Genomic DNA, 53702 nt, shown 5'->3' on the forward strand with positions numbered 1-53702 from the left:
AGACCCTGGGTCTGTGTTGCAGCAGGCTGGCGTGTCTGGCTCAACAAGGCAGGGTTCTGGAGTCCCAAGCTGGCAGGGAAAATTGGCTCAGAGGTAAATTCAGCACGTCAGGTGACAGTCCCAAGGGGGTCTCTGTGGCCGAACGTGTCACAGTAAGTGTCAGGACCTGCTGCAGAGCCAGTCTCCAGACAATCTAACGAGCACAGCTGGCCTGTTGGAGGCTGCCTAATGGGCTACCTTGCCTGATTGATTGGAAGAGTCAGTGGCCAGCCACACTAGCTCCTGCACCTGCTTGTCCCCAGCCTTGCTCCCGCTCTGCCTCAGTCCAGATGACCCCTAACTCCAGTTCTGACCCTGATTCCAGGCTACTGACGCCAGCCCTAACTAGGAGGCCTGACTGCTGATCCCATCAAAAGGCACAGCCCCCGCCCCCCCCCCCCGGTCTTGTGACAGCATGGCAGCACGCTTGAGAATCCTGCTGGGGTTTAGGCACGAGCGACTGGCGCCTCGGTAGAGGTGGGGCGGGGCTGGGAGTTAGGCAGGACCAGCCGAAATGTAGGTGCCGGGGGAGGTTAGGCACCTATGGGATGAGCAGGGGTCTCGTGCACGTCAGTGTTGCGTGGGCACCTGAGTCCCTAGGTGGATCGAGCTGCAGGCGTGACCATGCGGGAAGGAGACACCAGAGAAGCAGGGCCACAATTGTCGCTGTTTTATTCTGCGATCTCCCCGCCAGCGCTCCCGTCCTGGCAGGCACGGTCAGCCAGTTCTCATGGTCTCCCGCAGCCAGTTGATGTAGTTGCACACCTTGACGAACACGCCAGTCCGGTTGGGTTGGGAGCATTCTTCGAAGCCCCAGGAGGCGACACCCTGAAGTTCCCTCTGGCAGACGAGTGGTGAGCCGGTATCTCCCTGCAGGGCAAGCACCGCAAAGTGTGTTCATAGGACAAGCATCACATGTAGAGAGCCCAACCCGGGTCCCTCATGGGACAGAGCTAGGCTTCACTCCCCAGCACTGCCTTTCAGAGTGAATGGGCCATGCCTATCATAGGATCATAGAAGATCAGGGTTGGAAGAGACTTCAGAAGGTCATCTAGTCCAATCCCCTGCTCAAAGCAGGACCAACCCTAACTAAATCATCCCAGCCAGGGCTTTGTCAAGCCAGGCCTTAAAAACCTCTAAGGATGAAGATTCCTGCACCTCCCTAGGTAACCCATTCCAGTGCTTCACCACCCTTCTGTTGAAATAGTGTTTCCTAATATCCAATGTAGACCTCCCACACTGCAACTTGAGACCATTGCTTCTTGTTCTGATTTACCTGGGGATTGGTCCTGCTTTGAGCAGAGGGTTGGACTAAATGATCTCTTGAGGTCCCTTCCAACCCTGATATTCTATGATTCTATGATCTGCCACCACTGAGAACAGCCGAGCTCCATTCAGGTAGTTGAAGGCTGCTATCCACTCCCCCCTCACTCTTCTCCTCTGCAGACTAAATAAACCCAGTTCCCTCAGCCTCTCCTCATAAGTCATGTGCTCCAGCTCCCTGATCATTTTCGTTGCCCTCCGCTGGACTTTCTCCAATTTGTCCACATCCTTTCTATAGTGGGGGGCCCAATACTCCAGATGTAGCCTCACCAGTGCTGAATAGCGGGGAATAATCACGTCCCTCGATCTGCTGGCAACGCTCCTACTAATGCAGCCCAATATGCCATTAGCCTTCTTGGAAACAAGGGCACACTGCTGACTCATATCCAGCTTCTCATCCAGGTCCTTTTCTGCAGAGCTGCTGCTTAGCCAGTCAGTCCCCAGCCTATAGCAGTGCATGGGATTCTTCCTTCCTAAGTGCAGAACTCTGCACTTGTCCTTGTTGAACCTCATCAGATTTCTTTTGGCCCAATCCTCCAATTTGTCTAGGTCAATCTGGACCCTATCCCTACCCTCCAGCATATCTATCTCTCCCCACAGCTTACTGTCATCTGTGAACTTGCTGAGGGTGCAATCCATCCCATCATCCAGATCATTAATAAAGATGTTGAACAAAACCGGCCCCAGGACCAACCCCTGGGGTACTCCGCTTGATACCGGCTGCGAACTAGACATCGAGCCATTGATCACTACCTGTTGAGCCTGACAATCTAGCCAGCTTTCTTTCCACCTTACATCAGAGGAGTAGCTGTATTAGTCTGTATCCACAAAAACAACGAGGAGTCCGGACTCCTCGTTGTTTTTATCCACCCTATAGTCCATTCATCCAATCCATACATTTTTAACTTGCTGGAAAGAACACTGTGGGAGACGGTATCCAAAGCTTTGCTAAAGTTAAGATATGGGCTTGTGTAACCTACCGCATCCATCACCCTGCGCCAGTCACAGAATCTATTACACCTGAGCTGGGCTCTTCAGTTCAGGAGGGCCCAGCGTTGGCCCCAGGCCCACTATATAGCCAGTCCCTGCCCTCAAGAAGTTACAATCTAAATGGACTAAGGGTAGGAAGGGAAACAAAGGCAGGAAGGGACTTGCCCAAAGTCATACAGGAAATCAGCAGCAGAACCAGGAAAAGAACCCAGGAGTTCCGACTCCGAGCCCCCCTGCTCTCATCCACTAGACCCCACTCCCAGAGTTGGGGCTAGAACCCAGTAGCCCTGACTCCCATTCGAGGGTGCTAGCCCCTGGGCTCTTCTCCAGAAGGGCTGGGGAAGGAAGACTTTTTGGAAGCAAATGAAGACAGCCAGGCATTGGAACAATCCCAGCGCCATTAACGAGCTCCACCGCCAACAACCCAACATGGCCGCACAAGAGCTGCCCAGCAAATGGCCATGTCCAACTTGGAGGGGCCACAATCTCAGGCTACTTCCTCCATGTCCCTGTTTGCCCCGGAGAGCGGAAACCCGCCATTTCGCAGGGAGGAGGGTTCAGCTGGAAAAGTCGTGTCCGTCCCGCAGGGCTGGATCTGTATTGATCGGATGCCAAGAGAGTAACCCCAGCCTTTGGGCTAAAACTAGGGTGACCAGATGCCCCAATCTGAGGGGCTTTGTTTATACACGCAATGGTGACCCCTCCCACCCCTGAAAAAGTGTCCCAGTTTTTCACACTTGCTATCTGGTCAGCCCAGCTAAAACACTTCAGGCCGAACGCCCCTTGCCGTCGCTGCTGGGAACCGCAGGATCACCGAGCGTGTCCACCGAGCCAGGGTGAGGTGATGGGACAGTCGATGGTTTGAAGCATTTTGAAGAGAGAGAGTTAATTTGGCATTTCTCACCCCTGATCTGTTCCCACCAGCCCCTTCTAGTTGTTTTTGGGTGAAGCGGAAGCAGAAGGGATGGGGAGGGATAGCTCAGTGGTTTGAGCATTGGCCTGCTAAACCCAGGGTTGTGAGTTCAATCCTTGAGGGGGCCATTTAGGGATCTGGGGCAAAAATTGGGGATTGGTCCTGCTTTGAGCAGGGGGTTGGACTAGATGACTTCCTGAGGTCCCTTCCAACCCTGATATTCTATGATTCTATGAGAGAGGATGGCTGAGATCATTGGCTCTGAGCTCTGGGACAGCCCAGGCTGTGGCAATCTCAACCACTTCTGCAGGCTTGTCCCACGCCCTCTGTCCTACCCCAGCTGGGGGCTCCACGCCCCATACACCCCCCAGCCCGCCCTGTCCCACCCCTCCATCTAGCCCCGGTGTGGGGGCATGCTCCATTCACCTACCCACATGTCCCTCACCTGGCAGGAGTCGGTGCCCCCGTGGATCACGCCGGCACAGATCATGTTGGGGGTGATGCGGTTGGGGTGGGTGACCTGGCATTCGGTGTCAGGCAGAACTGTGATATTCCCACAGAGCAGGACGTCGGAGTGCAGCAGCTGATGGGTGCAGTGAGACTGGTCTGGAGACTTGTGACCTGCGGGAGAGAGAGTTGGTGAGAGTCTCCTAATTTCCAGTAAATGCTCAGCCCAGGCTGGGATCCGGGAGAGCTACGTGTGGCTCTTCTCTATCATCTATCTATCAATCGAGCCCCATACACCCCCTCTATCTATCTATCTATCTATCTTGGGTCCCTTTCTCATGTAGCATCTATCTCTGGGTGTCAGCCTGGTGCCTCTCACTGCCTTCGTGTCAGCTCCTAAGGGAAGAACACAGCTTCAGCTGATGGATTCCCCTTCATCCCCATCCTAGATTCCTGACTCATGCTCTGGCTCCTCTGCTGAGCTCATAGATTCATAGAGTTTAGGCCAGAGGGGATCGTTCGATCGTCTAGTCTGATTTCCTGTATGGCAGAGGCCAGAGACTCTCACTCAATTACCCTGCACTGCGCCCAAAGACTTTAATTAGACCGACGCATTTCAGTCCTCAGGAGATCAAACTGCTGTGTGCCACAGGCCGAGAACAGGCGAGATCGAGGGGCTACCAAAGCAGAAGACCACGGTAACTCAGGGAATTCATCACTCAGATTATCGCAGAAGGCGACCTACGCACCACATTGCAGAGGATGGCAAAAAGTCCGCCCATGGTCTCTGCAAAATCAAACCAGGGGAACATCCCTCCCCAACTCCGAATCTGGAGATCAGCTGCACCCTGAGCAGATTGCTCTTTGGGGGATTCTCATTCAAAAAATGGCAATTTGTTGAAACAGAATCTTTCCCGGCAACAAGGTTGCGGCTGTGATGAATTTCCTAGTTTGCTAATTCTGGAGATAAAAACCCATTTAAAACTTTTGACCTTTTCCCAGAAGGACTCGCCAGGTTTTTTTCACTTCAAAAACCATTTTTCAAAATTGAAATGAAAAAAAAACCAAAAACAAGTAAGCTCAAATTTGATTTCTTCCCCCCCGGATTTTCCATTTCGGAAAGTTCGAAATTGAACCCGAATCAGATTTTCCTTCCTGAGGCTGGAACCTCAGGGGAGCAGAGCGGAGCGGGCTGGGGCCGGGTCGCTCCACTTCCCGTCGCCCCATGAGTGCGGAGTCGGGCCTGCCCTGCACTGACCAGGCAGCAGGAAGTGGAGCAACCAGCCCCAACCCCATCCCCTGTCCCCCAAGCCTGCTCCTGCCCCCCTGCAGAGGCCTGGGGCCAGCCCCCTCCCCCCATGGGGGGGAGCTGTGTAGGGCACCAAAATGGCTAGGGACGGCCCTGTCCTGAGATTTAATCTAGATCTTCTCCGGTGTAGTTTGACCCCGTGGCCTCTTGTCCTGCCCTCTGTGGCGAGAGAGAACAACTTTTCTCCCTCTCTTTTTTGGAAGCTTTTCAAGTATTTGAAGACCCTGATTGTGTCCCCCCTCCAAATCTCCTCTTTTCCAAACTAAACATACCCAGTTCCTTCAGCCTTTGCTCGTTGGGCTTCGGTTCCATCCCTTTGATCATCTTTGTCGCTCGCCTCTGGATCCGTTCCAGTTCCTCTACATCCTTTCTATACACAGTCCTGGGTTTACAATGGCGCCGTGGCACTGGGCCCACGCTCAGAAGGGGCCGCAGCGCCCAGACCATGGGTCTGCCCCCTACTCTGTCCTGAGGCCCCACACACCCCTTGCTCCTCTCCGCCCCCCCCTCGTGCGAGCAGTGCGTGGGGCTTTGGGGGGAAAGGGCCGAGTGAGAGAGGGAGCTCTGTGCAGAGCATGGGAGGGGCCCCGGTCCAAGCGCCGGGGCCCGCAAAAGGTGAATCTGGCCCTCACTATGCCGCAGTGACCAAAACCGGACACAGTCCTCCAGCTGAGGCCTGACCAGCGCCGAGCAGAGTGGCGTTAACGCAACCTAACACTGCATTCGCTTGTTTCGCCCCAGCGTGGCACGGCTGACTCGTGTCGAGGTGGCGATCCACCCCCAGCTCCCAGATCCCCGTCCCGGGGAAATTTGGTTCATCACCCTCCCTGGTAGAAACCTGGGCCTTGGCTTTGGTGTTTTGGTTTTGGCTTTGCTCCTCTACCTTTCTGGAAGGCGCTGGAGCCCCACCCGGAAAGCACACAGGTCGAATCGGGGCGGGGGCAGTTCCTGGGCAGCGGGAGTGGCTTAACTTCGCCGTTCGTGTTGGCCGGCACCAGGAGTTTCACCAGCATGATGTTGTTCTGGCTGGTGCTGCTGTTGTACAGGGGGTGCGGGATGAGCCGGGAGCTCATGGTCAGCTGCTCTGACCAGTCTAGATGCCACAGATTGTGCTCCCCCAGGCGGACGTTCAGGGTGCTGCAGAAGAAAGGGGACGTGGTCACGGGGGACGTGGCTGCGTGAAATGCCGGCCACACTGAAGCCCAGGGCAAAACTCCACTTGACTGCGAGGGGGCCAGGATGGCCTCCTGCGCAGCCCAGTCCGGAGACCCTCCCACAGGGATTTCTGCCTCCTGCCCAGATCTGGGAGTCGAGCTAGAGCACCCTCAATGCATCCCCAAGGGAGGTTCTCCAGCCTGAGCTATGCAGGAGGGGCAGGATGGATGGGCAGAATGGTCCCTTCTGGCCTTGGAATCTATGAGACAATGAAAGGGGTGGAGTTAAGGGCATTCACACAAGGGGTGGAGTTAAGGATGTACATACACCGCCACCCGCACATACAAGGGCAGAGTTAAGGGCACTCACACAAAAGGGGTAGAATTAAGGGCACTCACCTAAGGTGCCGGAGTTAAGGACACACACAAGGAGGCAGACTTAAGGACACACACTTATCCAAGGTGGGGTGGAGTTAAGGGTGAATCCTTAAGTGATCCTTAAGTGTGGGACTTAAGGATACACACATCCAAAGGGGCAGAATTAAGGACACATCCACCCAAGGGGCGGCGTTAAAGTCATTCACACCCAAGGGGTGGTGTTAAGGACACACACACCCAAAGGGGCAGAGTTAAGGGCAGACTGGAGAACCCCCTTCCTTTGGAAGAACAGTCCCTGCAGCGCAGAGGGCTCCCCCCTGCTGACCAGCCCCTTGACCCCCCAGCCTGGGAACAGACTTACCGGCCGGTGTTGCACCGAGCAGCCGTCACCACCCACTGGTTGTGTATCAGGGTGCCGGTGCACCGGAAGCGGACCCCATCAAAAAGCGCTGCAACCCACGGCTGGGAGTGCTCCCGGCACTGGAAACCCCGCAGGATCCGGGGGATGTCCTGAGCCATGGCTATGGGGGAGACAGGCAGGAGTTACAGCTGGATGACCAATGGGCGTCTCACGTGCCCACACACGCGGAAGCCCACCTCCCCAGCACCCGCAGACCCCCCGCAGAGAGACCCATGTACAGACACACACACTCACCCCCAGTCACCAACAGCAGCACAAGGCCCAGCAGCTCCATGACGCTCAGTTGTGGTGAGGGGCAGGGCAGAAGGCTGCTGGCTCTGGGGAGGAGACAGAAAGGGGCTTGTGAACGGAGAATTGACCCCCCCCAAACCCCACCCCCATCACACAGCCTCCACCACTGAGACCTGCTGATGGTTCTGATATTGGCATACAAAAAGGATAGCATCTGTGGGCCAGATCCTCACATAACTCCAATGGAGCGACGGCCGATTGATCCCAGCTGGGATCTGGCCCCATTCACTCCAATGGAGCGACGGCCGATTGATCCCAGCTGGGATCTGGCCCCATTCACTCCAATGGAGCGACGGCCGATTGATCCCAGCTGGGATCTGGCCCCATTCACTCCAATGGAGCGACGGCCGATTGATCCCAGCTGGGATCTGGCCCCATTCACTCCAATGGAGCGACGGCCGATTGATCCCAGCTGGGATCTGGCCCCATTCACGCCAATGGAGCGACGGCCGATTGATCCCAGCTGGGATCTGGCCCCATTCACTCCAATGGAGCGATGGCCGATTGATCCCAGCTGGGATCTGGCCCCATTCACTCCAATGGAGCGATGGCCGATTGATCCCAGCTGGGATCTGGCCCCATCGACTCCAATGGAAATTAATTACACCTGTAACCTGCCCATCAACAGATCATTTCTGGTTCCCCTTGGTGGCCGGACACAGCCGAGACTTATGAGTCTGCAGCTGGCTCCTCAGCTCAACGGGCAGACGCTCGGGGCTTTAGCCGCAGCATTGCTGGGTGCAATCAATGAACGAGCCACCCACCCGCAGACAGGTCCCCACGCACTCTAGTCCATGTCCCACCCTCCACGTTTAGGTCATGGTACCTAGCAGAAAGAGCACTGGAGTGGGACTCAGGCAATCAGGGTTTTAGTCCCAGTCCTGCTTCCCGCCCCTGTGCCTCAATTTCCTCATCTGTGCAATAGGGAAAATGACCCCGCCCTCCTAAATGTCCTGATGGAAAGCTCTGATAAGAGCTAGGTGTTATTCTCTAACTCCAGTACAAACAGAAATGCCCCTACATATTTACATACTCTCACATGCCCATACGTGAACACACACAAGTAATCCATGTAAACACACTCTTCAATACGCATTCGCCCACGCCCACTCCCCCCACAATCACACACATATTTCCACACACATTTAAACGCACAGTCAGACTGGCCCCATGTGAATACCCGCATGCACACACCCAGACACACGCGTGCCCAACACACGCATAGGCACACTCCCACATGCAAGTGCACACACTCACACACACACATTCTAACACACATTTAAACACAGTCCCGCGTGCACGCATACGCCCCCACCCACTCACACAAACACACACACACCTTGCAACACACACACAGGCCTCAGACATACAAGAGCACACATATCGAGACATTTAAACACACCCAGAGGCCCACACGTGCATCACACACAAATGCCTTCCCCAGGCACGCACATTCACGCCTATTCAAACGCATGCAGAGACACACACCCGGGCACACACATTTGTCCCCACCCAAAGGCCGCACACGCACACGCTCCTACACGGAGAGACACGCACACGCAGGCCTACACACACAAGCCCATTACCGTGTGTGCCGGCACACACATGCAAACATACACCACGCATACGTGCCCCCCCCCCCGTTTCAACACACACAGTGGCACGTGTCTCATACACATATGTACACACACACGCGAACATATCAGCCCATGCTGCAGCACCCCCAGGGCAACACACGCATACAGGCGGGCACGCATTTAAGTGCACAGAGGCACAGACATGACGCCTGCGTGTGTTCACGCACACAATCCACGTAGATGTGTGCACACCCACAAATGAGTCCACACGCGCAGAGGCGCATGGAAGCACACACATGAGTAGCACGTACGGGCTCACAGACATGTTCAAATACCCAGGGGCACACCCACATGGCACGTACATGTGTGCACACATGACCACAGCAAAACGTGCGTACTCACACTCACACACACACAGAGAGTTAAACAGGTGCACATACACATCACATCAAACACACGCACGCACGCACATTCCCTTTACCCCCAACAGACCCCAGCCCCCTTTCCCAAATGTACAAGCTAGGTCTGGTGCAAAGCAGCCAGGCTTTCCAGAGTAGCACCTGGCCGTGACGCAACCAGTCACGGCCTCCTGGATGAGTCTGGATTCAACCCGGCAGCTCCGCGCAGTCCCGGAGGACCGAGCTTGTACTGCCCTCCTCCTGCAGAACTGGCCTGGCTATCTCCCTGTCTCGCCCGTGCCGACGTGGGCTCGACGAATCGGATCCTGTCCCATCACCTCCACAAGCAGCACTTGCCCCACGCCCTGCTTGGCACCCGGGCAGCTTGGATCCGGCCCGGCTCAGCTCCCCAGTCTCGTCCGCTGCACTTCCCTGGGCTGCCTGCTTTTAACCTCCTGCCAGCCGGTGGCCCCGGGCAATGGCGAGCGTTCGCTCCCTCGGAGACGCCTCCTTAATTCAGCCCTCTCCTTGCAATAAAGCAAAAGCGTACTATGTGAGTCACTTTTACTGGGGCGGAGGCCCGGAGAAACTCACATGCAAGCAGGCCATTGGGGATATAGGTCACTAATAGAGCACAGCTCACCGGGGTCCGTAGGCTGGGCTGTTTAAGCTTCTCTGTGTGCTGAGGAATTCCTAGATTCCCAGGGCAGAAGGGCCCACTGTGATCATCCAGCCTGACCTGTATCGCACAGGCCGGAGAACCGCCCCAGAATAATTCCTAGAGCCGAGGTGTTAGAAAAACATCCTCTCTTGATTTTAGAATTGTCCCTGATGAAGAATCCATTTCAAGATTTTTTAGACAAAGGAAACGCAGTGGATCTAATTTACCTAGATTTTAGTAAGGCATTTGATACTGTGCCACATGGGGAATTATTAGTTAAATTGGATAAGATGGAGATCAATAGGAAAATTGAAAGGTGGATAAGGAATTGGTTAAAGGGGAGGCTACAACGGGTCCTATTGAAAGGTGAACTGTCAGGCGGGAGGGAGGTTACCAGTGGAGTTCCTCAAGGATCAGTTTTGGGACCAATCTTATTTAATCTTTTTATAACTGACCTTGGCACAAAAAGTGGGAGTGTGCTAATAAAGTTTGCAGATGATACAAAGCTGGGAGGTATTGCCAATTTAGAGAAGGACAGGGATATCCTACAGGAGGATCTGGATGACTTTGTAAACTGGAGTAATAGTAATAGGATGAAATTTAGTAGTGAGAAGAGTAAGGTTATGCATTTAGGGATTAATAACAAGAATTTTAGTTATAAGCTGGGGACGCATCAATTAGAAGTAATGGAGGAGGAAAAGGACCTTGGAGTATTGGTTGATCATAGGATGACTATGAGCTGCCAATGTGATATGGCTGTGAAAAAAGCTAATGCGGTCTTGGGATGCATCAGGCGAGGTATTTCCGGTAGGGATAAGGAGGTGTTAGTACCGTTATACAAGGCACTGGTGAGACCTCATCTGGAATACTGGGTGCAGTTCTGATCTCCCATGTTTAAGAAGGATAAATTCAAACTGGAACAGGTACAGAGAAGGACTACTAGGATGATCCGAGGAATGGAAAACCTGTCTTATGAAAGGAGACTCAAGGACCTTGGCTTGTTTAGCCTAACTAAACGAAGGTTGAGGGGAGATATGATTGCTCTCTCTAAATATATCAGAGGGATAAATACCAGAGAGGGAGAGGAATTATTTAAGCTCAGTACCAATGTGGACACAAGAACAAATGGATATAAACTGGCCACCAGGAAATTTAGACTAGAAATTAGACAAAGGTTTCTAACCATCAGAGGAGTGAAGTTTTGGAATAGCCTTCCAAGGGAAGCAGTGGGGGCAAAAGATCTATCTGGCTTTAAGATTAAACTCGATAAGTTCACGGAGAAGGAGGGATAACATGGTTTTGGTAATTAAATATTCATGGTAAATAGGCCCAGTGGCCTGTGATGGGATATTAGATGGGGTGGGATCCGAGTTACCCAGGAAAGAATTTTCTGTAGTATCTGGCTGATGAATCTTGCCCATATGCTCAGGGTTTAGCTGATCACCATATTTGGGGTCGGGAAGGAATTTTCCTCCAGGGCAGATTGGAAGAGGCCCTGGAGGTTTTTCGCCTTCCTCTGTAGCATGGGGCACGGGTCACTTGCTGGAGGATTCTCTGCACCTTGAAGTCTTTAAACTACGATTTGAGGATTTCAATAGCACAGATATAGGTGTGAGGTTTTTTGCAGGAGTGGTGGGTGAAATTCTGTGGCCTGCGTTGTGCAGGAGGTCAGACTAGATGATCATAATTGTCCCTTCTGACCTAAATATCTATGAACAACCCTCCCCCACAAATCTTTTTCAGAGTCACTGTTTCCCAGCAGAGTCCCCCATCCTGGATGTATGGCTGACGTTCTTTGTTCTCAGGTGGATACATTGACATTAAAACACACTGTTGTTGGCACCCAGATCCAGATTGCTCTGAGTCAGTGCCCTGTCCTCTTCCATATTTACCACATCACTATTTACCACTCCCAATAAGATGCCCTAGCGGAAGGGCCCATCTACACTCCAGTTGCATCCAAAGAGATGCAGCTTCATTTGAAGAAATTAAAAGGATAGAGGGTACAGTGGAGGAGTTTTTAGTTTGTGATGGTGAGCGTTTTGTTAGGCCCTACAATAACACAGGAGTACTTGGAATGTTTGACAGACCGAGGGCAAAATGGGATGAGATTAGGTTATTGAGTAACCACAGGCAAAAGCAAACAGAAATTAAATTCACTCCCAATATACTCTAAGGACAAAGGGTGATGTATAATTTAAAAGTTATTAGGGGTATTATGGTAGCATCTAAGGGTTCCAGCCAAAACAGGAGCTCCATTGTGCCAGGCGCTGCACAGACCCTAACCAAGATCAGGGCCCCATTGTGCCAGGCGCTGCATAGACCCCGACCAGGTACCAGCCTCGACAGGTCTGCAGTGCAGAACGATTCTATTGTTATGGTCACCAGGTGGAGCTATTACGTATGCTCTTACAAGCTCTTTCCCTTAATGCATGGGCAGTGGCCAGCCTTTGAAGAAGTGCCCGTTGTTGTTAATTTTGTGCTGTAGTTTTCTTTGTAGCAGATCTGTTGCAAGCAGCAGGGAAATTGGCACCTTCCTTAATTACTCTAACGAGGGCCACTTGCTCCCTGGTTGTTGGTGCTTGAGCTGAGTGTGCCCACAGTGGCCGTTTATGACCGCCTCTGTTCTAGGACCAGCGTCTACAGCAGGGGTCGGCAACCTTTCAGAAGTTTTTAGGAGGTCTCTTTCTATATGTCTGTAATATATAACTAAACTATTGTTGTATGTAAAGTAAATAAGGTTTTTAAAATGTTCTAGAAGCTTCATTTAAAATTAAATTAAAATGCAGAGCCCCCCGGACCGGTGGCCAGGACCCGGACAGTGTGAGTGTCACTGAAAATCAGCACGCGTGCTATCTTTGGCATGCGGGCCATAGGTTGCCTACCCCTGGTCTACAGTATAAATCAACACATTGTGCAGAGAAAACCGCTAGGCTCCGTAGCGCTGGTGTCTCCTCCGACGGCAAGCAGAGCATCAAGGCCCCGGTTTCTGCTGTGCTAGAGCAGAGTGGCAACAGGGCCTTGCTTTGGAGACCATGTCATGCTGACACGCCCTGTAGGGCTGATATTTCCCAGCCTCCTCTTCTGCTCAAAAGGGGAATTTTTGTGTGAAACCACTGGAGATATTTCCAGCAACAGGACAGGGAGAATCAGCACAGGGAGCAAATATTTAATAATGGGCTCTGCAATCTAGCAAAGGAAGGTCTAACACAATCCAATGGCTGCAAGACAAATTCAGACTGGAAATGAGGTGTCCTTTTTAACGGAGAAGATCATTAACAATTTGGGAACAATTTACCAAGGGTTGTGGGGGGTGGGTTCCCATCTCTGACGATGTTTAAATCAAGAGTGGATGGTTTTCTATAAGACCTTCTCTAAGAATTCTTTTTGGGGAAGTTTTGGGCTATAAAGGAGGTCGGACTAGTTCAGCGGTTCTCAAACTGTGGGTCGGGACCCTTAAGTGGGTCACAATGTTGTTTTAATGGGGTCGCCAGGGCTGGTGTTAGACTTTCTAAGATCCGGGCCCAAAGCCAAAGCCCGAGTCCCACCACCCAGGGCCAGAGCCCAAGGCCTTCAGCCCTGGGCAGTGGGGCTCAGGCTACAGGCCCCCCGCCAGGGGCTGAAGCCCCTTAGGCTTCGGCTTTGCCTCTCTCCCCACTCCCCACCCCCCCGGTGCTTAAGCTTCAGCTTTGGCCCCACTGCCGGGTGCGGCAGGGCTCAGGTTTCAGCTTTGTTCTCCCTGCCCAGGGGGAGAGGGGGCTCGGGTGGGCTCAGGCTTTGGTCCCTCATGGGGTCGTGTAGTAATTTTTGTTGTCAGAAGTGGGTCACGGTGCAAAGACGTTTGAGAACCCCTAGACTAGATGATCACAGTGATCCCCTCTGGCCTTGGAGTCTATGAATCTATGACTCAAGGCATAGAATCATAGAACTGGAAGGGACCTTGAGAGGTCATCTAGTCCAGTCCCCTGCACTCAAGGCAGGACTAAGTATTATCTAGACCAGTGGTTCTCAAACTTTTGTACTGGTGAGCCCTTTCACACAGCAAGTCTCTGAGTGCGACCCCCCCCCTTATAAATTAAAAACACTTTTTAATATATTTAACACCATTATAAATGCTGGAGGCAAAGCGGGGTTTGGAGTGGAGGCTGACAGCTCGCAACCACCCATGTAATAACCTCGCAACCCCCTGAGAGGTCCCGACCCCCAGTTTGAGAACCCCTGAATTGTAGACCACCCCTGACAGGTGTTTGTCCAACTGCTCTTAAAAATCCCCAATGATGGAGATTCCACAACCTCCCTAGGTAATTTATTCCAGTGCTTAACCACCCTGACAGTCAGGAAGTTTTTCCTAATATCCAACCTAAACCGCCCTTGCTGCAGTTTAAACCCATTGCTTCTTGTTCTATCCTCAGAGGTTAAGAAAAATAATTTTTCTCCCTCCTCCTTGTAACAACCTTTTATGTAGTTGAAACCTGTTATCATGTCCCCTCTCAGTCTTCTCCTCTCCAGACTAAACAAACTCAATTTTTTCAATCTTCCCTCATAGGCCATGTTTTCTAGACCTTTAATCATTTGTGGTGCTCTTCTCTGGTGGACTTTCTCCAGTTTGTCCACATCTTTCCTGAAATGTGGCACCCAAAACTGGACACAATACTCCAGTTGAGGCCTAATCAAGGCAGAGTAGACTGGAACAATTACTTCTCGTGTCTTGCTGACAACACTCCTGCTAATACATCCCAGAATGATGTTCGCTTTTTTTGCAATGGTGTTACACTGTTGATTCATATTTAGCTTGTGATCCACTATGATCCCAGATCCCTTTCCTCAGTACTCCCTTCTAGGCAGTCATTTCCCATTTTGAATGTGCGCCATGGATTGTTCCTTCCTAAGTGGAGAACTTTGCATTTGTCCTTATTGAATTTCATCCTGTTTACTTCAAACCATGTCTCCAGTTTGTCCAGAACATTTTGAATTTTAATCCTATCCTCCAAAGCACTTGCAACCCCTCCCAGCTTGGTATCGTCCGCAACCTGATATAATTGATAACTAAAGGATCACACACTTTGTAGTTTGTGTAGGCCTGAGCACACCAGTGGCTTCTTGCATCCTTCCATCCCCCCTATAAGTTCCCTGTGTGCCACTCTCCCATCCCCCTTTATTTCAGGACCTCCTTACAAGTCCCCCAAACCTCCCCCCTGGCAGGAGTTCTCTGTGCTCCCCCCCTCCCATGCCAGGGTCCTCCATTCTTTCCCCATATCAGCAGCTGTGTGCAAACCCATTCTCACTTCCCCCTATGTCCCCTATTCCACATTCCCCCCATGCCAGGTGCTCTGTGTGACCCCCTTCCTGCCATACTAGGTTACCCAACTTTCCCCACCAGGGGTTCTGTGTACCTCATCATTCCCTCACCCTCCATAATCTGGGGCTCCTTCATTCTCCTCCCCCATGGCAGCAGCTGTCTGTGTGCTCCCATTTCCCTCTTCCCTTCCATGCCTACCATTCCCCCTCCTTCCACACCAGGAACCCCCGATCTCCCGCCTTGCCAGGGGATTGGTGTAGCCCTCCATCCCCAATTCCAAAGTACTCCCCCTTTCCTCCCCACCATGACAGATTCTCTGTGTGCTCTCCATGCAAGGGGCTCCACGTGCCACCCCCAATGGGGTAGTCTGCCCCTTAAAGGAAGTGGTGCCTAGTGGTCAGCCCACCCCACTGCCAAGCGTGTCCCTTTAGGGGTTTGAAAGGGCCAGTATATGGACTTAAGGGGGATAGAGAGAGGAAGCAGTCCCAGGTGCTTGGGAGGAAATCCTATCTCTGAGGTTCTAGGGCCAGGAGCCTTGCAGAGAGGATCCGTGCTGATTCCCGACTGGTGAGATGAAAGGGAACTTTCATTTCATTCCTTCTTTCCCCCTCCATGCCAGGACTCAGTCTGCCCTCCATTCCTCCCTTTCCCCCATTCCCACCTTCCCTCCCCAATGCTAGGATTCTCTATGCCACCCATCTTCTCCAATCCCTCCATAGCAGGCGTCCCCAATCTCCCTCCCACGCCAGGGGCTGTGTACACATCCCCACTTCTCCTCCTCACCTTCCGCCGTTATTCTTCTTTCTGTCTGGGAGATAAATAATTTAGCGTGTCAACATGTTAAATTGGTTCCATCAATCATTTGATCTTTAGACAACTGCAGATGTGCTCAGAGCTCCGGCTGTGCTAATCAAATGGCAGGGCTCCATCTGTCTCCCATTTCCCCCCTTTCAGTATGCAGCCCGATGGCTCTGCAATTACCTGCGTTCCTTTAGCGTCGGTTAAACCACACATCATGAGTCCCACTCAAAACCCTGGGGAAAGTTTTGGGATTCCAAACTATTTTTTTCCTGTCTCGAGATGAAACAAAAATCAAGTCAGGTCCTACGAACCATTTCGTTGGGGGTAATTCCAAACCGTTGCCTGGCGGTTTCAAGCCTTGTTTACACCCTTTTTGGACACAAGCTGAAATTTCGAACCGACTTGATCGTTCTGTGAAAAAATGGGGACGTTTTGGGACACCCCCCGCCCCGAAAAGGTTGAACTATCAGAGGGAAACTTTGGCAAACCAGAGGGGCGTGGGATGGGAAAGGGGAATGTTCCAGGAGAGATATTTCTCAGAACCGCCCCTTTCCCATGAAAAGTTTCGGTTTCAACCACTTGGCATTTTGCTGCTGAAAAAAACATGTAGTGGAAAAAAATCCCAACCGGCTGGACTCATGAGTCTGATCACTGGGGTTTTCCCCAATGATTTTAATGGGCTTTTGGGCCAGCCCTGTGTGACGTGAGACGTTCAGCACTACCTAAAGGGTTTAGGCACCCAGGCCAGAGTCATGAAGGGCTTCAGGCACCGTTGTGAGTCACAAAACTGCTCAAACCCGCTCTGTGCCCGAGCTCTTGCCCCTCGGCCCCTAACTGGCTACGGCTGTCCGTGCTAAGTGCTGGTTCCCTCTAGCCATCCCCACTGCGCTCTCCTGCCAAAGCCCCAGAACCAGCCACAGCCTGGGGCAGGGCAGGCGTTCGGCCTCCGAACTTGCCTGCGGGGCCTGACCCAGCGGGCGTGCTCCGGCGCCGTGGGACTCCGCACACACCAGCTGGGACACCACGTGCCCTCATAGCCTTTAGCCCAGTGAATTTCAAGAGCCAAAACGTTTCACTTTGGCTTTTTCATTTCTAAATGTTTGGTTTCAAAATGGCATTTCAGATTTAACTCTGGCCATTAAAACACACACACACACATGCAGAGCAGGGCCCAGCCCCTCCAGCAGGGGGCAGGCCACACACACACACACACACACAGAGCAGGGCTCAGCCCCTCCAGCAGGGGGCAGCCACCCCCCCCACACACACAGAGAGCAGGGCTCAGCCCCTCCAGCAGGGGGCAGCCCACACACACACACAAAAGGTAAACAACATCCAAAATGGCCAGAATTGAAAAGATGTGTTGTAGTTCAAGTCTCATGGGATTTCGTTTTCTCCCAGATTTCTCAGGTCAGCTGAAAACTCCATTCTACACTTGGCTCTGCTTTGAGTTGCTACCATAATACTAGGCTTGGGGTATAAACCGCACATGGGAAACAAAGGGATAATGGAGGCCAAGAGGCCCACTGTCCTGCCCAGGCCTTGAGTGGCCAGACCTAGTGGTTAGAATCAGGAGACAGGAACCCAAGCCAGGAGCTGACCCGAGGGACAGAGCCTGGAGACAGCCCAAGGGTTGGAGCCAGGATTCCCGGTTTGGAGCTGGGAACTGGAGTCTGGAGCTGACCCGAGGGACACAGCCAGAGCTGGAGTCAGAGACCAGGGCCGGAGATCAGGAGCTAGGCACAGCTCAGGAGCTCCGACGTAGCAGTCAGCCAGTTATTTGGCCAGTTCCAAAGACAATTTCCTATGCCTCCCCCAGCTTAAATAGCGCACCGGGCTCCTCCAAGCAGGGCGTCGTCACTAGTGGGCCAGGGTCCCATTAACCACAACCTCCTGGCAAGCCATGGGGTGGCTATCAGGTTAAGACAGCCGGCTGAGGCTCTGCAGAGCTGGGTTCAGGACCCATGGAGCCTCACACCCATCTGGTGCACGGATCAAGCTCAGATCAGTATTGGACCCAGCTGGGCTATTGCCCTAAAGGCAGGAGATCAGAGCTGTGGAGGGAGGAGACCTGGAGCTAAGGCGACTCTGATGACAGGCCAAAGCAGAATTGGACATCGATGCCTGGAAAGAAGCAGGACCCCAGTTAGACCCGACCACCCCACTGCCTGAGACAGGTGACAGTGCCTCAAGGGGGCACTCTTAGGTAGTGAGCCTTATGATATAGGCCCAACGCTACTCAGCGTTCCCTTCGGTGAGCTGGCCCTCAGGTTTTTTGATTACAGCTGATCAGACTTTGCAGCGGAATGGCAAACAACAACCCGGAGAGGGCAGTGTTACAGAGTGACCCGGATCGTGGGGAAACCTGGGTCCCATCAACCTGAATCCAGCCAAATGCCAGGGAAGCCCTGCAGCAGCAAGGAATGCGAGCTGTGCCTCCTGAGTGGGGCGCTGGGAAGGTCCCAGCAGGCAAGCGACTCAGGGAGCCCCCAGGGCGTGGCTGGGGGGAAAAGGCCAATGCGATCCTTTGGGGTGTAAACAGGGGGCCAGGGAGGGGGAGCTGAGGAGGGCACTGGAGACAGCGACTCTGGGATGATGCACCCAGCTCTGGGGTGTGTTTTTGAACAACTGCAGCGGGGCTTGATCGGCTTAGCTGATTAAAGCAGTCGTGAGGTGTGTAAGGATCTTCATGGGGAGAAGAACTCAGGTACTAACTGGCTCTTGAAGCTAGGGCAGAAAGGGCTGAACAAGAACCAAGGGCTGGGAGTTAACGCCAGATGCATTTCAGTTTGAAATCAGGCATTGATTTTGAACAGCCAGACGATTAACCACTGGGACACACTCCCCAGGGCAGGGCTGGATTGTCCATCTTGTGGGGTCTCCCAGTCCAACTGGAGGCCTTCCTGGAAGTCACTTTAGTCCAGCACAAGTTACTGGGCTCAATCCATAGGGAATGGAGTGAATTTCTCTGGCTTCTGCTATGGTCAAGCTACTTTCTTCTGGCCTTAAACACACTGAAACTATGAACCACAAATCACACATCATCAGAATAAAATGTGAAGGGGAAACTGGCCCCATGGAGTCCAACAGAGCTACAGCTGATTGATCTCAGCTGGGATCTGGCCCCATTCACTCCAATGGAGCTACGGCCCATTGACCCCATCTGGGATCTGGCCTCATTGACCCCAATGGAGCTACAGCCCATTGACCCCAGCTGGGATCTGGCCCCACTGACTCCAATGGAGCTACGGCCCATTGACCCCAGATGGGATCTGGCCCCATTGACTCCAATGGAGCTACGGCCCATTGACCCCAGCCGGGATCTGGCCCCATTGATTCCAATGGAGCTATGGCCGATTCACACTGTACCCTGGGAAACTGGAATCTGGTACAGAGCCTGCAAACTCCTTGGAGTAAAGAAATTGCCAGGCGCCACACGGCTGTTGACAAGCTATTGACAGTCACACCCAAGACCGGTGAGCTGTGGAAGAGAACTGGCTCGGGTCCACGGATATGTATGTTCTCATGGCACCATGCTGGGATTAAGGTCATTGCCTCCTCCCGCCCAGGCAAGCTGTGGATATTAAGTGGAAATCTTTGAAGATCTACCACACCTCTGAGGGACTGCTTCCCATGATCGCAAGCTGGGTGAATTACTAGTGTTGCAGCGTCCATGGAATACTCATAAGGTGCTGGATGCAGTCTGGGGTGGGCAGGGACCAGGCGTCATGCAAATGCGCTGGATGGGAAGGGTGCTTCTTCTGCCACCTTGCTCCCAGCCCACGTTAGCTCCATGCATGGGCGAGGCCGAGACATCTAGTCCAACAGCAGAACAATCTCTTCTTGGCTGGGTGCCAGTGGCTTTCGATGCAGCACATGCTCAGTAGAGGGACAGGAAGGGCAGCTCCCACCCAGGACAAGGGCTGAGAAAGCCAGGCCCATCAGCCAAGAGAAACCAAAAACACCATGAAGCAGACGCTCAGCTAAACGGGCATAAAGCATTGGGCATCAGTGGAGCTATGGCCGATTGACCTCAGATGGGATCTGGCCCCATTGACATGAACGGAGCTACGGCCCATTGACCCCAGCTGGGGATATGGCCCCACTGACATGAATGGAACTACGGCCCATTGACCCCAGCTGGGGATATGGCCCCACTGACATGAACGGAGCTACGGCCCATTGACCCCAGCTGGGGATCTGGCCCCATTGACTCCAATGGAGCTACAGACGATTGACACCAGTTGGTATCTGGCCCCATTGACTCCTATCATAAATATAAAGGGAAAGGTAAACACTTTTAAAATCCCTCCTGGCCAGAGGAAAAACCCTTTTACCTGTAAAGGGTTAAGAAGCTAGGATAACCTCGCTGGCACCTGACCACAATGACCAATGAGGAGACAAGATACTTTCAAAGCTGGAGGGGGGGAGAAACAAAGGGTCTGGGTCTGTCTGTGGGATGCTTTTGCCAGGGACAGAACAGGAATGGAGTTTTAGAATTTAGTAAATAATCTAGCTAGAGATGCGTTAGATTATGATTTGTTTAAATGACTGAGAAAATAAGCTGTGCTGAATGGAATGGATATTCCTGTTTTTGTGTCTTTTTGTAACTTGAAAGTTTTGCCTAGAGGGATTCTCTGTGTTTTGAATCTAATTATCCTGTAAGGTATTTACCATCCTGATTTTACAGAGGTGATTCTTTTTTACTTTTTCTTCTATTAAAATTCTTCTTTTAAGAAACTGAATGTTTTTTTCATTGTTCTTAAGATCCAAGGGTTTGGGTCTGTGGTCATCTATGCAAATTGGTGAGGATTTTTATCAAACCTTCCCCTGAAAAAAGGGGGTAAGATTTGGGAGGATTTTGAGGGGAAAGACCTTTCCAAAAGAACTCTTTCCTAATAATAATAATACCGGTGTTAGATGTTTGGTGGTGGCAGTGAAAGTCCAAGGGCAAAGGGTAAAATTGTTTGTACCTTGGGGAAGTTTTAACCTAAGCTGGTAAAAGTAAGCTGAGGAGGTTTTCATGCAGGTCCCCACATCTGTACCCTAGAGTTCAGAGTGGGGAAGGAACCTTGACAACTCCAGTGGAGCTATGGCTGATTGACCCCAGCTGGGGATCTGGCCCCATTGACTCCAATCAGGGCCGGCTGCAGCTTTTTTGCCACCCCAAGCGGCGAAGAAAAAAAAGAAAAGAAAAACCTGATTGAGTCGCCGCCGAATTGCCGCACAAGACCTGGACATGCTTCGCTGGTGCCTGGAGCTGGCTCTGACTCCAATGGAGCTACAGCCGATTGACACCAGCTGGGGATCAAACAGTGAGTATGGGACACCCAGGCAGAAGGACATGGAACTGTTTATCATCAGCCACTAGGGGCTCTCCACAGCAACTGTACACAGCTGTGCCCTGCAGCTGGCCTGCTGAGCACCCTAAAGACGGCCCATGGTCAATGTCCTCTGTTCTATGCTAGCCATGGGCCCCAAGTATCTATCTATCTAATCTATCTATCTATCTATCTATCCCCATACACCTCCAGTATCTATCTATCTATCTATCTATCTATCTATCTATCTATCTATCCCCATACACCTCCAGTATCTATCTATCTATCTATCTATCTATCCCCATACACCTCCAGTATCTATCTATCTAATCTATCTATCTATCTATCTATCCCCATACACCTCCAGTATCTATCTATCTATCTATCCCCATACACCTCCAGTATCTATCTATCTATCTATCTATCTATCCCCATACACCTCCAGTATCTATCTATCTATCTATCTATCTATCTATCCCCATACACCTCCAGTATCTATCTATCTATCTATCTATCTATCCCCATACACCTCCAGTATCTATCTATCTATCTATCTATCTATCCCCATACACCTCCAGTATCTATCTATCTATCTATCTATCTATCTATCTATCTATCGTGGGAGCTGCCTCGAAGGGGCTTGGTTGGAAATACAAGCGGGTGCTGTGGCCGTAGTTGCTCTCCTGCAAAGCTTAATTCTGGGGCCCCTACCAGGGACCCCGCATGTGCAATGTGCTGGGTGCAAGACACCACTCGGAGCCCTGGGCGGCACTTAGCATGATGGAGCAGCTAACTCCCGGTGGGCCGGATCTGGCTGAAAGAACATCCCCCCCACCCCCAGGATGCATTTGCCCAGTGCCACCACTGAATAGGCGACAGAGGGTGAAAATGCCATCGGAAAAGGCCACTGCAGTGAAATTGATGCTGCTGGAGGGCCAGAGTTCCTGCCACAAAGCTCCCATTCCCAAATGAGTTTTGCAAGATAGTTCGGGCGTTATTGAAACCTTCCACCTCCCCAGATGGGGCAGACGCTAATCCCGACTGCCCTCTGAGCTCCAGTCTGAAGCGACTGCTCCTCCGGAGAGGGGAGAAGGGAAATTCAGAGTCAGATGTATGCGTGGAGGTCGGGTGGCTGGGGCGGGTGGGGTGGCTGTGAAGATTGGGGGCATGGCTGGGCATGGCAGAGGGATGCTGAGTCCTGCAGGGAAGGCTGGATGAGCTTAGGCAGGGGAAGTGGAACACTCATGCTTGGGGTCAGCTCAACAGAGCATGAATTTAGGGTTGCGTTAGTATGGAAAGGACATGAACAGAACATGCCACGGGCTGGGATCAGCTCTGTGCATTCTTGGCAGGGCCCAGGTCTTTGTTTAGGGTGGCATCTAAGTTATCTCCCTCCCACAGTGGGAGCAGGGCTGTGAAATTCCTGGAGTTGGAATAACGAGGAGTCTGGTGGCACCTTAAAGACTAACAGATTTATTTGGGCATAAGTTGTTGTGGGTAAAAACTCCACTTCTTCAGATCCACGGACACTCAGTAACAGTTTTAAAAGTAGCCATTCTTCAACAAAAAAACTTTAAAAACAGACTTCAAAGAGAAACTGCAGAACTTCAATTCATTTGCAAACTTAACACCATCAATGTGGGCTTGCATAGGGACTGGAAATGGCTGGCTCTCTACAAAAGCAATTTCCTCTCATCAGTTATTGGGAGTGGACCACATCCACCCTGACTGAATTGGCCTTGTCAGCATTGGTTCTCCACTTGTAAAGTAACTCCTTTCTCTTCCTGTGCCAATATATATTTATGCCTGTATCTGTAATTTTCAATCCATGCATCTGAAGTGGGTTTTTACCCATGAAAGCTTATGCCTAAATAAATCTGTTAGTCTTTAAGGTGCCACCAGACTCCTTGTTGTTTTTGTAGATACAGACTAACATGGCTACCCCTCTGATACTTGGAGTTGGAATGTGCAGGGAAGGGAACATCTGCCAGGATCTGGTTCCCCCATAATTAGCCCTAATTAGCACTCCTGCCAGCTCCACCAGCTGCTTCCAAGAGGGATTATTAGCAGGGTAGAGATCTTTATCGCCCGGCTGATTCATACCTTGATAATCCCACACCCACACCATGATGTGCAGACACCTGCCTATTGGACAGGAGATGGAGCTCAGCCTCCGTCTGGCACCTCCAGAAAAGATAAATCAAGAACGGACAATTTTACTTTGGAGGGAAAAATCAAACGCACGACAAAATGGGGACTAGCCAGCCAGGCGGTCATCCTGCTGAAAAGGACCCGGGGGTTACAGTGTGTCCAAATGAATATGTCAACAGTGTGAGGCCTCTGGGAAAAAGGCTGATGTCACAGTGGGGTGAATTAACAGGAACATTGTAAGTAAGACGTGGGAGGAACTTGTCCTGCTCTACTCAGCACTGATGAGGCCTCAGTGGCAGTCCCATGTCCAGCTCTGGGCACCACACTTTAGGACAGATGTGGACAAGTTGGAGAGCGACAAAAGCAATAGAAGGTTTAGAAAACCTGACGTGCAAGGAAAGGTTTAATTCTTGAGGGAATGTACCAAGGACAAGGAAGGATTTGTGCCTTGGGGAAGTTTTTAACCTAAGCTGGTAAAAATAAGCTTAGGGAGTCTTTCATACGGGTCCCCACATCTGTACCCTAGAGTTCAGAGTGGGGAGGGAACCCTGACATGGTGGTAGCGGTGGGATGATAAGGTGTCTGGGGTTTTCCTTGGGGTGTAGTTGGGGCCTTGGGCTTCCCCTGGTGGTAGTGTGTGGTCACGGGGTGTCCCCTCTGGTATCTGCCCAAACTGCGACCAGGATTGTTCCTCTCTGCTACCTCCACCCATTTTGTTTCGATTTGCCCCACCTCTCTGACAGTCTGGGACTGCTTGAATTGATCAGCATAAGAAGCAAGACTTTCTGCTGAGTCCATTTTTTTATCCCATAAACACTGTTTTACATTATTATTGGTCATAGTCAGGAACCGCTTTTGGACAACCAAATTACACATTCCTTCAGAGCTAGTTACACCCCTTTCTTTGACCCATTTATCTAACAGATCCTTCATCTGGTCATTACTTAGTCCAGCCCCTCTCTTAAGGGCTCTAAATTTTACTCTGTAAGTTTTAGGTGTAATTTGAAATTGCTTTAAAACCAAATCCTTGCATTTACCACAGTCAGAAGCATCCTCAATAGGCATCTTGTTGAATATGTCCAGAGCTCTGCCAGTCAATTTTGCTACCAATGTGGTCATCTTGTGATTTTCAGGAATTGCAAGGAGGGTGCACAGTCTCTTAAAGGTGATGAAATATTTAGCAATATCACTGGATTCATCATACTGTGGACATAGTCGCTCCCATCTGTGGGTTTTTGAGGAGGTGGAGCCAAGTGCTGAAGGGTTTTGTCCTTTTAACTTTATCACCTCCAGTTTGTGCTTTCTCTCTCTTTCCCTCTCCTCCTGAGCATGCTGCCTCTCTTTTTCCTTCTCCACCCTAGCAGCTTTTTCTCTGGCCACTTGTGCATCAATCTTCATCTGTTTTAATTTCAGTTGTTTTTTATGTTTCTTCTTTCTTTCTTCAGCTTCCAATCTGGCTAAATCTAGGTTTTTTCAGACGTTACTTTTCGTCATCCTAGCCTCCCTGTGCTTAGCCTAGCCTAACCCGAGAGCTAGAAAGAAAGAAAAAAACCCAGCTTGTGAATTCCCTTGCTGTAACTTACCTACTCTGCCCTGAGGCAGAGAAGAAAGAAAAAACAAACAAACAAACAAAAAAAACCCTCCGCTGCTTTCAGTTAAAAAAAAAAAAGTGTCCTTTAAAAAAAAAAAAAAACCAAAAAAAACCTCCCTGACTTCAAGCAGTCAAAAGAAAAAAATATTTTCTTTTTAAAATCCTAAGGTCTGTGCTTCTGGTTCAGAATGATCCCACCGCGCTGCTATGATGTCAGGGTTCCCTCCCCACTCTGAACTCTAGGGTACAGATGTGGGGACTCGCATGAAAGACCCCCGAAGCTTATTTTTACCAGCTTTGGTTAAAAACTTCCCCAAGGCACAAATCCTTCCTTGTCCTTGGATGAGTACTGCTGCCACCACCAAATGAGTCAGACAAAGATTCAGGAAAAGGACAAGGACCACTTGGAGTTCCTGTTTCCCGAAAATATTCCCCCAAGCCCCTTTCCCCTCTTTCCTGGGGAGGCTAGAGAATAATCTACCAACCAGATAGGTAAACAAGGCAAGCACAGACCAGACCCTGGGGTTTTTAGGACACTAAAAACCAATCCGATTCTTAAAAAACAGAACTTTATTATAAAGAAAAAAAAGTAAAAGAGACACCTCTGTAAAATCAGGATGGAAGGTAATTTTACAGGGTGATAAGACTTAAAACACAGAGGATTCCCCCCTAGGCAAAACTTCAAAGTTACAAAAAACAGGGATAAACCTCCCTCTTAGCACAGGGAAAATTCACGAGCTAAAACAAAAGATAATTTAACACATTCCTTGCTATTACTTACTATTTCTGTAATATTAGGTGTATCATTTCAGTAGGAGCTGGATTACTTGCTTGGTCTCTCTCTTTGTCTTGGAGAGAACACACACAGAGCACAAAAACAAAGCCTTTCCCCCCTGCCCCAGATTTGAAAGTATCTTTTTTCCCCATTGGTCTTTCTGGTCAGGTGCCAACTAGGTTAATTGAACTGATTAACCCCTTACAGGTAAGGGGATTCTGTATCTCTGGCCAAGAGGGATTTTATATTACTGCACACATAAAGGTTGTTACCCTTCCCTTTATATTTATAACAGCTCTGTTACAGACTTCCTGTGTGAGCATGAACAAATCACTTAGCTGCTCCATGCCTCAGTTTCCCCAGCTATATAATGGGGAGAATAGCCCTGCTTTGCCTCAAATGGGTGTGTGAGGATAAAGACATTGGCAACTGTGAGGTGCCCAGATGCTGCAGTGAATGGTTATACTTCCAGGGCATGGTGTTACACTAAGAACAAGGCATGAAATAATGTGGAGCTTCTGTGAACTAACCGCTCCCAACAGCAGAGGGCCTTTATTATTTAACATCTGTGCACAGAGCCAGGAGGGACAATCTAGCTAATGTGCCTGCAACGGCACTGTATGGACCCTATGCGGCAGTGCAGGTAGGAGAGGGAGGTGTCGGTGTCCTGAGGAACCAAGGATCAGTTGTTGTTCATGGTCTCGTGGATCCAGTTGACGTATCTACAGACGGTGACGTAGACACCTGGTTTGTTGGACAGTGCGCATGTCTGGCTCCCCCAAGACACAATACCCTGGAATTTCCCATTGCAGACTAGGGGTCCCCCGGAATCTCCCTAGAAGGAGACAAGACAAGACTACATCATAGCCAAGAACGACAGGCAAGAATGCACCTCACCAGCAACATTATCGAACCTACAACGCCGTGACAAGAGTTCTCTGCCTTTGTATATGGGTACAGAGCAGAGCGCACCCAAAAAGGGGGTCTTTTCCAGTAGAAACGATCAACGAAAATGATAACAAATTTCACTTTTGCCCACGTCTTCCACCCAACTTTTTGATTTTCTTTGTTGAAAATTCAAATGCCAAAATAGTTTGGCCCCAACTGAAATATTTCAACTCGGAAATGATGTCCGGCTGATGGGAAGCAATATGCAAGGGAAGTCATTTGTAGCACAACGCATTTGACTGGTCTTAGAACACCCAGGACACATATTACATACTCTTAAGCACCACCTATTGGCACCGTTTGCCTTGACGAACTATATGCTAAGGACATTTTCCATAGAAACCACTTTTCGGTGGGAAATTGGGGTTTTGACTAATGTAAATTTTGGTGAAAAGTATCTGCTCGCTGTGAAAATTTGGTGAAAAACCAACTGCCTGAAAACTACTGCAGTTCCATCTGTAAAGAACATAAGAATGGCCAACAGTTCATATAGCCCAGTATCCTTTCTTCTGACAGTGGCTGGTGCCAGATGCTTAAGAGGGAATGAACAGAACAGGGCAATTATCGAGTGAGCCATTCCCTGCTGTCCAGTCCCATCTTCTGGCACTCAGAGGCTGAGGGACACACAGAGCATGGAGTTGCATCCATGACCATCTTGACTAATAGCCACTGATGGACGTATTCTCCATGAACTTCTCCGGAAGTTATCTTTTTTTAACCCAGTTCATTTTTTGGCCTTCACAACATCCCCTGGGGACCAGTTCCACAGGCTGACGGTGCGTTGTGTGAAGAAGTTTTGACTGGTTATTTTAAACCTGTGATGCTTCATGGAAATTGTACTTTAGGTATCTCACGTTCTCCTCTATAGGTCGGACTACACCACCCATGATGCACCACGGTCTCCCCTCTTGGAGATGGGAGGTGGTGCATCATGGAAGTCCTAGGTTGTGGTGCATGACGGGTGACGTTGTCTGACTGGGGAGTCCAGCCTATAGAGAACGGGGACATGTGCTGCCTGAACTATATAACTCCTATGAAGCATCACAGTGGCCCTTCCAGATTTTTGTTTCTCTGGCATTTGGTTTGTCACCAAAAAATTTAAATGTTTGTGGACAGCAGACGCTTTTCACCATAAGCTTAGTTTAGTCGAAAACCCACTTTCACCATTTCTGTGGAAAATTTCCAACCAGCCCTAGCAAATAGCTCGTCAAGGCAAAAGGTGCCAATAGGTGGCACTCAAGAGTATGTAACACATGTCCTGGGTGTTGTACGACCCACCAAATGGCTCTTCCCTTCAGCAACTTTCATTCTTCTTTGTGGCTGAACAGAGGCCCTGAGGCTTTCAACAACAGCCAGGAGCAAAATTCCCCTCCCTGCTGTGATGCAAATGCACAGGGTTGCACGTGAATAGCTTCTTCCGAGCCCCATCGGCAGACCCCCAAAGCGATTGCACAGCTAGGGAACGAAAGCATGGGCGGTATCACTCTTGTCTGCCACTAGATGGAGAACTTCAGGAACAGTGCAGTCCCAAGGGCTCTGCATCTCGGCGGGAAATAGCTCGTTAAAGGTGACGGGGGCACCAGGAACCAATGCAGCAGCCACTAGAGGGGGGCTGCGAGCCATTCTGTGTTCATCTGCACTGTGCATAGTCACTTTCTTCTGACACTGAACAAGGAGCTCTGTTCTAATAAAGGAAATGGTGTTATCCTCGAAAGCTGCTCTGTCTCCCTCTTCTGCTTCATTCCTGATTATGACAATCCCCAGCCCCTCCCACTGACTGGATTCTTGCTACCACTTTAAAACCACAGGCCAATGTTTTTCAAAAATGCCTTTCGTTTAGATTTCCACAAACTGGCTAGGAAAGAGAGTCCAACGGTTAAGGTGCCAGCTTGGGTTCTGGGAGCCTGGGGTTTAATTCCCTGCCCCCGCCCCTTTCCAAAAAAAAGCACAGTCTAAGCAGACAAAGTCGGGGGGAGGGACTGAGGCAAGGAGAAGGTCACCTGGTGGCAATAGAACCCCGGTGTCCTGATTTCTAATCCAGCACCTTTGTCTAAGTCACTTGATGGCTACTTGCATGGGCGGAGCTTGTGTTTTTTCCCTTATTCTCCATTATGCAGAGGGGGAAACTGAGGCACAGAGTGGGGAGAAGTGATTTGGCCAAGGTCTCCCAGCAGGAGCTGGGAATAGAATGAAGGTGTCCTGACTCCCTGACACACTGATTCTAGCCATGGGAGGAGCGGGCATTTTTATTATACCCCAGGTGGGGAAACTGAGGCACAGAGCAGGGCAGTCGCTTGCCACAGCAGGTGGGGCTGGGATTTTCAAACCCAGTTTGAGGGAGTGGGGCGGAGGAAGGAAATGTGGCTGTTCCGCTTCTATTTAAATTCACGGACAGTGGGAAACACAGATCCACAGTGCATGCACTCCCCTTCTCTAACGTGTGGACCACGCTGCCGATATGGGGGAAGAACGAGGAGATCCAGGCTTTTCTTGTCATGGGAAGCCTCCCCCCCCACTCCCACCGCCGGGACACTCTTGGTGGGGCCAGGTTTATGCATCCTTTCCATTGTCTAAAGCAGAGCACTCAGCAGATTTCAGAGAACTTCTTGTCTTTGCAGCCACAATGGGATCGTTTTTGTGACGGGCTAATCTGGGTTCCTCCAACCCTCCCCTGTCAAGACATGTCTGCCCATTAGCTACTCAGATTCTACTGCAACAATCAGATAAGCAAGTCCCACCCACTATAATTGCACCCACTCGCTCCTGCTCTTTGTCCTGGGTTCCTGAGAACTCCTGGGCTCACCGCCAGACTTGCCAAACTCTGGTGAGTCTCAGGATATTTAAGAATTTTCTTAAACCCCCAGCTCCCAGAGTCACAGGATCCTGGCTATAATAATTTGGTCTCAGTTTGGTCGTTGTTTTCAGTGCTGATGGCCCGTGATCTACAGGAGGCTAAATGGTCTGGTGATCTCTTCTAGCCTGAAACTCCATGAGTTTATGACTATGGGAGGACAGCTGGGCAAAATTTTTTGCACAAAGCTTTCTTTCGATTAAAAGCAGCAGTTTGGTGACATGGAAACATTTTGTGACGTCACCTCGATTTCACCAAATTTGTTTCAGATGGACAGAAACTGACCCAACATTTCTGAAACATCAGAATGTGTCATCTCTCCAGTTTGGAAACCAAATCTGGTAATTTTCTGGCTCGCAATGACTTTGCTTTTCACAATTTCCTTTTAAAACTAACCCTAGTTACAAATATTTTTGATGTTCTCAAAATGAAACCTTGCCCTCGACCGGAAGCTATTTTTTCTGACTTTTTGATTGACCAAAAATTATGAAAATTTTCAGATGTGGTTGGAGCAGAAACGAATTTTTTCCCTTCCGGAATGGCCAGAGACCATTATGGCCCTGGTCAGTGTAGGAGAATCTCAGTTCTGATTTAAAAAATAAAGCATCTTTCTAACCCTCTTGGGCTGGAAAAATGTGATCCATGGAGAGGCTCAATAACCAGACAGCAGAGAACAGGTCAATTCTACAGAGCGATCTGATTGCACAGTAAACGGTGCTCACATAAACATGCATCTTAGTAAAGCTCTAGGCAACCTTGTACATCAAATTTGGTTCAATACAGGAGTATTTGGGTGAAATTTTGCACCCTAGTTGATCTAATCATCCTTCTTAGACATCAGAACTCTGAATTGGGCAGAGTTAAGAGCAAACATACTACGAGGCGGCGTTACGGATGCTCTAGCTCGACCCCTAGATATGGGCTGAATGCAGGAATCCCTGGGGAGGTTTTCCAGCCTGGGCACACTAGGTCGGTAGAATGGTCTGTTCTGGCCTTGAAAACGATGCATCTATAGAAAACCACTCAAGAATCCATCGGAGTTGGTCTCACCTTCCTCCCATTCTCTCTCCCCGCACTTGGTCCCATTCCTGCACCAGCTGCCCCCAAGGCAGTAGGACCATCAGGCCAGCCCCCCAATCCCACCCTCAGCTCTGCCTTCCCCTCACCTGGCACGAGTCTATTCCCCCTTCCAGCACCCCAGCACAAAGCATGTTCTCGGTGTAGTAGCGAGGGTAGATACTGCGGCACTTTTGCTGGGAGATAATGGAGATGTTGCCACAATGGAGAACAGGTGGAAAGTACACTACAAAAAACAGCAACACAGCACAATGGATGTTTTGTCAGTGGGAAAAAGTCTTAGAGTTAGACCCAGGGCCAGGGTCAATGGACACAGCTCCACGGACACAGGGTTAGATCCAGGGCCGGGGTCAATGGACACACCTAGAACCTCTCTGAGGCACACGTTAACCTTAGATCAACCTTTCAAAAATCGAACTCTTGCTAGTTGGAAAATGGAGAGGGAGTGGAATTTCATCTTTTCCTCAAAGAAATACAGAATCTCCAAACTTTTTTCTGTTTTTCGCCAAATTTTTTCCTTTTTCACCCCCAAAATCTACAACTTTCCACCAGAAAAACCTCTTTGGGTTCTGGCCAAAATCTGTTTTCATTTTTAGCCAAAACCTTTCATTTTTGGCCAAAGTCTTCTCCAATTTCCAACCAAAATGTTTTTGGCAAAAGTTTTTCAGCACTCATTTTCTCAACCACAAATCAAACTTTTCCCAGGAAGCAGCCCCGTGCCATGGAAAATTTCCACTCATCGGCTACCCAATTTTAGGCTGGGGGGGGAGATAAAATTTCGATGGCAAATTTCCCAATGGCTCTAAATGGAACCTCAGGAATGATCGATTGCTGAAAAATAAATAAATAAATACATTCCTGGGAAAGTTTTCAGGGGAAACGGCCACAAAAGTTGCTGAGGCAAATAGGGACATGGCAAGAAAGAAGAAGAAGAAATGTGGGGGGATGTTCAAAATTCTAGTAATGTATATTTTTCTCATTTTTCCGACCTGCTGGCTTCTTCCCCCTTGAAGCTAAGACCGCCCCCAAACATTGGTGTTACCGTACATTGAGGGCTTTTTGTTGTTCCCCATCCGGATACCACACATTTCTCCCCCGTGGAGGGGCAACTGGTAGGTAGCTCCAGGGGCTGGACGTTTTTGTTGAAGATCGCCGGGGTGAGCAGTTTGATGAGCATGATGTCATTGTCCTTGCTGGTGGGGTTATACTGGGGGTGGAGGATTGTTTTCTCTGAGATTCTCAGCTGCTCTGTCCAATCCAGATGCTTGATGTTGTGCTCTCCCAGGCGCACGCTGATGGGGCTGCAGAGAAATGGACACATGTAGAGAAAAGTGTGGGGTGGGGGACGGAGTCCATGGTGGAAACTGGGCACTGGTTGTTGGGCTGGAATCCCTGGGAGAGGTTCTCTGGCCTGGGCTATATAGGAAGCCAAACTGGATGGGTAGAGCATGAATCTATGGAATCCATGAATCTCTGAAAGTGGAGTTAAGGGCACACACACAAGGGGGTGGAGTTAAGGGTGCGCTAGCTCAACCATCCGATATGGGCTGGATGCAGAAATCACTAGGCCTGGCTATGAGGTCAAACACAGGAACAATCCCATGGACACAGAAACGTCCTTTTACAAACACACATATACACAATCATGTATACACTCTTCCCCCCTAAATTTACAGTCACACATGCTCTCCCCAAACACACAAATGCACAGCTGCACTCTCCCAATCACAGTCACACATGCCCCCCCCAAACCATTCACAAATGCTCAATCACAATCACACACATACACACTCCCTAACATATTCACAAAATGCACAACCATGCTCTCAGACCCACTCACAATCACACATGCCGTACCCAACACACGCACACACTCATGCACAACTGCACTCTCACACCCATTCACAATCAGACATACACTTCCCAAAACACGTACAACCACACCGTCACACCCACTTACAATCACACACCCACTCAGCTACACACAGACCCTCTCCCCGACACCCTCCACCTCACCCGATGCCCCCACAAACGCACACTCACCAATTGACGTGGCAGTGGGCTGCAGTCACCACCCAGTTTCTGGCAATCAAGGTCCCTCCACAGTTGAGCTGGGAGCCCACAAAGAGGGCGGCCTGCCAGGGTACGGAGTGAGGCCTGCAGGGGGCGCCGCCGATGATCCGGTCATTCTGGCCACTCACTGGGGGGCAAAGCAGAAAGGGTCACAACTGGGGAGGGAGGGGAAGTTCTGTCATGCAGCAGCGCCACCCTGCTTTGCCCCAGCTCAGGATCAGGGTCCCCCAGCTCCCTCCTCCTCTTGCTTCAGTGTCTGATTCAAATGTGCCCCAGGTGCAGCCAGTGGAAATTAGAAAACTTCACCAAACTGTGCCCTCGCCGTTAGCCAGCTCAGTCCCCCGGCATTTCTATCTCTGACCTGACCATCACCGCAGCCCCTGAGCGCCTCCCGCTCTTTAGCACAGTGACCCTCACCTCCACCTCTGGAAGGCTGGGCAGGGCAATTGTCCCCTTTGTACACTAGGGGATCCAGTAAGAAGAGGGCCTGAAACATCAGGCCATGTATCAGAGGCCTGGTATGAGGCCTGAGGATGGAACTAAAGTAGTCAAAACTTTGCTGATGTAAAGGAAAGTTATGTTGTGAGCAAGAGGCAGGCCCCGCTCACAGAATTTGGCAAGTACAGGGCTGATGTTGGAAAAAGACACATTCCTCAGAGGGGCTAAGCACAAGACACTCAGGCAAACACATTCCAGAAGGGTGGTAGCAGAACACCACTCCCCAAACATAACGGGAACACCCTGACCCATCTGAAGGATAAGGTCAGGATGACAACATGATGGATAGAGGTGTTTTGATTGAACCTACAGGTACAAGGAAATAGAGGGCGCCCTAAGACATCGGGGCAATGGGTGACTTGTCTGTATCGGGGTATAAAGATGCATCTCAGAGGGGGTGTCTTTGGCCAGCCGAGGGGGCAGTGGAAAGTCCCACCACTGGCTGAGCTGGTCCATTGTCATGGTCATCCACGTGCTAGCGTAACTGTAGACATTGATCCATGGAGCTAGGCCCGTGCTCTGTTGACAATAACCCCGGCCTGGTGCCTTCGCACCTTAACGATCTTGTGGCCATCGGGTGGTTCGTTTGAGGTCTGCTGTGCCAGCTGTCTGTGCAGGGCTGGGACGGCATATGGAGGGAACACACACACGCAGCCGAACATCCGACGACATTGGTGACCCCAACGTTTTGACCACTACTTTAGTTCAGGCCTCATACCAGGCCTTATGTTTCAGGCCCTCTTCTTACTACACAGGAAACTGGGGCACAGAGCAGCAACGTGACTTAACCGAGGTCACACCACATCTGTGTTGGGGAAGAATCAAAGCCACGACTCCCACATCCCAGGCCTGTGCGCTAACCACTGGGCCATCCTTCCTGGCTCCTATTTGCAACTGATCTTTAGCAATGAAAATCACCTCGAAGGGGGGACTCCTTATTTGCTTCACAGGCATCTGCTTCAAGTGCAAAGCCATGCTCACCCCGTCTCTCACAAAACCGTGCACACAGACCAGACATTAGTGTACATTTTGACCAGGGAGAAAAATTAATCACTGGACCCACTGCCCGAGGATTTTTGTCACGGACAACTTTTACATCAAGATGGGGCGTTTTACAAAAAGATTGGCCTAGGGATCATTTGGGAGCCGTTTGCAGGCCCGTGTGACACAGGATGCCAACCGAGATGATCACAATGGTCCCATCTGGCCTTGAAAAAACACCCACTGGCGCACACACAAGCCTGCAGATGTGCACACTGAGAAATACACCCTCCCACACACTAGGGTTGCCAACATTCTACTCGCACAAAACCCAACACTCCTGCCCCACCCCTCCTCCAATGCACCAACCCTTCTCCAAGGTGCCGCCCCCCACTCCATCCCCCCCTCCCTCTGTCACTCGCTCTCCCCACCATCACTCAGTGGCTCATTTTCACCAGGCTGGGGCAGGGGGTTGGGGTGCGGGAGGGGGTGAGGGCTCTGGCTGGGGGTGCAGACTCTGGGGTGGGGCTGGGGATGAGGGGTTTCAGGTGCAGGAGGGGGCTCCGGGCTTGGACACAGGGGTTTGGAGAGCGGGAAGGTGATCAAGGCTTGGGCAGGGGGTTGGAGTGTGCGAGGGGGTGAGGACTCTGGCTGGGGGTGTAGATTCAGGTGGGGCTGGGGATGAGGAGTTGGGGTGCAGGAGGGGACTCCAGGTTGGGACCAAGGGGTTTAGAGGGTGGGAGGGGGATCAGGGGTGCGGGCTTCCAGCAGCACTTACCTCAAGCAGCTCCTGGAAGCAGCGGCATGCCCCCCTTCCAGCTCCTACATGGAGGCATGGCAAGGCGGCGGTGCGCACTGCCCCGTCCACAAGTGCTGCCCCTGCAGCTCCCACAGGCCATGGTTCCTGGCCAATGGGAGCTGCAGAGCCGGCACTTGGGGCGGAGACAACGCATGGAGCCCCCTGGCTGGCCTTATGTAAAGGAACTGGAGGGGGGAACATGCCACTGCTTCCAGGAGCTGCGCAGGGCCATGGGAGGCAGGGAGCCTGCTGTAACCCCACTGTGCCGCTGACCGGACTTTTAACGGCCTGGTCAGCTGCTCTGACCAGAGCTACCAGGGTCCCTTTTCAACTGAGCGTTCCGGTCGAAAACCGGACACCTGGCAACCCTACCCCTCACACGTCCGTGCTCACATAGTCACATTCACACATTCAAACACAACTGTGCACCGCTGCAGTCCGAAAATACGATAAGGGCTGTTCTAACGAGGACGGGGATCCATTATTCTCTGTGTCAACCAAGAATGAGAAGGAAACAGCTAAATCTGCATCAAAGGAGGCTGAGGGTAGATATTTGGAACAACTTTCTCACCTCTGGAATCGATTTCCAAGGTAGGTTGTGGAAGACCCGTCACTGGAGGTTTTTAAGAACCGGCAAACACCTGTCCGGGCTGGTCTAGATTTACTTGTTCCTGCCACAGCATGGGAGGATGGACTAGATGACCTCTTGAGGTCCCATCCAGCCCCTCATTGCTGTGATTCAATGTGCACCCAGCCCCACACATTTGCATATAAACAACAGCACACCAACAGAATATGCAACACACCCCACCGTGCAGATACACACTCAGTCTTCTTTGCGCAGCACTTGCAGATAAAGACTCACACGCACACACAGTCACGTGCTCACACTCGCACATGCTTGCAGATAAACACCATCACGCACGTCCATGCACTCACCGGTTAACACACACACACAATCACCCACACATACCCTCACAGAGAAACACACACAGAGAGAAAGACAGACAAACACAGGGTTGCACACACACACACACACACACAGTCGTGCCCAAGCACACAATCGCACACACACTCAGAGACAAACACTCACATGCACACAGGCAGGAATGCACACGAGTCTGCGGACACACACACTGAGAGAGCAGGGCTCATCCCCTCCAGGAGGGGGTCACACACACACCCACCCACCTGCAGTCACCAACAGCAATGTGATGCCCAACTGCTCCATGCCGGTGGGGGCTTCTGGCTCCGGGAAGGCCCCTGTGTGCCAAGGGGCTGGCGGGGAAGGCAAGGGAATCATTACCAGAGAATTGGCCCATAAGAAACTCCCCACTGCAGGCTCCGCCCCCTGAGCCCCGCCCATCACCTTTGCTGACCTGCCACCCTCAAGGAATCCCATGCTCTGATTGGTTCCTGCCAGAGCGTCTCAGCGCTGACCAATGGGAAAAGAGTGTGAGGGATGCTATAAGTCTGGTCGACCCCCCCTCCACCCCGAGGCATGACTGCGTGCATGGCGTCAATGGGCGGCACGCTCCCTTCGTGGGCGTAAACACCAGGGGAGTCACTCCTGATTTACTCCGGGTCAGCGAGGGGGAATTGGCCCCATTGACACCAGTGGAGTCACTCCTACTTTACACCAGCACGAGCAAGAGCAGAATTGGCCCCATTGATGCCAATGGAGTCACTCCTGATTTACACCGGGTGAGTGAGAGGGGAACTGGCCAGCTTGACACGAGTGGAGTCACTCCTGATTTACATCAGGGTGAGCGAAAGGGGAATTGTCCCCATTGATGCCAATGGAGTCACTCCTGATTTACACCGGGTCAGCGAGGGAGGAATCAGCCCCATTGACACCAATGGAGTCACTCCTGATTTACACCAGGGAGAGTGAGAGGGGAATTGGCCAGATTGATGCCACTGGAGTCACTCCTGATTTACTCCGGGTCATCGAGGGGGAATTGGCCCCATTGACACCAGTGGAGTCACTCCTGATTTACTCCAGGTCATCGAGGGGGAATTGGCCCCATTGACACCAGTGGAGTCACTCCTGATTTACTCCGGGTCATCGAGGGGGAATCGGCCCCATTGACACCAGTGGAGTCACTCCTGATTTACACCATGTGAGCGAGAGAGGAATTGGTCCCATTGCCGCCAGTGGAGTCACTCCGATTCGGCCCCGGCGCTCGTGCCAGAGGGTGAGAATCCGACACCGAGAAGTGAGTGGCACCCCTGGATGAAAACCCAGCCCCTCACCCCAAAAACCACATCATCAACACCCTGCGTGTCGTGATCCCACACGTCATTTTCGATCATAGCTCAAACATGCCCTGACAGGTCAGAAAGAGGCCCCCGTGCAGCAGAACAAAAGAGAAGCGAACCAGGAGGGCTGGGCCTGCGAATTACCTGCAGCTCTGGCGTCAGCAGCCTCGTGTGACCTGTGGACGGAGACCGGAGCGGTGTAGCTTTATAACATGACTTCCTGGCCGGCCAAGAGAGATCTGGGCTGTCAAATCTGCCCCCCAATCTGAGGCTCGCACAATATCAAGATCTCCAGGTAGGAACCTCCCAACGCCTCCAGGAGCTGTGCGTAAAGGGCGGATTGGCCCAGGGAGCAGGAGCAGGGCGGATAATTGTGTTCTGCCCTTCCCCGCAAATTAATCCCTTTGGGTCAGGCAACAGCCCTAGTGCAAGGCAGCTCCTAAGGAACCAGCTCCAATCTCATTTCAGTCCTGCCTGAGGCAGCAGGAAGCTGCTGCTAGTGACAGGGTGTGTCAGTCTTCATTCTTAATCCTTCCAAGAAGGAAGAAGTCACATGCTCTTCCTTCTTCAATTCTACAAGCCATCGGGGCCAGCCAGGCACAGGAGGAGGTGCAGAAGGGGCAGCTGGAGAGGGATTTTTTGCACTGCAAAAAAAAAAAAAAGACCACTGGTTCATTAAAAGTGAGATTGGGGGCAAACCTCCTGATTTGGAAAGACCGAATGGCTCAGTTTTGACATTTTTCTAAACAAGAAGTGTTGGGTTTTTCGGCTCCAAACAATTTTACCTTTTGAACTTGGATTTAATTGAGCCGGAAAACAAACAGACAAGGCTAAAACCATGGAAAACAGTTGAAATCAAAACATGTTTCGAAACAATCACCGCAAACCGTTTCCGTTGACCCAAGCTGAAATGGTTTCCAGTATGTTTGTTTGAAAAGCTTGTTGAAAATTTGACTTTTTGGCGCAATTTGGGGGGCAATGTTGCAATCTTGCAAATTCTCACAGGATAGGAGAAACACTTCCAGCCCAGCCCTAACTCTGAGTCCATTCTGCTCATGTCAAGGCCAGGCCAGCCAGGCCTGGAGTTTCCCCATCAACCCAAGGAACCTGACCCTAGAGGACACCTTAGTAATAATACCTGGTTGTTCATGCGTAGATCTCCAAGTGCTGTACAAAGGAGTGCTGTGTCATTATCCCCACTGTACAGATGGGGAAACTGAGGCACAATGCAGGGCCAGAACTACCCCAAAGTCATCCAATTAACTAGTGGGACAACATCCTTAGAGACAGGGTGGATTCTCCATCACTTGGAAAATGGACGTCTCTTTCTAAAAGCACCACACTAGTTAGACCATCAGATATGGGCTGGATGCAGGAATGTGCAAGCAACAACTCCTTCTGCTAAAAAAAGTTCCATCCCCTCACTATGACCCCACCCCTCACTGGGGCCTGACCACTCCCAGGGGGCTTATGCAGTGGCAAGTGCCCCTTATCCCCCTGGGAGTATAGAGCCCATTGCTCCAAGAAGGGGGAGCTGCTCTGAGTGTAACTAACACAGTGACGCAGCCTGAATCTGCAGAGAGCCTGAACCCATCGCTGAGAGAGGGGAGCTTCCCTCAATGTACCTGACTCAGTAACACTGCCTGGGTCTGCAGGGAGCCTGGGACCCAGGGAGCTGCCTTGAGTTTGACCTAACACCTAACACCTTAGCTCAACTGTGACAGGACACCGGGAATGTCATTACAAGTGACACATCTCAGCGAGATGTCACAAGAATAACACAGAACTCCCTCAGGGCAGCTCTCATAATGACTGGGAGGGGCCAGTTTGAATTAGGGCCCAGTATGGGGAAGCAGAAATACACCCACCAGCTGCTCCACACAGATCCTTTATGTCTCTGTTATCTGGGCAGGGAAGCAACAGACAAGGGACTGAATCACACAGGAGTGAGATTAGATGCCCACTCACTCTAGTGAGCAATGGATCAAGGCCAGGGTAATATGCAATAGTGTCTATTCTCATTCCCCAGCCCCATACATTCACCCACACCTCATCCTTTCCTAGACCAGAAGTTCTGGGTTCAACATCCCACCTACTGCAAGGAAATATCTGAATGCTCTAGGCTAGTGCTACTCAAAGTGGTGGTCCGCGGACCAGTGCCGGTCCGCGAGCCATCGGCTGCTGGTCTGCATGCACATTGGGGAAAAAATTGCCAGTCCCCCACATCAGATAACTTGAGAAGCACTGCTCTAGGCAGCAGCCAATTCAAGATCTGGGTTAAAATATTCCAAAAGTGGGATCCTGATTAGAGCTGGCCAAAAGCCAGACTATCCAATCCAAGGCAAATCCCGACCGGTTTTCATTCCGAATCGGAGCAAGAACAAGAAAACTCCCTATGGAAACATGAAATTTCAATTTGGTTTGGCTGGAACATTCTGTCTCACTACTGAGACCGAGAAATTTTTCTTCTGATTCCCCACGGAAATGCTGACATCCGGTTCGGTTCTGCTGAGATAAAAATCAAAAAGTTCCACTCTGATTCTGACTTTCCCCCTTAGTTTACAGTGTGTGAACATTGAGGGTTAAGGCTATGAGCCAGTCACGGCTTCCGTGATTTTATGTGACTTCTGCAACTTCAGTCCTGCACAGCAGGACTCCAGCTGTCGGCCTTGGGCAGCGGTGCTTGGGCTTCCGTAATTTATTTTTTATTGCCTGCGTCCTGTCCGTGACTTTTACTAAAAATACTCAGGACAAAATCTTAGTCTTATTTATAGTCAAATCTAAAATCAGCTCGATTTTGAAAGGAAAGGTCACGTGAAAATGAAAGAGCAAAGCGTTCCCTTTCAACCCCATCAAACCGCTTTTTTTTTCTTTCCATTTTTCTTTTCTAAACACAATTGCATCCAAAGGGTGGAAATGGGATTTTTCTGATGGAAAGAATGTTTTTTTGGAAAATTTCCCACCAGCAAAGGGGCAGATTTAAGTACCAACTCAGGGTGCCCTCATCTATCCTTGCTGAGCACTACCAGCTGAGGCGTTTCAGGGTGTAGTTCTCCTTTTTTCCCAATGCACCTAACTGACCCAGGAGCCTGAACGCGCCGTGAATTAAGCACCTAAACACCTTTCCCAATCTGGCTTTAAATCACTTTGGAAAATAGGACTTAGGCTGTTAAGGAAAATTTTAAACCCAGATCTGGAAACAGCTGTGCTCTCAAGAAGTAGGGTAATCCTTTCCATAGTGTGGTGCTGAAGGTCAGAGCAGTAGGTTCGGACACAGCTCTCCTTGGTTCTATTCCCGGCCCTGTGACTTTGATCAAGTCCCTTCATCTCCCTGTGCCTCACTTTCCCTTCCTACCCATGTCTATTCAGACTGTAAGTTCTTCAGGTCAGGGAGTGTTTCTCATTTTGTACAGCACCTGGTACAACAGAGCTATGACTGCTGTCACTAAATGCTACCATAATACACCTGCTTGTGCTTGCACCCTTATCATTGTCCCCTTGGTAGAGTCATAGATTTTGAGAACCAAAGAAACCATTCTGCCCAGCCAGCTTGCCCTCCTGCATGGCCCAGGCCAGAGAACCTCCCCCAGGGACCCCTGTCTCCAGCCCAGATCTGGGGGTTGAACTAGAGTGAACTAAGGCTGCCCCTTTGCAGTGTGCCCTTAACCCCCCCACCCCCATCATAAATTTCAAGCCAATATCTGGTGGGTGAACTAAAACAGAGCTTTTAGAGAGATTTCAGAGTAACAGCCGTGTTAGTCTGTATTCGCAAAAAGAAAAGGAGTCCTTGTGGCACCTTAGAGACTAACCAATTTATTTGAGCATGAGCTTTCGTGAGCTACAGCTCACTTCATCAGATGCATACCATGGAAACTGCAGTTTCCACGGTATGCATCTGATGAAGTGAGCTGTAGCTCACGAAAGCTCATGCTCAAATAAATTGGTTAGTCTCTAAGGTGCCACAAGGACTCCTTTTCTTTTAGAGAGAGATGCCTGATCTCTATGGAAAGACCCCAAGGGATGGAGAATCCACCCCATCCCTGGAAAGTCATTCCTGGGGCCAGTTCCCCTTATTCGCAGTCTGGATTGGTCTGGCTTCAGCTCCCAGCTGCTGGATCTTGCTCTGCTGTTGTCAGCTGGGTTAAGGAACCCTCTGCTCCCTGAAATCTTCTCCCCAGGGAGACCCTGATGGACCGGGATCAAGTCCCCTCTGAGCCGTTCCTTTATAGTGTCACACAGGGAGACCATGGACAGTTGGCTTGCACCTGGATCCCAGAGTCCCATGCTGTCCGCTCATGTTCTCTTGTAGCTCTGCCCAATTTATCCCCAAAATTTCTACAAATCCCCCCTTTTTTTCTTCTGCTTTAATAAGTAACCCTCTCCAGTCAGCCTGTTCCACTCTCCACAAGCCCACACGTAGCCATCCACCAACCCCCAGCAATCCCGGCCACTGGAAAAGGTGATCGGTGCCATGATTCATCCTCCCACCCGGACTCAGGGCTAATCCCACTCCAATGCCAACAAAACAATCACGCAAGGCCTTGCAACGAATCACTCAAATCCGCAGGGCGGCGGCTCGGTAAATTGCACAGGCTCGTTTTATCTACTGGGAAACGCGGCACTTAGGGCTAATCGGCTTCCAGGTAAAACTGGGAAATCTGGCACTCCCAAAGAAGGTTAAGGGGTGACTATCAGCCCCTCCTGGGGGCAGGGGGAGATTTTGGGGAGCAGAGGGCTTTGAACCCAGCAGACAGTATCCAGGCAGAGCAAAAGCCAACTTTTGGCAGAGGAAGTCTGCATAGTTCAGGTTAGAAGGAAAGAGGATTCTTCAGTGGGAGAGGAATGAACATTGGATCAGCATGAAGAGGGGTGTATGGGATGCTCCATCTCTTGTTCAGGACACCTGGGTTTTCTTCTTAGCTCTGTTAGGCTCTGTGTGACCTTGGGCAAGTCACGAACCCCTTCCATGCTTGTTTCTCCTCCTGCCTTTTGGCAATTGAGATTCTGAGCTCTTTGGGGCAGGGCAGCACCCAGCACAACGGGGCCCCAATCTCAGCTGGGGCAGGGCCTGTCTCTGGCTGTGTCTGGGCAGTGCCCAGCACAACGGGGCCACGATCTCAACTGGGGCAGGGACTGTCTCTGGCTGTGTGTCTGGGCAGTGGCTGGCACGATGGGTCCCAGGTCTCATTTGGGTCCTGTGGTAACACTAATAACACAGTGTCAGTAATTGGGCTGGCTATGATGTGGCTTATTCAGCTTCTGCCCAAGGGCTGGTTGGGCTGACCCTTTTGTGACTTTCCAGGGATCTATCTAGGAAGCCAGCCCTGACCAGTGCGGCTTATCAGTGGCTCAGGGTCAGAGGCAATGGAGTCTCAGCAATCCCTTCAGTGTCTAAGCAAAGAAATGCCAGCTGAGAGTGGCTTGGACACCCAAATTCTGCCTCCCCAACCCCACAGCTCACCTCTCCAGCCCCCCCGCCCACATACTGCAGAGCAGCCTCACAACATCCCCACTATTTGAAGCAAGGTTGGATTATTCCCCCCGCCCCGTTTTTAACAGATGGGGAAACTGAGGCATCAAGGAGCTGACTTGCATCTGCGGCACAGCTGGGGCTTGACCCCAAGTGCCCTGATTCCAACACCCCCATACAGAAGGAGGAGAGATGCTACCGCTGGACTGTCACCAGGTCCGTGTGTTGAAAATTCCAAAGATGGGCCAAGCAAAAACCACGCGATGTTCTTAACAAGTCATCGCACCTGGGTTGGGTTTATTCCCCTTCTGGTTTCCGAGACTCTAAGCACCCTCCCGCCCCCAGCACCCCCACTGGGATGACCAGCTTTCTTTGCTTTTTAGCTCAAGGCAGCTGCCCTCTCCCCCAGCGATGGGCTCAGGCTCCCTGCAGACTCAGGCAGCATCACTGTTTGTTCACACTCCAGGCATCTCCCTGCCTCACCCAGCAACGGGCTCAGGCTCTGGGCAGACTCAGGCAGCACCGAGCACACACAGGAGGGTTTTCTGGACTTTTCTCCCCAAGTGCAAACGCTAGAATCTCATCTTTTAACAAAGGAAATTCAAGATTCTCCCGTGGTCCTACACCTCCAGGGGCGGGGGTCCTGGGCGTGGGGCATCTGATTTTTCAAAGAAGAACCTAGCCTGTAAACGCTGTGGGGCCGGGACTGTTGTTTTATTTTGTGTACTGTATGTACAGCTCCTGGCGCAGCGGGGTTCCAGCCTGGGGCTCCTAGGCACTATCATAATACACCTAATAAAGAGCAGTAATAGCATACAGCTCTGAACACAATGAGCTCTTGGTTCATACCTGGGGCTTCCGCACTGCCATAATACACTGTGACAGGGTCGGGCCAGATGGCTATAGGAGAGTAATTTTTTTTTTTGAAGCAAAAGATATTTTTATTTGCATAACACACTTACAAAGTAAAAACAGCAGCATTTGCAATGTGTAACACAGCAACCAATCACAACTGTTTTCTCATTAGCTTCAGGGGAGGGAAGTGTTCAAGCTTGCCTGGGCCCAGAGCGGGGGGCTTCCTCGACTCTCGTGGTCTTCCACCCCCTCGAGTTACCTGGCGCCACGCCCGAGTGTCACCAACAATTCCTTCCTCTGAAAGCACCCAACAAGAGGGGCAGGCTGTGGGATGGACAATCCGGGAGGGGCACGTGCACCCACGTGTGAAAGGACCCCTCTAGGGTGGTGGAGTCCACAGCAGCAATGACTGGGGCTGGGGTCCCTTACTCTCTCCCCCAATCAAAGGGAAGACAAAGGAACCCGGACGCGGACACCGAGCAGAGAACCTCAGACAGTGCCCACCGCTCCTCAAAAGCATCAAGGGAGTCGTTGGACGCCACCCAGAGGAACTCCGCCCGGATACGTGAACGGACCGAGGATCGGAAAACGGCCCCACAGTCACAGGAAACTCCATCGGCCAACCTCCTCTCTCTGGTTTTATGGATAGGCCGTTTTAGCCAGGGCCAGGAGGAGGTTAACTAGGAGATCCTGCGACTTTGTGAGGCCACGGATGGGGAGTGCATAAATAAAAAGGTGAGGGGAAAAATGCAACCAAAAAAGTAATAGGAGATTTGTGAGGATCTGGAACAGGGGCTGCAGCCTGGCGCACTCCAAATATACGTGCGCCAGGGTTTCCCTCACACCACAAAAGGGACAAGTATCTGGGATGGGGGTGAACTGCGTCAAGTACGTGCCTGTGCTCACAGCTCCATGAAGGAGCCGCCAACTGATGTCCCCGACGGGCCTCGGAACCGAGGTGGAATACAGGCTGGCCCACCGGGGCTGCTCACCCTCCAAAGGTGGCAGAAGGTCTCGCCACTTTGTGTCGGGGCGGGGCACTAGGGTGAGGGCGTGAAGGGTGTGGAGCGCGAGCGTGTATAGATGTTTCCTTGGCGCGGTTTGGAAGCGTACCAGCTGCAGTTCATGCAGCCGGCTTGCAGTGAAGGGGTGGGGGGGTCAATTGGATCTGCGGGGCAGGGGTCCAATTAAAAAGTCCGGCGGGCCTGGGGTAGAGGGCGGGCGGGGCGTGCCCTCGAGCAGGACCCGGTCGAGGTAAGCTCAAGCAGCGGGCGGCAAAGCTGCCTTCACCTCCTGAAGTACGCGCCGGGGGTGCGAGGTCTGGAGAGCCCCATGCGCCGGGCGAGCGTCAGGGGATCCAGCCAGTCTCCCCGGTCGTAGTCCAGGTCTCCAACTCTCGTGACTTCTGCCAGGATCAAGCTCTGGTGCACATATCGGGACTCCGCCACCTGCACACGGAGCTGGGGGTTGTGTAGCAGGGGCTCCGCGAGGAGATCTACCCTCTCGGTGGCCGCCACGGGCCTGGTCGTTAAAAACAGTTTCCAAGTCCAGAGGAGATCCTGGTAGAAGACCAGCAGCCCGGAGAGGTCTTGCGGAAGACCTCCCGGACGGAGATAAAAGAGCTGCCGGTTATATCGGAGCCCTCGGATGCGGCACAAGATGGCGTGTGCCAATATGCTCCACGCCGAACTGCCTGCACCATAGAAGAGCCTCTGTAGGGCCTGGAGGTGGAAGACACGGACCTGAGTGTGTAGACACTTCAGGCCCTGTCCTCCTTCCCTCAGAGGTAGATGAAGAACCCCTACAGGGGCCCAGTGTGTTCCTGACCAAAAGAACCCCAGAATCGATATCTGGAGGTTGATCAGGAAACCCGGGGCCGGGACCAGGGTGTTGAGCCGGTACCAGAGCATGGACAGGACTAGTTGATTAAGCACCAGCGCTCTCCCTTGGAGCGAGAGACATCAGAGTAGTCCCGTCCATTTCCGGAGCCGCTCTATCACCCCACCCTCTAAATTTTCCCAGTTCTCCGGCAGAGAGGGATGCGTGGCAGAAAGGTAAATGCCGAGGTAGAGCAGCGGACCCGCGCTCCACCGGATGGTCTGAAGCACGGGTGGGAGGGAGCTCGCCTGTCGCCAGTCTCCTACCGCCAAGCCAGAGCTCTTGACCCAGTTGACCCGGGCAGAGGAGGCTGCCGAATAGATGGCCTGGGAAGCCTCCACCCATGCCAAGTCGCCGGGGTCCTGGATCACGAGGAGCACGTCATCAGCGTACACTGACAGGACCAGCCGCAGCTCCAGCTCCCGCAGCACCAACCCTGTCAACCTCCTACGGAGGAGACAGAGGAAGGGCTCGATCGCCAGAGCCTACAGCTGGCCCGAGAGCGGACACCCCGCCGTACTCCTTGCCCAAAGCTGACCGGTTTGGTCAGGATCCAGTTGAGCTTAACCAGACACTCTGCAGAGGCGTACAGCACCCGGAGAAAACCCACAAACTGGGGTCCAAAGCCAAACACCTGCAGAGTGCTCAGGAGGTACCCATGGTCCACCCTATCGAATGCCTTCTCCTGATCTAGGGACAGGAGGGCGAATGACAGACCGTCTCTACGCCTGAGTGCCAAAAGGTCCCGAACCAGAAATAGGTTATCAAAGATACTGCGGTCCGGGACGGTGTAGGTCTGGTCTAGGTGGATCACGTCCGCCAGCACAGACCCTAGCCACAGCAAGATTGCTTTCACTATGATTTTGTAGTCCGTGCTGAGGAGCGAGATGGGATGCCAATTTCGTAAATCGTGGAGGTCCCCCTTCTTCGGCAATAAGGTGAGCACAGCTCACCTGCACAAGAGAGGGAGGACTCCGCTCTGCAGAGACTCGGCCCAGACAGTGACTAGGTCTGGGCCAAGGACGTCCCAAAACATGCGGTAGAACTCCATGGTCAGCCTGTCCATGCCTGGAGACTTATTGGTGGGTATATGACGGAGGGCTTCCGAGAACTCGGCCAGAGTGAGAGGCAACTCTAGCCGGTCTTGGTCGCTCATGCTGACCATAGGGAGATCCTCCCAAAGCACTCTGCAAGCGCTAGGGTCGGTCGGATCCGGGGAGAAAAGACTTCGTAGAAGGCTCAGGCCCTCCTGCACATCTCCGCCGGTTCCGTGAGGGGGGTGCCATCTTCTTCCAGGAGGCAGGTGACGTGTTTCTTGGCTCCCCTCATTTTCTCCAGGGCATAGAAGAAGCGGGAGCCGCGATCCATCTCCCGAAGGATGTGGATGCGGGATCAAACAAAGGTGCCCTGGGTCCTTTGTCCTCCCGCTTCTCCCGGCACGCTCCGCAGAGGAGCGGGTCTTCGGGGCTGGCGGCCAGACGCCTCTCCAGCTCTAAGACCTCCCTTTCCAACTGCTCTATCACTGCATTTCTCCGTCGGCTGGTGCCCCGGGTGTAGTTGCGGCAGAAAAGCCGGGCGTGCACCTTCCCCAGGTCCCACCATCGTCGCGCCAAGAGAAAGGCACGCCGCTGCCCTCGCCAGGCCAGCCAGAATTCCCAGAAGGACGTCACGAAGCCCTCATCCTCCAACAGGCTGTTGTTAAAATGCCAATAGGCTGACCCCGGCCTCTCCACACAGAGGGAGGCTGTCACGGTGGCTAGGTGATGGTCGGAAAATGGAGCCAGCCGAATGCTGGAGGAGTGGGCTCGTGAGAGATGGAAGCGTGATAGATAAATGCAGTCCAACTGGGAGTGGCTTGACCGATGGGCTTCCACGCCAGATGTCCACTAGGGAGTGATGTTCAACTATCTCCCAGAGGGTGTCCGCAGCGGCCGGGCACTGCTCAGTCCCCAAGCCGTCTCGCTCCTCGAGAGTGGTATTAAAATCCCCTCCCAGGACCAGGCACTCATGAGAATCTAAGGTGCCGAGGAAGACGGATGCCTGCTGATAGAATTGCAGCCGCTCCAGGTCCGATGTCGGGGCATAGACGTTAACGAGGTTAACCACGAGCCCCTCTATATGGACCCGGAGATGCAGCAAGCGACCCTGCACGGCCTCAGCGACCCCTAGCACCTCGGGCCGTAGGTCGGGGGAGAACAGGGTCACCACTCCAGCCTGCCGAATCGTGGAATGGCTAAAGTAGACCCTGTCCCCCTACTCCAGCCGCCAACTATCTTCAGCGGTCGGATCCGTATGGGTCTCCTGCAGGAAAATCACAGAGTACCCTCCCTCCCGAAGGAAGGAGAGCACCTGGGACCTGCGGAGAGCCATCCTACAACCCCGGGTGTTCAACGTTGCGATGGTGAGAGGTGTCATGGGGCGGGCTGGGGGTTCCTCACAGGCAGGGACGCTTGCATCCCCCAGCGGGCTGTGCAACAGTCCTTGACCCATCCCGTAGGTGAGTAATTGGTCACGGAAGACGCGGACCCGCCAGTAGGCCGCGGCATCCTGCTTCCCCATCCCTTTACCTTTCCCCATGAGGGCCCTTGTGGCCTGGAGGATTTGAAAAAAATCCCCCCATCACTGGAGAGCAAGCTGCACCTTGTTGCAGGAGCCCCGGACATCCTCTAAAAACTTCCGCAGCTCTCCTCGCAGCTCATGGGGGGTGGGGTTATGGTTTCCCGGTTGTTCCCTGGTGGGGCCCTTGGTGCAGTCCCGTGGTCCACTAAAACGGACAAGCAGGGTGCGGACCCCCGACGGGGTGCCTGATGGGCTGGAGCTTCTAGGCCCACCTCAAGCTCTGGGGCGATAGGGGACAGTGGAAGGAAAATAGTCCCTAATGGGTGGGGGCAGGAGAACGCAAAGGCCGCTCCCTGGGGGTCCTTGGTTGGAAAAGGGACGGAGACAGCCCCGGGGGCGGCGATAACATCACAGGAGGTAGACTGGATAGGGGTAGGGGCAGGGGCAGAGGCGAGGTTCTGGGTTTCGGGAGGCAAGCAGCTGGATGGTGGCGCCTCCCGATCAGGCTTAAGGGGGTGGGGAGGGAGCTCTCAGTGACACTGGGCACGCGCTCTGTGGTGGATTTAGTGGCCACAGCATCAGGAGGTGGATTAGCTTCTGTTGGGCCCCCGCCCGGGAAGGAAATCGATTGCTCCGCACCAACAGGGGTGCCCCTGGTGGCTCGTGCCCCAGCTGCGTGGCACCGGCTGTCACCTGAGCAGGCTCGGTGGTTGTCAGCGGGGTGCCGTCAGCGGCCGGGTTGATGGAGGAGTCCAGGGGCTCCTCGGAGGTGGGAGCAGAAACAGCAGTTAGGGGGAGGAAGCATGGGGAAAAGAGGGGTGGAGTGAGGTCGCCCAAATCGAGGTTTGCTGGCAAAAGGTCGTCCTCCCCCTGGGTGACCGGGGTCAGATCTAGGGCCTCGATCTCCTCGAACATGGAGGAGCGGACACTTTCCGACGCCCCGGGGTTCTCCCCACTGGCACCCGCCATGATGGTTGCCTCGGGGTTCACGGGGGCTTCAGGTAGTGTCAGGACAGAAGAGGCTTCCTTAAGGGTCTCGGAGGGGAGGATCTCCCGTGGACCCTTCTGGTGCTACCACGTCTTTCCCGGCTGACACCAGTGGATGGGACACACTCGTGGGCAAAGCGGAAGGTTCGGCATCGGTGCCCCCCTTCCTGGTCTTCCGGGGGGCCTCTGCCTCGGGTAGATGAGGTGGAGCTCGAGCCTTCCACTTGCCTCGCTTCCCCTGGACTAGGGCCCAGCCCTCCATGGCATCATCTGGGGTCGTATCAGGGGGTAAAGGCGATGGCTCAGGGGCCTGGGGGGGACGGTGGGGCGGCATAAATGAGGGAGGATTCTCCCTGAGGCAGGCTGTCTCCCATGTCTGGTGGTATCTCTACCACGCCCTCTTCCATAGGCCCCGCCAGATTGTCAGCAGCGAGGGTGGGACTCTCCCTCTCGTCTGGGCGTTGTAGGGGAGGTGCCCCTTGGGCCTGAGCGGGAGAAGTGGTGGTCCGAAGGGGGGGGGCGGGTTCAGGTATCGGGCGGCCAGGGATGTCGGCAATGACGGGGCCGATGTCCTGCTGGGTCTCGGGGATCCCAGGTGCCCCTCCTTGCCGGGCTAAGGGCAGTCCCTCCGGACATGCCCTGACGCCCGGCAGAAGTAGCACCAGGCTTCCCCCATGGAGAAATACACCCGGTAACGGGCCCCCTGGTGGGGGACTAGGAAGGACCCCTCGAGCGCCTCTCCATCACGCGCCGCTGACGGCAGTAGAAGCTGCACTTGCCGGCGGAAGGAAAAGATGTGACGGAGGACGGGGTCCTTGCAGCCCAACGGGAGAGGGCTGATGACAGAAACAGGTTTCCCCAGTGTGGAAAGGGTGGGTAACAGGGCAGCACTGGGGAGAAAAGGAGGGACAGAGGTCAGGACCAGGTGGACGCCCAGGTCCTCTAGTGGCTCTAGGGGGACAAACACCCCCCCCCCACCGCCAGGCCCCTCTCCACTGCCTCCTGGGCAGCAGCCTCCGATGCTAAGAAGAAGACGACCTTCCCATACATTTTGGAGGCCACCACAATGGCCGAGGGTCCTACCACCCTTGCCAACGCCCGCTCGTAGGTCTCCATGTGGGGCGAGGCGGGCACCAGGAGGCATTGGACACCGTGCTTCCTTGTTATGGTGGGGAAGGGGCCCCGGCCGCTGTTGATGGTGGCGGAGGCGGTGGGCAGGAGAGATGATGAGGTGGCAGATGGGGGGGGGCTGCCGCCGCCCGGGCATACATCCTGGGGGCTGAGGGAGGGACACCCGCAGAGCCGGTGGAGGGGGCAGCGGGGAGGGACGCCGTGGTCAGTGGCGGGGCCGCAGCAGTGGGGGTGGCCCCTGCCACAGGGGGCCTGGTGGTTTTAGCAGGGCCCTTCCCCTTCTTCTTGCCCTGGCCTTTCCCGCCGGCTGGGGGGGCTCCCCTAGAATCTGCAGTGGGCATAGCAGCGGCGGAGGTCACCCCGGTGCCCTCCATTGCCGATGCCCCAGCGGGGGCGGTGGCAGTTGGAGTTAGGGTCAGGTAAAAAGGGACAGACTGTGGGATGGGCAGTCCACAGGAGGGGGTGGGGGGCACATGAACCACCGTACACTTGTCCAGAGAGTCCTGTTTGGTTGGCTGGTGCTTCTGGCCCACATGGTGGAATTGGAGCGAGCAGCTAAGTCCAGAGGCGGATGTTAAACAGCCAGCAGTGACGACGGAGGGGGCAGTGATGAGGATAGTAGTGTGTGGGGGGGGGGGGACACAGATGGATCAGGGGACAGCTCCGTGCCACACCCCGTGTCCCTACAGACACAGTCACGACACAGTCAAGGCCTCCCCCCACACGAGAGCACAGTTCGAAAGTTACTCAGTCTTGGGCCCCCTCCACGGCGTTTTGTAGATTCCCCGGGCGGTGTTCCTCCGATAGACGGCTGTTTCCCTTCCTTGTCCGGGCTTTCTTTTTCGTAGCTCCAACATTCCAGGGATGCTGGAGCAGGTGATAAGAAATTCTCTCAGCCGGAGACGGGTCCACAAACAAACAGCAAGCGGCTGGGTCTGGGAGCTGGGTCCTTCCACTCCCCGTCTCTGGGGAGCGGGTCAGCAGGCCCCCCTCTCGGGGGGGGGGTTCAGCTGGAGCGGCAGCAGGGTCCGAGGGCGGGCGGCGGGGGGGCTAACAGCCGGCCAGCAGCCGGCCAGCACTCTAGCAACAGCAGAGAAAGAGAAAAAAAACAACAAAAGAAAAGAAAGGGGGAAAGCGTCTGGCCCGGTCGTGGGGGCGGGGAAGCCGAAGCAGGGGCAAAAAGCAAGAAAACCCCAGGCCTGAGGGCAGCAGTAGGAGGAGAGCAGGCTAAGCAGGTCCCTTTTCCCTGGGTAAGGTAACAGGGAAGGTTCCAGAACAATCAGACAGACAATTAAGACAGGCTGATTAGAACACCTGCAGCCAATCAAGAAGCTGCTAGAATCAATTAAGGCAGGCTAATCAGGGCACCTGGGTTTAAAAAGGAGCTCACTTCAGTTTGTGGGGTGTGTGTGAGGAGCTGGGAGCAAGGGGCACTAGGAGCTGAGAGTGAGAACGCGGACTGTTGGAGGACTGAGGTGTTCAAGCATTATCAGACACCAGGAGGAAGGTCCTATGTTGAGGATAAAGAAGGGGTTGGGAGGAGGCCATGGGGAAGTAGCCCAGGGAGTTGTAGCTGTCACACAGCTGTTCCAGGAGGCAGTCTAGACAGCTGCATTGCACAGGGCCCTGGGCTGGAACCCGGAGTAGAGGGCGGGCCCGGGTTCCCCCCAAATCCTCCCAACTCCTGGTCAGACACAGGAAGAGTCAACCTGGACTGTGGGTTCAGAAAAACGGCCAAGCTGAGGGCTGCCGTGAAGCTCCAAGGCGAGCAAATCCGCCAATAAGCGCAAGACCCACCAAGGTAGAGCAGGAACTTTGTCACAACACCTAATAATGTGCAGCACCTAGCACAATGGGTGCCTAGGCACTACTGTAATATGTCTAATAAAGAGCAATGATAACGTACAGCGCCGAGCACAGCTGGGGGGCAGGGGTGTCTCTGTCCATGACTGGGGTTCCTGCATGCTACTGTAATACACCTAATAATGTACAGCGCTCTGCACAGTGGGGTGCTGGTAAATTGGGCTCTAGTGGCCCCTGCAGGTGTGGCTGGACCTCTGGGGCGGGGGTCGCTGCACTCAGCAGAAGGATGGGGAGGCGGAGCCGAGATGGGGCCAGGCCCGGGTCGGAGGCAGCAGGGTGGATGCCAGGTGACAGGCAGCTCTCAGGGTGAGTCTGTAGGGCTCAGTGACTCAGCCGTGTTGCAAACAGGGTCACGGCCTCCAAGAATAGGGGAGCAACACCCCCCCCCGAGTGGGGCAAGTGGGGCCAAGGTGTTGCAAACTGGCTCAGCCAGCCAGGACGGATGCTGGCAGCTGGGAACAATTAAGTCGTGAGTGGAGCCACGGGGTAGTGGCTGTCACAGTCATGCCCAGCCTAGGGGGCAGAATACGTGGGTGCCATCCCCACCTATGGGAGGAGAGGGGGTCTAGCGGTTAGAGCAGGGAGGGCTGGGAGCTAGGACTCCTGGGTTCTATCCCTGGCTTGGGGAGGGGAGGGGGGTTGTGACGAAGTGGGACTGTTCTTAATGTTTCCTCTGAATAGTGTGGGGGTGCCTCAGTTTCCCCTATGCACTTCTTAAGTATCTAGGTGGTGGGATAAGGGTGTATGATCATTGCAGAGCCCTAGAGGGCAGGTGTGTGCAGGGGTCTGGACACGAGAATGGCCAACACCCTGTTTTCTGGCGACTGATGGCCTGGGCCCTTCCCCCCCGCAAGGTGAGAGCTAAAGGGTGGGAGAACAAAGGAATCTGGTGATCTCCTGGCCCGGGACAGGGGCAAACCCCAGAGGAGGAGGGGCTGGAGGGAGTTTCAGTTTGGGGCTGGCTGGGGACGTGGAGTGAAGTGCAGACGGGGTTGTCTGGCTCCCTGCCCCCCAAAAATGGACCCAGCTGAGGGGTCCAGTTCTCTGCACCTACAAGCTCTGTTTTAGACCGTGTTCCTGTCGTCTAATAAACCTCTGTTTTACTGGCTGGTTGAGAGTCACGTCTGACTGCGGAGTTGGGGGTCAGGACCCTCTGGCTTCCCCAGGAGCCCGCCTGGGCAGACTTGCTGTGGGCAGAGGGGCAGAGGAGGCTGAATGCTCCGAGGTCAGACCCAGGAAGGTGGAGCCGGGTGAGCTGTGTGTCCTGAAGACAGGCTGCTCACAGAAAGGAGACTTCCCCAGAGTCCTGCCTGGCTTCATGGGGAGCAGTTCCAGAGCATCACCCAGGGACTCCGTGACAGGGGTCTAGTGGTTAGAGCAGGGGGGGATGGAAGACAGGCATCTCACATTCACAGGATCTGGTCTATGCCCCTATCTCCTGGGCATGCCCCTGAGGCCTACTGGACCCCAGGGCACAACTCTGTGAGCACAACTCCCAAACTGGACCTTTGGGCCCCAGGGCTTCCCGCCATGCCAGCCTCGGGCAGAAGTCTGCCCCACCCCTCCAGGGTGCCAGGCTCTGATCGGAATTGGCAGTGACCCCAGGCAGCCTTTTCCCAACAAGGGAACAA

The 53702-nt window shown here is 52.7% G+C and overlaps 2 protein-coding genes across 2 annotated transcripts; both read right to left on the reverse strand.

Annotated features, from left to right (window-relative positions):
* Positions 1–756: 756 nt before the first annotated feature.
* Positions 757–7248, reverse strand: LOC144279702 (trypsin-like). The gene is made up of 5 exons (XM_077841301.1): positions 7209–7248; positions 6915–7074; positions 5905–6158; positions 3711–3886; positions 757–909 (listed from the first exon to the last, which is right to left on the reverse strand). The coding sequence occupies exons 1-5, from the start codon at positions 7246–7248 to the stop codon at positions 757–759; spliced, it is 783 nt and encodes a 260-aa protein (XP_077697427.1).
* A 19273-nt stretch (positions 7249–26521) lies between these two features.
* On the reverse strand, positions 26522–36297 carry LOC144279407 (trypsin-like). Its single transcript, XM_077840901.1, has 5 exons — positions 36258–36297; positions 32759–32915; positions 31763–32016; positions 30805–30941; positions 26522–26674 (listed from the first exon to the last, which is right to left on the reverse strand). The coding sequence occupies exons 1-5, from the start codon at positions 36295–36297 to the stop codon at positions 26522–26524; spliced, it is 741 nt and encodes a 246-aa protein (XP_077697027.1).
* Positions 36298–53702: the final 17405 nt, after the last annotated feature.

The sequence above is a fragment of the Eretmochelys imbricata genome, chromosome 24 (genome assembly GCF_965152235.1).
Source record: "Eretmochelys imbricata isolate rEreImb1 chromosome 24, rEreImb1.hap1, whole genome shotgun sequence".
Taxonomy (NCBI): Eukaryota; Metazoa; Chordata; order Testudines; family Cheloniidae; genus Eretmochelys; species Eretmochelys imbricata.

Excerpts from the sequence above, each read along its gene's own strand:
- LOC144279407 (XM_077840901.1), bottom strand. The coding sequence starts at position 36,297 with ATGGAGCAGTTGGGCATCACATTGCTGTTGGTGACTGCAG. Across the intron at positions 32,916-36,257 it reads ATTGCTGTTGGTGACTGCAG|TGAGTGGCCAGAATGACCGG; the intron begins GTGGGTGGGTGT and ends TTTGCCCCCCAG. Across the intron at positions 26,675-30,804 it reads GGGGAATAGACTCGTGCCAG|GGAGATTCCGGGGGACCCCT; the intron begins GTGAGGGGAAGG and ends GTCTCCTTCTAG.
- LOC144279702 (XM_077841301.1), bottom strand. The coding sequence starts at position 7,248 with ATGGAGCTGCTGGGCCTTGTGCTGCTGTTGGTGACTGGGG. Across the intron at positions 7,075-7,208 it reads GCTGCTGTTGGTGACTGGGG|CCATGGCTCAGGACATCCCC; the intron begins GTGAGTGTGTGT and ends TCTCCCCCATAG. Across the intron at positions 3,887-5,904 it reads CTCCAGCGCCTTCCAGAAAG|GTCACAAGTCTCCAGACCAG; the intron begins GTAGAGGAGCAA and ends TCTCTCCCGCAG.